The 60,948-nt window shown below is 38.9% G+C and overlaps 1 protein-coding gene and 1 pseudogene across 1 annotated transcript; both read right to left on the bottom strand.

Moving 5' to 3' along the window:
• Positions 1–466: 466 nt before the first annotated feature.
• Positions 467–20,912, bottom strand: NKAP (NF-kappa-B-activating protein). Its single transcript, XM_037159974.2, has 9 exons — positions 20,373–20,912; positions 17,543–17,623; positions 12,180–12,250; positions 11,704–11,844; positions 9,856–9,919; positions 8,560–8,669; positions 8,197–8,272; positions 7,080–7,229; positions 467–3,604 (listed from the first exon to the last, which is right to left on the bottom strand). The coding sequence occupies exons 1-9, from the start codon at positions 20,756–20,758 to the stop codon at positions 3,430–3,432; spliced, it is 1,254 nt and encodes a 417-aa protein (XP_037015869.2). The 5' UTR covers positions 20,759–20,912; the 3' UTR covers positions 467–3,429.
• Positions 20,913–31,638: 10,726 nt separating this feature from the next.
• LOC119060094 (eukaryotic peptide chain release factor subunit 1-like) lies at positions 31,639–35,665 on the bottom strand (annotated as a pseudogene).
• Positions 35,666–60,948: the final 25,283 nt, after the last annotated feature.

The following is a 60,948-nucleotide window of genomic DNA, read 5'->3' as shown; positions in this document are numbered from 1 at the left end:
GGGTAAAGTGGGTCATGTCCATTATTTCTATGGGAAAATTCACAATTACATGGAATTAACTCATGTATAATAATCCCCTTCATTTGTATAGCAGCTCTCTTAAAGAATCTTTACATATAAGCTCATTCATTCTTTTATTGATTGGGCCTAAGGAATAGCTACAGACAGTCTTCACCCCTTCACACTGAAAAGGCTTTTTGCTCACAAGGAATGTAACTGAGTAAACAGGGAACCAGTCTTTGGCTCAATGTTTTCTTTTATTTTAAGAAACTTTTGGTGTATTTGTTTTTTTTCTTCTGCAGACCAGGAGTTGCTCACTTTCCAGAAAACTGCTTGATTTACGTGATTGAGGCCAAAAATAAGTTTGCAAAGCCATTTGTCTCTGAATTCAATTATGTCTGATTCTTAGAGAATGTGTTAGGATTGGATTTCTAATCTAAATGTATTAATAATACAATACTTCACATCAAACCACAAAACATTTATTGAATAATAAACTTGTGGCACACAATCCAGCTGTATTTTTTTTGCATTCATTCATTTTCCATTTGGCAACTTCCGTCATGCTAACAGAGTAAACCACTAAGTTGTTTTCTATTTTCTCAAAGTTTTTCCCCATCACTATCTGCCTCACTCAGAGTCTTACAGATATAGAAGCTGAGTTTGGAGAGCTGCTAAAATTCACCTCCCAGAGCAACAGAGATTGCTACTTGACTGCTCTTCCCCCCATTTGAGCCTGTGTCTTGCCCAGATACACCTCTTTATGAGCACAGATGGGGAACAGAAAAATGGCAACAGTTCTATGGCTCATAACATAACCAGTCAGTCTGACGGGTTTCTCTACTCACAGACCCCTTCATTTACTGTGAGGTAAGCCTCCTTGTTAAACACAGTCTGAAACTCAAACTGGGCATCATCACAATCATGATGGCAGCAGTGTGGTTTCAGGACTGGGGGCAAAAAAAAAAAAGGGGGCCAAAAAAAAAACCCACGGAAGGCTCGGTCTCCACCCTCACTTATTTCTTGTTTTCTTCCCATCCTCACACCAGATTATCAATTGTTCCTACCATCCCAGTGAGGCTGTCTTGCCTGGATGCAAAATTTTAAAATACCAAAGACAAATTACATTAGGAGTGATTACTCATAGGTACATCAGAATACGTATTTACATAGACAAGCACTGGAAGTGAACACAGAACCCTGAAGACAGTTGATGTGGTAAGAATGTGGGTAGTTTTTTTCTTCTTTTTTTAACTGTTATATTTATGCAACAAATAAAAAAAGGAAGGAAAATTTTAGAGCAACAGGTAAGGAGGTGGGAAACTAGAGAAGTCTCCCTGGAGAAGAAAAAAATGTAGTATTTCAAATACAACAGCCCTCCTATTAGAATTATGGCTCCGGTGACTAAGCACACAGTTTGAAGTAGTAACTCTCATGAGCTGAAAATAAAATTCTTTCAGCCCTTTTATTCTTCTTTCCCCTTTCCCCCAAAATATGCCACCAAAGCTATTCTTGGCACATCTTTCCTGAACACTGATGAAAGCAATGGTAAAGCTCTGAAATTAAGTTAATATATTTTCTTCTATTTACTCAACAAGCATTTGTTGGGTATCTGCTCCGTGGAGGAGACAGGAGAATCTCATAAAAATCCATAATATTCATGTATCACAAAATTGCTGCATTTGAACTATCTTGCCTACTAGAAATAAGAGAACAGGCTCATTTAGGTCTAGGAGCCAGTAACAAGAAATAACATTCTTAGATAACAAAATATTTAAATGGGGATTATAAATTTTGGTTTTATTACACAGGGAAGTAGATGGATTACAACTCATAAATTTGGGACCTAGTTAGTTTCCTTTTAACTTTTGGAAAAAACCGAATTTCTCAGCAATAATTATAAATAGAAATCACTTCAAATTCAGGGGCCATACATGTTGCTACATCCCAACTGGCTGTTTAGTTCATTAGTTGTGGGTTAAAGGTAGACATTTTCCCAGAATATATGCTAAAGAGAGTAAAAGTTCTGATTTATGCTTTGAAATCTTACTGCCTTATTTTAAAACTTTGAAAAAATGACTTTAAACTATTCTAAGGAGAGAGAAGAGGGCATTTTATAAGAGCAGAGTCAGAATTTCCTTATCACCCAGGTAAATTTAAATTTATCCTAGGTACAAAATAGTAATGCAGCTCAAAACAACCTTAACAAAAACAACCCGAACTTCCACTGTCCCCTCCCCCTTCACTCTTGTGACCTAATGACTAAAACTGAATGACATAGGGAAGGAAAAAGACTGTAATCTCATAGTTCCAAAATTTTCCACTTCTCCCAAACTTAAAAGTCAATAGTAGACATAAAAAAGTGATAAAGTGCGGGGGTTTTATACAAAGTTAGAGATTAAACTGAATCATGGATGTAAAAACCAATCTGAAAGGTTAAACAACATTTAAAATAAAATCTGCCTATTATATAAAAGACAGGCAAAATGTTTAATATCATTTTAGTTTCATCCTTATAAACCGAGTTAAAATAATGATTCATTAGATTTTTCCCTATTAAGCTACTGACCATAGTTGACTTCCATTAATTTCTAGTATTCAAATTATGACCTACATAAAGCTTAGATGGAAATAATGTACTTATAGTGGCACAACAACAGACTTTCCAATATTTTATATTTGGAAAAAAACTTTTAAGTAACCTACTAAGAATTTTTAAAACTAATGTTCACATTTTCAATTCAACAAGTCTGTGGGTTAGTTTGCTTTTTGGTTTATTTGCTGGTTTGGGGATTGGTCAGGGACTAAAACCAAAGTACATTATTCGCAGGGCGGATGATATATATTGTAAAATAAAAGTCAATCTTCACATTCCAGATTTTCTTTTTCCAGCAATGCGTTCATTGTGTTGACAAAACTGGCCTCCTGTATGTTTCTATCAAGTCTACTCATAATATACTCAATATAGAGGAATGGTAATTTCCCACCAGTTCAGTTGGGGTGGGGGCGGATGTCATGTAGAGCTATGAGTAGCACTGTCCCATGGTGTGAGAGTTAAGTTTCTCATCTCACTGACATTTTTTTTCTTTTAAAACATTTTAAATATATATATTTAAAAAATCAATTATTGTTCAAGTATAGTTTTCTTTTACTCCCACTGACATTTTCTCTCAATGTCACCTCCCCCAATACAGTAGGATTTCATTTGTAATTTGGATTTTTAAACCAGAAAGTTTTATGGTCAATCAAAATAACCCCAAGAACTTGCTAATGTTATATCAATAAACAGCTTTTTATTGAAAGACTGAAAGAATTAAATAGAAGGCACAGTAGCACTGCAAAACTTTTCAGGTTGTAACAATCTTTTTGTAGGTATATATAAAACCCGGACTTTCTGTTAAAAACGTCCACTGAACAAGCCCAAAATCCTTATTTGTCATCTTTCCCTTTAGTTTTTCTGTATACCATCTCTCGAAAACTGGCCAGAATCTTGTTTTCTCTCTTTCGTCTCTCTTCTTGGTTAAAGGATGCAAGAGCTCTCTTCTCATCTGCACTATAGATCTGGTTCTCTTTCCGTAGTCGCACAGCCTCCATTCGGCGATGCCTGGGGATAATTTTATTTTTGGCTTAATTTCTCAGTAATTATTCTCACAGTACTTTTTCACTAACCCTTTCTTAATACAGAGTGGCTCATTTAAAAATCTGACAAATAGAGGCCTGGCTGGTGTAGCTCGGTGGATTGAGTGCAGGCCTGGAGATCAAAGGGTCGCTGGTTTGATCCCCAGTCAGGGCACATGCCTGGGTTGTGGGCCAGGTCTCAGTTGGGGGCACGTGAGAGGTAACCACACACTGATGTTTCTCTCCCTTTCTTTCTCCTTCCATTCCCCTCTAAAGATAGATAAATAAAATCTTTTTAAAAATCTGACAAACAGAAACTGTTTTGTAATGGGTTATATTTTTAAAAGATTCATTTATTTTATCTGCCAACATGTCCTTTGATTCATTTCTAGTATTCAAATAATAATCTCTGAGATTCTGTAAACGTCATGAAAGCCATTAATTTTAAAAACTAAGGGCCTAAGTCTAGTTCTGCTGTCTCCAGTACAACCAGAAATGGCAAATTATTAAACCTCCTAGGTGATACGTGCGATCTGCCTTTGTGAAATTGATAGTAGGATGGATGAAAGACTTAAGCTGTCATCAATTAGGTAGAACTTCTTTAAGGTTCAAATTTCTCATACAACCAAAAGAACCAAGTCTACACCTACAATTGAATTTAACTCCTTAGACTCTAGTAGAAGCTCAAAGAAAATAAAGAAGGGATTTAGCACAAGATCCAAATCGGGAAACTATAGTGGCAGGGGCAGAGGGAAACTATTACATCATCTTCAAAAGGTTGCTTAGTTAGCAGGAAAACTTCATGAAAACCTGCCTCTTTTATGTGTATGTACCCAATCCTATAGAGTCAGTTCAAGATGAAGCATGAGCTGTCTAGAAAAATAGAGAAAACCGAGTGAGAAGAGGGGAGAACCATTTCAGGTTAGTGTGGAAGTTGGGGAGTGGCAGGATGGAGAGTGAAGGAGATGACAATGTGTTTAGGTTGCTCAGGGTACAGTGAATAGTTTATTTGGAACAGGAAGTGCTATGTGAACGATGCTGTAATAAACCTCTATGTAAATATCTCCTAGTACATGGGAAAGATTTTCTCATGGGTATCTCCGTATGCATTTACTGGGTCATAAAAGTATATGAATGCTCAACTTTCCAAGATAATGGCAGAGTGTTTTTCAAGGTAGCTGTACCAATTTACACCATCACTAGTAATACTTAAGAGATCCTGTAGATTCATATCCTCTCCAATGCTTGGTATTGTTAGAACTATGAACTTTTGTCTATCAAATGTATGTAAAAGAGTATTTTAGTATGTTCTTAATTTCCATTTCTGATGATAATGAAGTCGTTTTATGTACATATAGGCCATACATACTTCTTCTGACAAATGCCTGTTTGTGTCATTTTCCCACTTTTGGGTTGTTTATTGGTATTCTTTAATTATTCTCAATGCTAACTGTATAACGGTTGTGTGCATTGCAGGATCTTATCCCAGCTTGGAACTTGTCTTTTTACTCGTTAAAAGATGTCTTTTGATGAACAAAAATTCTTACTTTTAACTTAGACAAATTTAGCAATATTTTGTTTTATGGTTATTGTATTTTTTGTCTTCTTTAAAAAACACTGTTTCCACCCCAAGATCTAACAGATATTTGCTCATATTTTATACTAAGAGTGTTAAAGTGGTTTCTGACATTTAAGTCCTTAATCTAGCTGTACTGATTTTTTAAATGTGGTAATACAGGGATCTACTTTCATCTTTTTCATATAGATAAGATTTTTTTCCTGAAGCATTTACTAAATAGTTTATTCCGTCCCCAGTGATTTGACAGGCCATCTTTTTCATATACCTAGTTTCCATACACGTATGGCTCTGACCCCGGGCTCTGTATTTTATTCCATCACACAATTCATTGGTACCCCCATACTTTCTAATGTACTGTAAGCATTATAATAAGTCTTCACATCTGGTAGAACAAATCTCATCTTCCTCCTCCTCTTCTTCAGAAGTAACCTAGCTATTCTTGGCCATCTAGTCTAACATATACATTTTAAAACTAACTTATTATAAGTATCATGAAAAATCTGTTGTGATTTTGACTGGAACTGCACTGAATCTACAGATCAATTTGGGAAAAACTGACAACTTTACAATATTGCCTTTCATCCACGAATATGCTATCTCTCCATTTATTTCCATCTAAGTGTCTCAATAATTTTATAATTTTCCCTGTAGAGCTCCTGGACATCTTTTATTAAGATTTATTCCTAAGTCCTTCATATTCTCTGATACTGTTATAAATGTTATTTTCTTTTTTATTTAGTTACATTTTCTAGTTGTATGTTGCTGGTACACAGAAATGCAATTGATTTTTGTGTATTAACCTTATATCCAACCATTTGTTAAACCCTCTTCTTATTTATAATTTATCTCTAGATTCTTTAAGATTTTCCATATAAACAATCCATATCATTCACAAAAATGACATTGTTATATCTTCCTTTCCTGTCCTTATGTGTCTAATTTCTTTTTCTTATCTTATTGTGCTGATCCTCAGATATAATGTTTTCAAATGTTGGCCCTCTGAATTCTAAGATTCTGGAAGTGCTTCAGAGGTGCTGTTAATATTTGCCTCCAATCTTATTTTAAGATATTTATCAACTTTTAAAACTTTATGTAAAGTTTTTAAAAAAGATTTTATTTATTTATTTTTAGACAGAGGGGGAGGGAGGGAGAAAGAGAGGGAGAGAAGCATCAATGTGTGGTTGCCTCCTATGCACCCTCTACTGGGGACCTGGCCTGCAGCCCAGGCATGTGCCCTGACTAGGAGTCAAAGCAGAGACCCTCTGGTTCACAGGCTGGTGCTCAACCCACTGAGCCATACCAGCCAGGGAAAACTTTATAGAAAGTTTTTAAAAACCCAAACTTCAGTCTGATTTTGGTACAGATGTCCTATTCATTCTCCTTGTTCTTCTTGGTACTTTGCTTTCTCTCCCCTAATTTTATATTAATTTTCCCATGCTGAACCTGATTTCTGTCATAATTCTTTTCTGTTCTTCATCCTCAGAGTCCACAGAGAACTAGAGGCAAACTTAGAAACTAGGAAATGCTGTCTTATGAAAATTCTTTCTTAACTAGAAAAATGCTACATTCCCGTGGGGCAGTGATAAAGAGCTGAATTTAGATATATCCTCCATAGGGTAAACTATCTGTACCAAAATATGAAATAAGAAAAGACACTGGAAAGACTGATTCTTTGACATAGCTGATTTTGAGGCTGAGCTGCATACACAGAATTTCAGACAACCACATTTATATTAATAAAACCCATATTAAAACAATACTTATACTTTACTTTTGATTAGAAATGGTCACTTAATGAAAATCGATCACCAAATATAATTCTGGTAGTGGGAAAGAAGGAAATGATCTAATACCAAAACTGATTTCAATGCCAAGAGCATACCTGCTACCACTCATTACGTAACCCGAGCATTCAAATGATGCAATTTCTTCACTTGTCAAACCAATTTCACCTCTTCGTGGGATACGTTTTCCAGCTTTTACATATTCAGCCATAGCTGCACCTTCACCAGGTAACAGGGCATGGCCATAGCTACAAAATAATGCAGAATTCAGAAAAGGTCCATTATAAAAAGCCCAACATCTAAAGAGAACACAGAAATTCATTTACTCTCAGCAAACAGTGGGAATAACAGTTGCTGAGTGGCAGCATGTTGGGAAGCCCAACACAAATTATTTTAACTTAATTAGTAAACAGTGCCCTGTGACCTATGTAACCAACCCAGAAGTGCAGAGATACTTTGGAAGAACAAAAGAACTGGTGTTAGCATGTATAGATTCATGTTTTACAGTTATGGATAAATTTATCCCTAAGGCATTGCCATTACTGCTCCTTTCAGTGAATTCCTCTTCCCTTTTTCCATGAAAAAAAAGCAAAGAAATAATATACCTCAAATTTAACATACTATTAAGCCTTATAACAAATAATAACACATGTAGTAACAATTATCTACTACCTTTCATTCAAGGGGACTTTAAAAACTATCATCCCTTCATTCAACTTATTAAATGCTTTTTAAATATCTATTAAACAAAATAATCTCTGTTCTTGTGGAATTTCTAGATTAATAAAGATATAACTGCAATACAATGTAAAATATATAATACATTTCATAAGAGAAATAGAAAATGCTTTGAGGACTAAAGGATGAAAGAGGGTAGGAATCACACCTACTTTGGAGGGAAGGTACTGGGACTCAGCACATACCCCCCACCTTTTGAAAAGGGCTTTGAAGGATAGTGAGGATTTTACCAGGAAGAAATTGGAGGTAGTGAAGAAAACTGGGCTGGGAAAAGAAGGGAAAGCATGTTGGGAGAAGAAATAAGGGAAACAAGGTACAATGTGGGCAACTGCACAGTAACCACTGGGAAACTTCACTAAGCTCAGTTAGAACCTGAGGTATAAAAAAGGGGGCAGAGGGAGATAAGCTTGGAAAGGTTAAGTTAGGGCCATACTTTTGAGGAGGTACTTTAGATATTGTAAATACACTGTTACTTACTTCAGAGGTTTATCATCTTGAGAGGCAAGTGTTTTTGGAGCCTCTGGGCCAATTAAATCCGAGGGTTCCTCAGGCTCTGCATGAAAGATGTTCAGAAATATATTCACATTTTGACTAATTGGTTAGTTAATTTAATGTTTTATCTGTTCTGAGTCAAAGTCTATCAGGGAAACTTGTAACAGTGTTGATAATAAATAAGAAAAAAAAGAAAATCATAAGGAAGAGAAAATATATTTACAGTATTTTTGGAAGAAAATCCTTATATAAGTGGACCCATGCAATTCAAACCCATGTTGTTCAAGGGTGAACTGTAGTAATAAATACGCAAATAATGGGAAAAAAAAGTGTATCATCAGAACCTACTTGATCGATCCTTCCAGGGATTCTCCAGAAACTCTTCTTGGGAATCTTTAGAGCTTGAATCACTGGAATCTTTTCTGTTCTTCTTAGACTTCTTTTTCTTGTGTTTCTTCCTGTAATTATATAATTTGATACAAAGTGACTTAATTTTCCCATGTTAAAGGGCATATTATTTTTCAAGGCAATGAAAAGACTGATTAGATTTGAATTCTCAGCTTATTCAAACTTTTTAGAGAATAATTTTAATTTGAAAATCTAACTTATTTAACCAAATCCTGTTTCCCTATTAAAAAAAGACCCCTGACAGGAACAATGAAATACAGGTCTCATGTTGCAGAAAGATAACAGAAATAAAGAACTTAAAAAACAGCTATACCAATTTGAACATCAATAATTTTAAATGTAATGGATTAAAAAACATCAAACATGTATGAATACTTGGGTTCGCAATGATAGTAAAGTAACCCAGATCATTATTCTGAAAACTCTTAAAACAAAAAAAGTAAGTAATTATCCTGTTCTTCCTATACAAACTACTTCAGAGTACCCCAACAGTTCATGAGGGTGGGTTTATCTTATAAATATAGAGGACAGAACATGTTAAATGGATACCACAGGAATACAATCAGCAAAATCCATACTGCAGGAAACTATATAGGACAAATAATTTGGTTTCTTCAACAAAATGCAAGAACAAAAAGAGAAGAGGATTTAGAGGCTTATGTGACATGTCAACCAATAGCAATTCATGTCATTACTTGGATCCTGATTTGAATAGACTCTACAAAAAAAATGCCAAGAATTGAGAAATTATTGTTAAATATTTTAGATGTGCTAAAAGTACTGTAGTTATGTTTTTTAAAAGAATGTCCATCTTTTAGAGAAACATGCTGGTTTATGGACAAAATAATATCTGGGATTGGTTTCAAAATAATCTGGGGCGGGGCAGTGGAGACTGTCCATGAGTTGGTAATTGTGCAAGCTGGGTGGTGGTTACACGGGAGATCATTTCATTGTTTTATATAATTTTATATGTATGTGAAATTTTCCATAGTAAAAATTGAAGAGCTCTGGCTGGTGTGGCTCAGTGGACTAAGTGCCAGCTTGCAAATCAAACTGGTGACAGTTTGATTCATAGTCAGGACACATGCCTGGGTTGCAGGCCAGCTGTCCAGTAGGGGGCACATGAGAGGCAACCACACACTGATGTTTCTCTCCCTCCCTTTCTTCCTCCCTTCCCCTCTCTCTAAAAATAAATAAATAAAAATCTTTTTTAAAAAGTTGAAGAAAAAAACCAACGATCTGCGTTTCTTCTTCTTTTCCTTTTTCTTGGCTTTCTTTGATCTCCTTTTTGTATCTTCATCTGCAAATTAAACAATTTAGAAATTAAAAAAATTTTAACTCCACCCCCCCCAATACTTTTGAGTAGATAAATACCACATTACTGTTCTATTTGTCGTGACACAGAAATTCATTAATATATTGCTACTTGTCAGAATGTGCGCAAAGCACCAGGGACACGGATACTAAAGTCACTCTAAGTATTTGGTGATATAGGGCATTATTATTTTTATTACATGAAATAATAGTATTGTGATTAAGTAGGAAAATGTCATAAAAGAGATGTATACAGAAATCCTTAGAGTGGCAGTGTGATATTTATCATTTATATCGACTATCTCAACAACAAAAATACCGTATTTTGCTGTGTATAACGCCTACCCACGTTTTTGTGTGCATCATACATGGCATTATTATGCCCATGGCATGTAATCATTATACCCATGTATAATGTACACCCTTAGTTTTCCCTCAAAAATTTGGGCAAAAAAGTGCTCACTATATATGGCAAGATATGGTATTTGAAACAAATATGTGAAACTACTAACAATTGTTAAAATTAAGGTGATATGCATATGGTACTATACTATGCTCTCTACTTCTCTGAACGTTTGGGTATTTTCAAGATGGAAAGAGAAAAACCTTTGTGTGTGTTTAAGAGGATGCTTTCCAGCAGTGCAGTCTAATGCAGGTGACGGAGGTAAAGAGATTGCCAGCATCCCGAGTGACAGAGGAAGCATGGGGTGCTCTAGGCCTGCACAGGAGTCTCACAGTCAGGCTGACTTGGGGAGGGTGGTTGAAGAATGGCTGACCAGGCAAAGGTGACTCTTAAGCTAGCTCTTTTTAAAATCAGTTCTATCGCAAAAGTAATGCCTGCCCATCGTTGAAATGAGTAAGCTAAGCCGCATGCAGGGCGAGACTGGCACTGCAGGCAGATGGACTACCTGCATCAAGTAACAAAATCAAGAGAAGGAACGTGAAACACTGAGGAGACAGAAAGTAGTCCTCAGGCTACAGAGGACACCATGAGAGAAAGTGACAGGGCATGTGTGATTAGAATGGACCAATCAGGGTGTGAACTTCACTGTGAAGCCTATATAGTGCTACTCAAGGGTTTTGAGAAGGGGACTGACATGCTTGGATTTGTGCTTTAAGGAAGATGGGTCTTGCAGCAGTGAGAAAGAAAAGTGACAGTGGGGGCCAGGAAACCCAGGTGACGGCAGAGGAGGGGACACCTTTATGTAATGTGTCCCCAGAGGAGGCAGCCTCTACCGATCATCAGGCAGGACTAGGCGCAAACAGGTGGCTTTTGTGATGTGCCAGCCCACAGGGTGTCCTCCTTAAATGAGCTGCCAGCCTGAAGGGGCTCTTTATGGTGTGGCTGTTTGAAAATTGCACAAAGGTGCCCACTGAGTGTGAGAATTACACAAAAGAGCCGCTCCTCTGGGCTGAGGCAGCCCCATATGGCCTGGTTTGGTACCACGTCTTGCAGCCCAACCCCAACTTGGTTCGGTGCCACGTGCCTTGGACACCTGCACACAACCAGTCTAGTCACCCTAGTTACGTGTGAATCCCAAATGTGTGACAATGATGCTCCATGCCTCTTTTCTCCTTCTCAAAGAACTATCCTGCAGTTGCCGTGTTGATGAAATAGCAAGCACGTAGCTGGGTGCCCATCCCAAAGTCAGTGAGCGTCCAAAAACTCTTGACTATTATTATTGTTTTTAAGAACCTGCTTCTGAAATAAGCTTTAGAATGTAAAAGTAGTTCTGAGCTGAGGCCTGCAGAATCATGTGACTATCTTACCAGAGGAGTCTGTTTCAGAATCAGAGTCACTGTCACTATCGTCAGAATAATTCTTGTGTTTTCTTTTAGTTGACTTTTTCTTTCTTCTTTTCTTGGACCTTTCTTTTGAGTGACTATCCTTCTTCTTCTTCTTCTTTTCTTCTACAGAGAATACAAATAAAAACTAACTTCTAAAGAAGTATGTATGTATGTATATATATCTGAATATCAATTTTATTGTATTTGAAATACTGAAAAAGAATATGTGATAGACAATTTGAACAAAAGCAAAGTCTAATGTTTAACTATTTATAAACTTACTTTTTAACTTCTAAATAAAAAAGTTCTGTATTTAAAACATACCTTCTGAGGCAGTGAGTGGGGCCAGGATTTGGTAGTTGGTGCTGAAAGAAAAACCCTTGGGTGCATCCTTGCCCTGGGACTGTGCCAGTAGCAGCTGTCGTTCAATGACACAGAGGAAAAAAAATAAAACATACCTTCTGAAGTAGAAGCTGAAGTGGTGCTTTTCTTTGGTTCCTCATCCTCTACTGGTGTATGTTCATCAGAGCTGAATTTAAAGAACATGGTTATTGCAGTGATCATGTACTGTAAGTTTGAGAATATGTGAATTATACCTGGAATGGATGATTTCTCTCATCAGCAAGTATTACTTAAATAAAATAGGAGGTACGTAAGATAACATATTGCTCTATAGTTGTTTGCTTTCGAAGGATGGAATGGTAACTATTTTTCCCATAGCTCTTCCTTTTGAAAGAAGAAAGTATGTTAACTGCCCTTATCTTGAAAAGTACATTTCTGATTGCACATTGACTGATATATTTTCTTTGTGCATATAGACTAATGATGTGATTTGTAAAATGATGGTTCAGGACTGGCTCATGCACAGACTTACGTCCTTGAAACAATTCTGCCACTTGATAAAATTCTCAAGGGCTCTGACAGTCTCCTTTAGAAGAACCAAGAACTTACCTAGAATTCATCCTTCATTGGGAAAAATAAGTTACAAAAGCATTTCCCTTCCAATCTCACTCACAAATCTGCGGAATTATTTGTAGTTAGTAGTATAAAGATGGCCAAAAGAAGACTTGTAAGTATCATACAGTGATGTCTCAATGACTAAACAGTGGAAGGTACAAACGGACTCTTTGAAGTCATACCAGCCTAGCTCACAGGCCTGAGGTTAAAAAGGCATCAGTCTCCCCCCACGCTTTACAGTCCAAACCCCTAGGACTCTTGAACATCCAAGCAGTTTGTGCTTTGAGCCACTTTTGGACAAAAATGGCTCCATTTTCCCACTGTGTTTTTCTTAAACTAGTTCGGTGTTTTATAATCTCCTAGTAATAAAGCAGTATTGTTTCCTAAGCTGTAACAGTTGACTTTATTCTTCTACTTTGAAAAATCTTGACTTGTTTGAATGTATATAATGTATATAAAGGGAGCCTTAATGTATTTGTTTTCATAATTTAATATTGTTTGTATTTGTGCTTATATAATAGTTTTTAATATAAAGTATTATAGAATTGAAGGTGGAATGCTTAGAACCAAAGTTATTCTCTTTTATTTTAATCCTCACCCAAGGGTATGTTAATTGATTTTAGAGAGGAAAGGAAAGAGAGAGAGAGACAGAGACAGAAATATTGATGTGAGAAACCTCAATCAGTTGTGCCCTGACCAAGGACAGAACCCACAACCCAGGTATGTGCCCTGACCAGGAATCGAACCCATAACCTATTGGTGTATGGGATGACATCCCAACCAACCGAGCTACCTGGCCAGAGCAAACCAAAGTTATTCTTTAAAAAATTTTCCCCCTAATTTCTATTTATTGATTTTAGAGAGGCAGGAAGAGGGAGAGAGACAGAGAGACATCAATTTGTTGTTCAACTTATTATATGTATTCTTTGGTTGATTCTTGTATGTGTCCTGACTGGGAGCAAACCCCCAACCTTGGTGTACCAGGACCGTACTCTAACCAACTGAGCTCCCAGGTCAGGGGTCAAACTCATTCTTAATAAAAATCACCACATGCTTGGACCATGAAAAAAAATAAAGAGCATAGTTATAAGAATTGGAAATGTCAGGGGCTGGTCAAGATGACGGGAGTAGCTAAATGCGGTACTCAGAACCTCACGTGATCACATCAAAATTACAACGAAACTACACAACAACCATCATTCAAAACCACCTGAAATCTAGCTGAAAAGAAGTCCTATAACTAAAAATATACTGAAGAAGCCACATCAAGACTAGTAGGCGGGACAGAGACACTGAACAGGCTGGTCCCATACCCACATATGGTGGTTAAAAACCCGGAGGGATATTTTGGCTGCAAGGTTCCCTCTCTGAGGAGCAAGTTGTCCCAGCCTCACCCAGGCATCCCAGCTCAGGTTCCAGTGCCAGGAAGAGAAAGTCCTATAACTTCTGGGTGTAAACACCAGCAGGGATTATGGCAGAGTGAGACAGAGGCTTCCAGAGACCCAGACATTCCTCTTAAATGGCCCGTGCATGGACTTACTTGGTCTCACTCCCTCTGAGCTCCAGTACTGGGGCAGCAGGTCGAAAGGCACCAGGGACATATGGGGAGGAACTGAACTGGCTGGCATCAGGGAGAGGGCTGGAGGGGCAGCTTTCTCCCAGACAGAAATGCAGACAAAGGCCATTGTTTCTTTGCTGAGCCCTTTCCACACAGAGCCAGCAGGTGGGTGCCATACCTGAAAAACCATCTATACTTGACGAAACAGATTTTGAAACAAAAGTCATTAACAAGAGACAAAGAAGGATCCCGCACTTCCATTACCGGGTATTAATCCAGAGAAAACCAAAACACTAAATTGAAAAAAACAGATACATCCATATGCTTACTGCAGCATTATTTACAATTGCCAAGATACAGAAGCAGCCTAAGTGTCCATCAATAGATGAATGGATAAAGAAGTGGTGCATACATAAAATGAAATATGATTCAGCCATACAAAAGAATGAAATCTTGCCATCAGCAACAACATGGTTGGACCTAGAGGGTATTATGCTGAATGAAATAAGTCACACAGAAAAAGACAAATGCCAGATAATTCACTTATATGTGGGATTTAATAAAACAAATAAGCAGAACAGAAACATACTCATAGATACAGAAAACACTGACAGCTGCCAGACAGGAGAGGGGTTGATGGGGGTGGGTGAAAAAGATAAAGGGATTTAGAAGTACAAATTGGTAGTTACAAAATAATCACAGGAATATAATGTATAGCATAGGGAATAATGTAATACTATATATGGTACCAGATAGGTACCAGATTTACTAGGGTGATCACTATGTAAGTGATATAAATGTCTAACCATGGGATTGTACACCTGAAACTAATATAATATTGTATGTCAATTGTAATTTAAAAAGAAAAAAAGAATCAGGAAAGTGATAAAATATGAACCACAGAGTATAAAAAGTAACAGCCCTGCCTGGTATAGCTCAGTGGATTGAGTGCCAGCTGCAAAGCAAAGGGTCGCCAGTTTGATTCCCAGTCAGGGCACATGCCTGGGGTGTGGGCCAGGGCCCCAGTGAGGGCCACGTAAGAGGCAACCACACATTGATGTTTCTCTCTCTCTCTCTAAAAAAATGAATAAAAAATCTTTAAAAAAAGTTTCAGTAAGAAATGATTTCCAAGAACTATTAAAAGCAAGATTTGGACTGCTTTTCTAAGAGTACTGTTTAAGGATTTACCATGTTCATGATAATAGAGTAATCACTGACATTTGCATAATGCTTTAGAGTTTACAAAGTGCTATTCAAACTGATATAAGCATGCAAGATTTATATATTCAGAAGAAAGCACAGGACAAAAGTAAGGCAATGGGAGCCATAAGGAAAGATGAAAGAAAGTGGGGATAAGAAGGCTGTGGGAAGATGTCATAATTTTATTCGACGTGTGTAAAGGACATATGGCAGAGCAGCAACTGTTCTGTCTCCCCAAAGCAAGAAGAGCCTCACGCACTACAGTAAAAACAGATCTCATTCTGTTGTAGAAAATTCCGAAAACGAGTGTTATAAAAAAATCCTGTAACAGTTTAAACAAGGAGTTCTTATACAATCTTTTCTCTGCAAATCACATCTGGAATAATTTAGGTGTTGCTTAGAAAAGTAATTTTAGGGTTCTTTCCAACTCTAATTCTTTGAGGTCAGACTCTTCAAGCATTTTCCAAAGGTATTTATAAAAACAAGTTTCAGATAATAATGCTTTATCACCCTGTCACAAACGACAAGTCTACCAGTCAAGTCCACTGTTTCGACTCAACCTAAAGTAGACACAGAAACAGAGGAAAAAGAAGCAGTTTATCAACAGTACCAAAGAGGAAAACAATAAGGAAAAGGAAAAAGGATTAAACCTTCAGATACTACTTGATATAGGAGAACTAAACAAAACCATATCAGTATGTTTATTGAAAAAAATTCCTTGGGAAAAGAATAGAAAGCCCAGAAATAAACCTACACATATGAGGGGGGACTGAGAAAAAAACAACAACCCTGGAATCTATTTCTAGAAAGTTGTGTATTTATTCTTACATGTTTAAACTTCAGACACCTTCAAAGTACTCTCCATTTGATGCAATACACCTATTGAGACATTTTTTCCCCACCGCTCAAAACAGTTTTTGAACTCATCAATTTTGATGCCTTTTAGTGCTTCTGCTGTTTTTTTGTTTCACCTCTTCCACATAAGCAAAACATTTCCCTTTGAGGACTTTTTCATCTGGGGAAACAAACCCCCCCAAAGTTGCTCAGGGACAGATTGAGTGAACAGGGAGGGTGGGACACAGGAGTCATGCCATTTTTGGTCAAAAACTGCTGAACACTCAGCATGGTGTGGGCAGGTGTGCTGGTAAATCACCCATCATGAAATGTGCAAACACACTGAAAGAGCCTTCAAAAAAAATTCACTGAAGCTGAAAGCAGCCTCTCACAACAATGCCAGCTGACAAAACTGATATAGATGGGTTCCTAGAACACTTGCCTAGTGGGAAAAGCCTGTACTACAAGGGTCCCACCCGCCAGAAGATAATTCCGGTTTGTTGGGGGGGGTCTCCCTCATATACGGTCAATTAATTTACAACAAAGGAGCCAAGAATATATAGGGTGAGGCAAAAGTAGGTTTTCAGTTGTGAGTACACAAAACACAGTTTATTCTTGTATTATTATTTGTTATATTACTTTCCATATGAATAACTATAAATCTACTTTTGCCCACCTTGTATAAAAATATCAAATCATTATGCTGTATACCTGAAACCAATAGAATGTTGTATGTCAGTTATGCTGTAAAAAATCCCTTTGTAATGCTAACATCTGACATGCAAACTGCTATTGGATTGAGAAAAAAATGATCAGAAATAGTATAAAAGTACTTGTTTCAACACAGAACCCTTCTATGAGTAAGAAATTAGCATTCTGTGAATAACGATTTAAGAAAACTATTAACATGCTAAAATCTGCTAGCAACAGATATGTTCAATGTCTTTAAAACTTAAGGGGTAGCCCTGGCGGTGTGGCTCTGTGGACTGAGTGTCAGCCTTGGAACTGAAAGGTTACTGGTTCAATTCCCAGTCAGGGCACATGCCTGGGTTGTGGGCTGTGCCCCCAGTTGAGGGCATGTGAGAGGCAACTGACCAATGTTTCTCTCCCTCCCTTCTCCTCTCTAAAAATAAATAAAACAAACTTAAGGGGTAGAATAGCATTAATCACAAGAAAGGAGAAAAATGTGAGCTGTACTGAACAAAAATTTTGACAATAGACTCTGGAGTTAAACAAATGTTACATTTAAAAATAAATTTTTTAATCACTTACTCTGGTTCTGGATTCTTTGGAGAAAGTCCCCATACTTCAGGAGCTCCCAATTCTCCAATCCTCTCTCTCTCGCTTAATCTCCTAGAAGATATAGGCACGTGAATTATAACTCTATGGATAAACTGTTTCCTAAACGTATAAATGAAATTCCAAGGAGTCCAGTTAAGTCCTATTTTCCCTTACATTTTAAACTTTAAATTAATAAAAACTTGGCTTAGCCCTGGCTGGTATTGCTCAGTGGATTGAACTCTGGCCTGAAGACTGGAAGGTCCCAGGTTTGATTCCTGGTCAGGACACATACCTGGGTTTCAGGCCAAGTCCTCAGTTGCAGGTGTGTGAGAGGCAACTGACTGTTTCTCTCCCTCTCTTCCTCCCTCCCTTCCCTTTTCCTAAAAATAAATAAATTTATTAAAAAATAAAAACAAAAATGGCTTAAATGTGAAGTCAAAAATTATGATCTGATGTTTTGATAGTACTATCAACTGGCACTGACTACAGACAGCTTGAGAGGCTGGGCCGGAAATGTAGCCTGGGAGGTTGTCAAGTGCATCCTCTCTGCCTTACATGTGACATAGCTCCCAACTGCTCATTTCATCTTCTGCAATGTGTGAGTGACAGAAACAGTGTTACATTCGTAAATAACTTCTTTTGTTTACGCACATTTATGAAAATAGAAAGGTCAATACTTTTGTTTGGTCAAACCTTCTGTTTGTTGACATTCAAGAATTAATGAAGAAAATAGCCCTGGCTGGTGTGGCTCAATAGGTTGGGCATCATCCCACAAGGTAAAGGATCACTGGTTCAATTCTAGGTCAGAGTCTGGGTTGCAGGTCAGGTACATAGTTGGGAGCATGTGAAAAGCAACTGACTGATGTTCCTCTAGCCCATTAATGTTTCTCTCCTTTTCTCCCTCCCTTCCCCTCTCTCTAAAAATAAATTAAAAAAGAAATAAAATCTCAAAGAAACGATTAATGAAGAAAATAAAAATGAAGCATTAGAAGTAGAAAATAAAAAGATCTCAGAAAAAAAAATTTTATTTGATAAAAAAATTGTCCTCAATGAGATACAGGGTTTTTCTTTTCCCATTTAGTTCCTTTTTAGAAAAAAGGTTATATCTCTATCTACTGTAAGAGGACACACAGAGAAAATCGTTTTATGTTTGTGATTTCTTCTCTTAATTTTCCTATTACTCATAAACAAACAAAAACAAACAAAAATAAAAACCTAAGGCTCCATTCCTCAAAGTTTAGCAGCTTGTGACTCCATTTGTTTAAAAAAAACCTTACAAAATAAATATAATTCTTTATTCAGGGGAAGAGGTATTATAATTGTGCAGAGTCAGGTTTCCCACTCGAAGAAACAGCCTAAAAAGAGACATACTTATAACTGAACTTGGAATACTGTGCATACAGGAGGAAGAATGCTTGACAGGCTGTAAAGAGCAAGCAGTCAGATTCAACCCCTGTTGCCATCTGTCCTTTGAAGATAAATTATTTATCTTCTAAATGTACAAATGCAAATTTCATCCAAAAGTTCCAACATCTTTTGGTGATGACTGTCTAGCAAGAAGCTGGTTGCTTTTTGACTGACACAGCCTGGGGATAACTTTCTGAAAAACTGAAGTTGGAGAGGTAGGTCTCCAACCTAACTCAGGACCATTTTTACTGATTCTGTTCCCAGGCAGGAAAACCTAATAATTAACACTGTAAGAACTATTTATTCGTTTCCAGGCACTAAATCATTACAGCTATAAAAGCAATTGTCCGAATTTCATCCCCTTTTAAATAGTGAAGAAATTAAGTTCAGAGAGGTTAAGTAACTTGCCCAAGGTCACACAACTACTAAGCAGCAAAGCAGGGCTTTGTATTCAGGCAGTCTGATTCTGAAGCTTGTCCTCTCCACTATGATTTACTAGCTTCCCTCTCCTGGAAGAAAACGATTCATGGGGACATCTGCCACTGTTGAAACCTTAACCTCAATGCCTATAATACTTTTAAATGTCTTGTTTTTAACACATAGTGTATGTAAACCACTTAGTGCAGTGCCCAACACATAATTTAACTCCCATTAAGCATTAGACATGAAGACTTAGAAATCATTATAACCTGTTTCCTTTCTACTTTTTAAACTATCTATTTTTCCACTTCAATACTCATTCTTATTAGAGACCTGATCTCACCCTGACCTTACCTTTCATGGTCAAGATTGAGAACACTTTTAACAGGACCCTTCTCAATGTAGCCTAATCTAGAGTTGAGCAGATCACTTTTCCTGCACTCATTCAATTATCTTGTCATTAGAGGTTTTTCTTCTCTCCAGTTTAAACCTTTCATCTCAACCCTTCCCAACCGGCTACAAAATATTACCACTTAACATATCTTGTTTAAACCTGTCTGATCGTTCAACAAGCAATGGTAGCATGCCTACAGAGTGCTAAGCACTGTGAATTTTGTAATCAATACAGTAGGGTCCTTCCTTTCTATTAGAACTCTCTAGTGGGAAATAAAAACATGCTCACGAATGATAACCACGCAACAAAGTAAAATGCTTCCTACAGGATTCCCGTAGGTCTGAGGCGCTCGACCGTGTCCGCCAGAAGCCAGGAGACAGAAGGGTGTAGCGGCAGACCAGGGCACCGGATTAAAGGGGACCGAGGATGAGTGAAAACTTAAGGAAATCAAACAGCAAATAAGGCATTGTAGTGGGTGCACTGATGAAAATGGGCACAAGGCAGGCGGAGAGAGAAATGGAAATAGTCAGTAGGGATGAACTAGGAAATTGGACTTGGAAGGTAGGTGGGTGCAAGAGAGGGTGCGTCCATCTCACTCACTTCTGCCGCAGGCTTTCCTCCCTCTCCTTGTCCAAGAGGCTAGGCCAAGGCTTGTCGTTCCCGTAGGGGCGTGAGTAGCCGCCATAATAGGCGGACGAGGAGGCAGAAGAGAAGGGGGTGCCCCGCATCGCAGAGGGCCGCTCTCGAGAGCGTGACCGCGAGCGGGAGCGGTAGGGCTGGTTTCGGGAGCTCTGGCCCAGGCCACTTGACTGATGGCTGAGGCCATTCCGATCCCCAGACCGAGAACAAGAGTGCGAGCGAGAGCGGTGGCCCCGCGGGGACCGGGCGGATTTGCTAGGCTTAGGGCTCCTCGACGAACTGCGACGCCTCACCCTGGAGCCCGAGGCCTCCCTCTCCGGGCTGCGGGAACCAGACACCGGAGCCATCACTGCCGTTGGGTCCCCGAAGCCGGGGAGAAGGGGGCGCTCTTGCCAGCCTGGGAAGATACCGGTTGCCTACGCTCCCCGTAGGACCAGTCACCGCGCCACAACCCGAACTTGACGAAACCTTGGAAACAGTTCCGGGTACGTCGGCAAATACCTTCCCCTGACGTAGCTCCTCGCGCCGACCGGACGTGATGTATGTAATGGTATAAAGAAGCCGGTGGGGTAACCTGGTCCGTGCGTCCTTCCGGTTCCCAGCGAGGTTGCTGAAGTCTGAACTGGACCGGAGTCCTTGTTCCTTCTTCATCCTGGATTTGAAATACTTGAATAGAAGGACGGGATGACAGGCCACAGGACTTTTCACTGAGCGGCCGTATGAACAACAAAGCCAATATAATTTTACATATCTGTTTGTGTATGTGTGTGCATATGTATGCGCCCCAGCGCGCACACACGCGCACACACACACACGCACACACACGCACACACACACACACACACACACACACAATTTTTATTCCCAGTCCCAAGCAAAATAAGTAAAGTTCATCTTAATTGGTGGTTAGCTATGACGTGTAAACTCCGTGTTGTCCAATTATCTTAGAGGGTACAAATTCTATGTTAATGACTTGAGCCTGATACACTCCACTTAAGTTTGCAGCCTACAGAAAATTGCATGTTTATCCCCCAGAAATCCATCTCCACCAGTGTACTACAGCAAAAGGAATTTGTAACGCCCCCTCCTGTCCAGCCCCTTAAACTAGTCCCATCATATACCAACTCAGCAATATATGGTTAATGATCATTATTTCTATTCATTTTACACTGTTTTCAAGTGAAACAGCATTGGAGCACTAGTTCTACTGACTTTAATTTTTGAAAGCATAGAGAGTTTGCTGTGGAAATTCTGAACCCATTCTACTAGCAGCTAGATGCCCTCTGGACCTTTCCTCCTAAGAAGTAACTTATCAGACAGTGGAAACTAGTGCCATTAATTATTGGAAAACTCCTTTATTTTTTGGAATTTAAAGGGAAGATATATTACATAATATTAAATGGAAAAAGTGGACCACACTATTGAATATCTTTTTTTTTCCCATTTGGTGTATAGAGGTAGAATCTTATTTGGCGATAAAATATACCTTGGATTATTTACATTGGTACTTCAACCCAAGACTACAGAGACTTTATTTAACCTCAATAACCTTATATCTGTATCGACTTTCTCCATGTCAAAATTCAGGCTCTCATTGTCCCCAGTGTAATTAATTACTCATTTACTTTATCCCACAAAATACATATAGCAGTGTCAATGTAAAAATATCAACAGTACCACCAATGAAAGAATTACTGAAAAGAGTTGAAGATTTTATTCTTTAATTATTTTACCCTTAGGGCATACCCGCACTCAGGATGGATGACGAAAATGCTGTATCTTAAACTGACATGAAATTGTTTATCTCTATTTGGTTATGCCACTTGTGTAATTTAATACACAAGTTAATTTAATTTTACTTTCAATATTTAGGGACTAATTTTATTTATTCTTGTTGTATAATTATGTTGAATATTTTTTATGTAAAAACAATTGGTCATGAGCGAGGACCAAGAAATGAAGTAAGAGAAGTTATATTATTAAGGATGGAGATTTGGGGAAATTTCTAATAAAGTTTTGAGTGGAAAACCTACACCTAACTTTTGCAATACCAGGCTGCACACTTTTACATCAATTGCCTCTAAAAGTGAACTTTGCAACAGTGCTTGTTCTACCTGACCCTTATCATGCACTTTAGTTTCAATGATGAAACTCTTACCCCTGCACCTCTGATTGGCACAATACTCTTCTTGCTCAGTTTCCTTGGAGAAGCCTGTGTTTCTCAAATAGGAAGTGTGTGGGGGAAATCAGAGCACATAGGCAGGTACAGGCAGTCACAGAGGTAGGGCAGAGGTTGAGTCATGTGGAAACCCAACACAGCCAAGACAAAAAAATCATTCATACTCACATGGATCCATTCTTTACAGTAGAGTTAAATAGTTTGTGTGTTATGGGCTATGATGTATTCAGCTTCCATTAACTACTTCTCTTTGAAATCTGAGTTGCTTGAGCAGGTGCATGGCTTCACTCAGAGCACCAAGGGAGGGATCTGGGTTGTGGAAATGGAGGTTGAGGAAGTGGGAATTAGGAAGACTCACTTGTAGTTTGTGTCCGTTTCAATTTGTAGGTGCTTTCCAATTATGCCAACAATTGTTTAAGAAGTTGCGAGACTAAAACAAAGTTTTAAATCACTAATCTGTTTTGAAGGAATTTATGGGCTCAAAACCTGAAGTACATACTTTAAAGCATAATTTTCCTCTCAGATATTTCTCGGTTGATACAAACTTGTGCTCTCTAGTAACTCTACTGGGGTGCTGATTTTGTTGGTTCCTCTAACATCTGAATTGATGATCCATTTATAGGAAGGAGTTGACTTTTGGGTCAGGCAATGTGAATTTCATATTGGAAATACCATGCCATAAATGGACAATTATTTCTAATTCAACCTCATTGGGAGGAGTTGCATCTGTCAACAGGTAGAAATGTGGATGTAGATTGGAGTGTTCTGATGACCAAAAATAACACAAGATGAAATGGAATGATGTCACCCCTCCAGGATATAGTTTAACTAAGGAGCCTCTGTGTGTGTATACATGCATATGCATACAAAAATATAAAGAGAGGAAAGAGTGACTAATGCACCAGGCACCTAGAGAATAGGATGTTGATCAACTATACTGGAGGAGGCTAGTGGTGAGTGTGAGGAGGCTTATCCTCAACATCTGAGAGAGTGGAGAATGTAGAAGTGGCAAAACTTGGCAAATAATCCAGATCCCAAAGCAAGTCAATGGTTGTGGTGTCACAAATTCCAAATAAAATTGAACAACTATCAATTTGCATCTATGTGTGAAGGAGGAGAAAAGGGAAAGGAAGATGAATGAAGCTAAAGAAGAGACAGCCCACTTTTCTGCATTGCTTAACTCCAATTTACTGACGTTCTTTATTTGCGGCACTCTGGTACAAAACTATTGTGATTATGTAAAAGATAAATGTGCCGCACCTTTACATTTTGTTTAAGGGTGGATGTTAATATGGAACTGTGGCATTTCAGTTCCTCAGGTTGTAGCCTTCCTCTCATCTTCCCCTTTCCTCCTTATGCTTTAAAAATGCAAGAAAAGGAGTTCCTCAAAATGCAATTTTGCAAAATGTAACCAACACTATGCAAAGTACTTTTTTATCTATTATCAGATAAAACACACCCATAAACCAAAAACCAAAACAGGCACATTGAAAACATCAGATTCAACTGAGAGGAGATGAGAGCAATGTTTACACTTTGACCTTGTCTTGTGGTGTTTATTTATTTTTTGGTATTAAAAAAAACTGAATAGACTTTATTTTTAGAGCAGTTATAAGTTTACAGAAAAGTTGAGTAGAAAGTACAGAGTTCTTATATACTCCTTCTCTTCCCCTGCTTTCCACTCCTCCCTCACAGTTTCCCCTATTATTAATATTTTATATTAGTATATTTTTGTTACAATCAATGAACCAATATTGATAAATTATAAGTAACTGAAATCTATGGTTTACATGAGGGTTCACTCTTTGTGTTGTGCTTTCTAGGCTTTTGTGAAATGCATGATGTCATGGATCTACTGTTACCATATCATACAGGATAGTTTCACTGCCTTAAAAAAATCCATTGTGCTCCACCTATTAATCCTTTCTTTTTTGCCTTCTTCCCCTTTTACTTCTCTCCAAACTCCTATTAACCACTAATCTTTTTACTGTCCCTACAGTTGTTCCTTTTCCACAATGACATATAGTTGGAACCAAACTGGCTTCTTCCACTTAGCAATATGTATTTAAGGTTCTTCCATGTCTTGTTGTGGCTTGATAGCTCATTTCTTTTTATCACTGAATAATATTCTGTTGTATGGATGCATCATAGTCTATCTCTTCATCTATTGAAGGGCCTCTTAGTTACTTACAGGTTTTGGTGATTATGAGTTACTATAAACATTCATGTGCATGTATTTGTGTAGTTGTTCCAGCACCATTTGTTGAAAGACTGTCCTTTCTCTATTGAATTGCCTTTGCTCATTTGGCAAAGATCAGCTGACTATATTTATGTGAGTCTATTGCTGAGCTCTATTCTGCACCACTTATCTATTTGTTTACTCTTTAGGCAATGCCATAATATTTTGATTACTGTAGCTTTATACTGAGGCTTGAAGTTAGGCAGTGTCAGTCTTCTGGCTTTGTTCTTTTTCACTGTTAATTTGGCTACTTTTGGTCTTTTGCTTTTCCATAGAAACTTTAAGGTCAGTTTCTCAATTTCTACAAAGTAACTGGCTGGAATTTGATTGGGATTGTACTAAATCTATAGATTAAATTGGAATGAACTGACATCTTGACAATATCAAGTTTTCCTATCCACTAACATAGAATTATCTTTCCATTTATTCAGATCTTCATTAATTTCTTATTTTATTTTTAAAAAGATTTTATTTATTTATCTTTAGAGGGGAAGGGAAGGAGAGAGGGAGAGAAACATCAATGTACGGTTGCCTCTCTTGTGTCCCCTGCTGGGAACTGGCCTGCGACCCAGGCATGTGTAGACTGGGAATTGAACTGCGATCCTTTGGTTCCCAAGCCCATGCTCAATCCACTGAGCTACACCAACCAGGGCTTAATTTCTTATATTAGAGTTTTGTAATTTTCCATACGTAGACATTGGGATATTGCACATATTTTGTTTGGTTTTTACCTAAGTATTTCAGTTTTTGGTGCTAACATAAATGGGGTGTTTTAAATTTCAAATTCCAGTTGCTTGTTGCTGGTATATAGGAAAGTGATTGACTTTTGTATATTTACCTATGTCCTGCAATCTTGTCATAGTCATTTATTAGTTCTAGAAGGTTTTTTATCAATTCTTTGAAAATTTCTACCTAGACAATCATGTCACTGTGAACAAAGACAGTTTTATTTCTTCCTTACATGTCTGCATACCTTTTATATTACTTTTTCTTATTGCATTAGCTAGGACTTCTAGTATGATGTTCAATAGGAGTGATTAGAGGGGACATCCTTGTTTTGTTCCCAATCTTATGGTGAAAGCATCTAGTTTCTCATCATCAAGTATGACTATCTTTGTAGGATTTAAATTTTTTTATTTTTAAATTTTATTTAGTTATTTTTCAAGTACAGTTTTTTTTTCTATTTCTCCCTGTAGGCTTTTAAATAAACGTCATTTATCATGTTGAGAAACTTCCCCTCCTAGTTTGCAATAAGTTTTTCACATGAATTAGTGTTGGATTTTGTCAAATTATTTTCTACATCTGTTGATATGCTCGCATGATTTTTCTTCTTAAACTTGTTGATATGATAGATTACATTAATTGACTTTTGAGTGTGAACCAGCCTTGCATACTTGGGATAAATTTCAGCTGGTCATTGTATCTAACTCTTTCATACACTATTGAATTGGATCTGATAGTATTTTCTTGAGGAATTTTGTATCTTTGGTCATGAGAGATACTGGTCTTTAATTTTACTTTCTTGAAAGTATTGTCTGGTTTTGGTATGAGTTTAATGTTGACTTAATAGTATTAGTTAGGAACTGTTCCCTCTGCATTTGTTTTCTAAAAAAGATAGTAAAGAATTAGTGTCATTTCTGCCCTGGCCAGTGTGGCTCAGTGGGTTGAGTGCCAGCCTGAAAACCAAAGGGTGGCTGGTTGGATTTCCAGTCAGAGTGCATGCCTAGGTCGTGGGCCAGGTCCCCAGTTGGGGGTGCACGGAGGCAACCACACGTTAAAGTTTCTCTCCCTCTCTTCCTCCCTCCCTTCTCCTCTGTCTAAAAATAAAGGAATGTATTAATTAGAAAAATAATTGGTGTCATTTCTTTTTTAAGTGTTTGGTAGAATTCTCCAGTGAACCTATCTATGCCTTGTGTCATTTGTTTTAGAAGATTATTAATTATTGACCCAATTTTAAATATAGACATAAGCCTATTCAAATAGTTCATCCCTCTGCATGAGCACTGGTAGATTATGTTTGTCAAGGAATTCCTTAGAAGGAACTGCTTCTAAGTTATCAAAATTGTTGATAGAGTTGTCCATAGAGTTGTTCATGGTATTTTATTTGTCCATAGAGTTGTTCATGGTATTTTATTATCCCTTTAGTATCCATGGGATTAATAGTGATGGTTCCTATTTCATTTCTGATATTAGCAATTTATGTCTTCTCTATTTTTATCTTGGCCAGCCTGGAGAGGGATTTCTCACTTTTACTGATAGTATCAAAGAACCAGCTTTTGGTTTCTTGTAGAAAACATATAGTTGGACCTTACTTTTTTTAATCCACTTTGACCATCTGAGTCTTTTAATTGACATATTTAGACCATTCACATTTTAAATGATTATTGATATGGTTGAATAAATATCTAACATTTTTGTAACTGTTTTCTATTCATTGTCATTTTTCTTGGTTTCTATATTTTCTTCCACTCCTTTTCTGCCTTCCTTGGTTTTAATTGAGCTTTTTATTATGATTCAGTTTTTCTCCTCTCCTAACATATCAGTTGTACTTAAAAGCATTTTAATAGTTGCCCTAGAGTTTGCAATATATATTTACAATAAATCTAAGTCCACTTTCAAATAATACTGTCACTTTATTGGTAATGTGAATACCTTAGGCACAGTATTCCCAATTCCTCTCTTCTGTCCTTTATAATATTTCTGTCATTCATTCCACTTACCCATATGCTGTAATCACTGAATACATTTTTGCTATTATTTTGAACAAACTGCTATCTGCAAGATCAATTAAGAATATTAAAAATAAAATATTTTATTTTACCTTCATTTATTATTTCCCTAATGTCCTTCCCTTCTTTATGTAGATCTAGTTTTCTGATCTATATCATTTTCCTTCTCCCTAAAGCACATATTTTAACATTTCTTGCAAGTCAGGTATACTGGTGATAAATTACCTCACTTTTTGTTTATCTGAGAAGGTCTTTATTTCTTCTCATTTTTGAAGGATTATTGATGGATACAGAATTCTAGGTAGGTGGTATTTTTTTCCCAATACATTAAATATTCCACTCCACTGTTTTCTTGCATATTTTCTAAACAGAATTCTTTTTTTTAAAGATTTTATTTATCTTTAGAGGGGAAGGGAAGGAGAGAGGGAGAGAAATATCAATGTATAGTTGCCTCTTCTGCATCCCCTGCTGGGAACTGGCCTGCAACCCAGGTATGTGCCTTGACTGGGAATTGAACCGTGATCCTTTGGTTCGCAGGCCTGTGCTCAATCCACTGAGCTACACCAGCCAGGGCCAGAATTCTAATGTGATTCTTATTCTTGCTCCTCTATAGGTTTTATTTTTCATATGGCCTCTTTCAAGATTTTCTCTTTGATTTTGATTTTCTACAGTTTGAATATGATATGCCCCAGTGTAGATTTAAAAAAATTATCCTGCTTGATGTTCTTTGAACATCCTAGATTTGTTGTTGGTGTCTGCCATTAATTTGGAAAAATTCTCTACCAGTATTAGTTTAAATATTTCTTCCATTACTTTTTCTCATCCTTATCCCTTTGGTATTCCTATTACATACATATATGTTACACCTTTTGTAATTTTCTATAGTTCTTGGATATTATGTTCCATCTTTTCATTTTGAAAAATTTCTTTTGTCATATTGGGAAGTTTTATTGTCATATCTTCTAGCTCATTAATATCACCTACTTTGTCCAGTCTGTTAACAAGCCCATCAAAAACATTCTTCATTTATATTATAGTGTTTTTGATTTCTAACATTTCCTTTTGATTCTTTCTTAGAGTTTTTATCTCTTGGTTTACATTACTCATCTGTCCTTGCATGTTGTTCACTTTTTCATTAGAGCCCTTAGCATATTGATCATAGTTATTTTAAATTCCAGATCAAATACTATATTTTGCTGTGTATAATGCACATTGTTCTGCCCAAATGTTTGAGGGAAAAATAAGGATGTGCATTATACATGGGTAGTACCAATTCCATATCTATATAAATGTTTTTAATTTTTATTTATGCTAATGCATTAAAGTGTAACTGTAGAAAGCAATAATGATATTTGTATGGAAAACAATCTCTTGGAATATGATCATCGGTTTTGTCAAACTTTTAAAATTGAATTTAAAAAATAAAACAAAATATTTTTTGCTGAAAGTTTGGGTCAAAAACATGGGTGTGCATTATATGTGGCAAAACATGGTTATTCCAAAATGTCTGCCATATTTGAGTCTGGTTCTGATGCTTGCTTTGTCTTTACAGTATATGTTTTTTTTAAATAAATTAAGCATGCTTCATACCTTTTTTGTTGAAAGCCTGACATGATGTATTGGGTAAAAGAACCACAGTAGATTGTTTTTAGTATGTGGTTTTATGTTTACCTGGATAGGATTGGGCTGCGTTTACTGTTTGCCATAGTTGTATGTGTCAGAGGCTAAAATTTCCTTTAGTGTCTTTTTTTTGCCTCTCCTATCATCTTTGAGTGTCTCTAGATAGATGGTTGTTCTTATATAGGATCTGAGGCTTTTGCACTTCTTTTAGCTGTAACCCACTGTTATTACACAGGTCCACTATTGATGTGGTGGTACGGTTGAGGGGAAGAGAAGCATTCTATACTCCTATGATTAGCTGTTACTCTTTTAGTGAGACTGTCTCCCTGGGTTGTGACCTTTACAAGTGCTTCTCAGCTTCCCTACACTTCCTTTTAGCTGAGACTGAAAGCTAGAAGGGGCTAGAGTTGGGTATTTCCCTCCCCTCTGGCCAGCTAGGCTTTGGTAAAACACAAGTCATTTAGGCTCTGGTAAACTGGTTTCCTTCCCTTCAGGACAAGTCTTGGTTGAGGAAAACAGCGCTCTGGACATATTTCAGAAAGGTTGCTTTGCCCCTCCCCCTGCTGTAAGAAGGAAGGTTTTTTTCCCCCTCCAATTGTTAAGGTGACGGTGACGGTGATGGTGATGACTTGGTTGGGCTCTTAGAGGCAAAACTCATGAAAGAGTGGAGTCCCCTTAAAGAAAGCCCCCAGTTTTAACTCTCGAAGTAGTCCATATTCAAGGTAGAGCTTGTAGAAATTTGTCAAATTACAGTTTGTGTTCCTACTCATCCTAGCACCAACTGTGGGTTTCTGCTGTTAGACTTCTGGTACATTGTGTTTTTCTTTATATGTCTGTCTCTCTAGTTTTCAGGGCAACAGTTTGCTCTGTGACTACGTTTCTCTGATGGATCAAAGAAGCTGTTTTTAGTTCATTTTATTTCTTGCTGTGAAGATGAGAATGCCTTCCATACACTTTAAAAAAAGAGTTTATATGTGTGTGTGTAATTAATCATCACCTGAGCATATATTTATGAATGAGAAAGAGAGAAAAAGAGAGAGAAACATGGATGTGAAAGAGAGACATTGATTGGTTGTCTCCCAAATGCACCCCGACTGGGGGTGGAACCTGCAGCCTAGGTATGTGCTCTGACTGGGAATTGAACCCACAACACTTTGGTGCACGGGATGATGTTCCAATCAGCTGAGCCACCCTGCCTGGGTGCCTCCCATACTCTTCACAAATTGGACTGGAAGCTGAAAGTCTTTGCCTTGGTTTTTAAAGTGTGAGGGTTTGATAGTTCCATAATATTGTGTGTTCACACACTGGTTACCATTCACACAGAGAAAAGGATATTGTATGTTTTTTTTTTTAAATAACAGCTTAGTTCTGACTAGTATAGCTTAGTGGATTGAGCATAAGGCTGCGAACCAAAGGGTCACTGGTTTGATTCCCAGTCAGGGCACATACCTGGGTTGCAGACCAGGTCCCTGGTAGGGGCCACATGAGAGGCAACTACACATTGATGTTTCTCTCCCTCTCTTTCTCCCTCCCTTCCCCTCTCTCTAAAAATAAATAAATAAAACCTTTAAAAAATAACAGCTTAATCACACTTTAAATTTGTTATTATTATTTTTGCTTCCACTTAAATTGCATGTTTTATTTCTCCCAACCCCAGCAATAGCACAGAAACCCCATCATACCTTTCCCAAACTAGCTTTTAGTAGTCTAGGATTATGGGAACCCTTGTCAAAGCAACTGATGCTAAGGGCCCCTGAATCCTGGCACAAATGTGCCTGCAGAACAGATGGAAGGAAACTGCACTGACCCAAATGCTTCATGTGACAGCTCGACTTGACAATGCAATTTGCATCCTTAAAACTGACAGTCTGGAGAGGGAAAGGGTAGTGTGAGGGAGAGAGTGAAATTTAAATAGTCTATTATTAGCTCACCCTTTCAACATTAAATAAGAGACCAAGAGAGAAGTGTTTCCAGTGTTTCACCACATATATTTCTTCTTATGCAGTTGAAGCTGAGAATGCCATGTAAATGGGTCACTGCAAAATGCAGCAATTTAATTTTTTCCAATCAAGAAACAGGCCAGTATGATCTCATTTCTATTAACTTTTGAAGGTTTACAATGGTTAACGTATTTTTGCTTCTATGTGAATGTTTAAAAATCAGTTATTTCATAAAATACAATTGCAACCATTTTCACCACTGAGTAAAAGTAAAAACTGGGATTCTTGTTTAAATTAGTCCAAAGTGGCATTCAGGAACTCGGTTGTAGGCTGCTGTGCTGACACCATTATAAACAAAAGTGTATGGTTGGGATAGGTTTTGTTTTGGTTCTCTTTTCAGTATCCACTGCTCATGGATTAATTTCTGGAAATGTTCCGGTTGTAAGGCAGGGATCTGTTTGGATTTCACCATGGGTGAACTCCTTGGGTTGGATACTGGAGGGGAGGCACATTTTGCTAACTACCTAGTAGTCATCAAGTTAAAAAATTTATCATCTCCTCCTTGGTAGTCCATTCCCTGGAAATCTACTAGGTACCACAAGATACCTGAAATACCACCAAATCTTTTTGTTACTGTAAAACAGTCCATTGGAGTGCCAGGGAAGTCTCTACCCATTGGCTAAGATGGAAGCGGGGGAGGGGGGAGAGTCTTATAATAAGCAAAAATCTAGAGATATGAATGAATAGGGCCTGAGCGTGCATGGAAAGCTAAAAAGATAAATGGATAGGGCCTGACTGCACAAAAAGCTAGAAAACTAATTGCATTTTTAAAGAGCCTTCCCCTTCCTAACCCTATAAGAACTGCGAGCTTGAGCAGGAGGATTGTGATGGTCCTTGACACAGGAGTCCACTATTCTCCGAGGTTGTGTGGCACCTGAATAAACCTATTTCCTTTTGCACCAGCACCTGCCTCACAAGTTTGGCTTTTTGTGGCAACAGGCATCTGAACCTTCATTCGTCTGCTTGGTAACACTTTCACATCTTTCGATCCTTGTGACTTACCTGTAACAATTTCTGTGGGGACGACTTTCCTTGCAAGTCCCTCCGAGTGCCGCAGATGAGAGTAAATATGACCGGGACATGATGTGATCTGCTTAGGGAGGAAAAATGGCCATTTTCCCAGAGGAAAAAGACTGTGGGCAGTGGCCAGTTTCTCAGGGGAAAAAGGCCAGCAGCAGCCAGTTTCTCCGAGGAGAAAAAGGCCTCAAACCCCCTCCTCCAGGGCCTTTTATTGGGTTGTAATACACAGGAATACAGGGTGGCAAGGATCAAACAGCAAATAACATTTCAAAGAAATCTGAGGGCTTACTATGAGTCTGAGTCTGTCAGGAACAGAGTTTTAGGGTTCTTGCTTGAACCCTTAACATATGAATGAAAGCACTCTTAGCAGAGCAGATTTCACAGGTTTTTCAGGAATTCTTTGTGGTGCCAGATTTTTCCCCAGGACACGCTCTAGCAAGGCAAGGAGCTGCACCTCTCCCCAGCAGGTATTCAGGCTTAAGGGGATTAGAGCCAGGAAGCACCTCTCCTAGAGAACATGGGGACTCAGGCTATGTCAAAGCGGGGGCGCGGGTGAGAGTCCATTGCTCTTTGTTGCAGCCCCACCCAGTCTTTCCATGAAGGCCTCCCAAGTGATTGAGTCTGACTTAGGTTGCCCCCCACTGTGAGGGGGGTCTTACCCATCATTGACTTCTGACCAAGATTTGGGGGCAGGGAGAGGAAACTGAGGCAGCATTTGCTACCAGAGACAAGCTTTGTCTCCTGTGGCTTGCATTTCAAAGGTCATCTCTCGCCCTTAGCCACAAGGGGCCGAGATACAGTTCCTAGAACCAGGCAGAGCAGTCTGCAACAAATTTCCAATGTGGCTCCAATTTTTAAATAGTTGTTAGCAAACTATTCCAGCAGGGACATTCTCTTAATTATTTTATGTTCTTGTCCTGCCTCTGTCTGTGAAGTGAGATTTATCTTTCTCTTGTTTTGGAGTTAGAGAGTTTTCTCCTCTTCTGTGCCTTGGCAATGAAGAACATATCTCATTATATCTAGATTTTCATAGACTACTAGAATTTCTACAGCTCTGATGTCTAAAACCCTTAGTGTATCTTCAACTCCAAAACAGTGCTTGCCAGTGTCATGACTGACTTCATCAAAGTATCATCCTATTAATTTCTTCTCTTGAATAAATTTCACATTGAAGAGGACTCCAGTAAATAACTTGATAGCTTCCTTGAATCCATTTTTGTCACTATAGGATATATCAACTAATTTTAAAATCTTTGATTGCAATATCTGAGCAAACATATCAGATTGATTTAGTTCAGTTTTAAAATCAGCTGCTCCAGCTAAAATGAGACCAGCCGCATTCACTTTGTCCCTAGAAATAAACAGCTGGACAGCAGTCTCAGCTGCTTTCTGAACATAGGTGTGTCACTTTTCCATTTTAAAAAAATATTTTATTTTTTTATTTTTAGAGAGAGGGGAAGGGAGGGAGAAAGAAAAGGAGAGAAACATCAGTGTGTGGTTGACTCGCACATGGCCCCAATGGGGACCTGGCCCACAACCCAGCCATGTGCCAAGACTGGGAATCGAACTGATGACCCTTTGGTTCACAGCCCACACTCACTTTTCCATTGTTAAACTGGCAAACCACGAGGCTGTCTGACTTCCTTTACCATGTTTTTTTGTTTTGTTTTGTTTTGTTTTTTGAGATCTATGGTGGATTTGTGCAGGACTTCTCTTGTGTCTCCTTGAAGTGTGCCAAAAAGTGCACCACTACCATCTATTACAGTGAAGTCAAACTTGTTATCATCTGAAAGTAGGGCTGTAAGGGCCTCCCTATGGAATTTGTGTTCACATAAATACAACAATATATTAATTGGTCTGAAAGGTTCAAAGTTACTGTTGACTTTCTTTTCTTGTCCTTCTTCTGTTATAATTGTACCATGGTAAACCAGGTCACTTGGAGGTACTTTGTTATAAAGTTTGAGTCTTTATTGTACAGATATAATGGCTCCCAAGACTGAAAGGTGGTTTGCTTGTGACTTAATGTTAGATGCAGTCCCAAACTCATCTGCTAACATTTTTGCCACTTGTGAAATCTAGTCTTTGGGGAAAATGATCAATGATATTATGCTTGTGCCATTGCCATGGGCTGCCTCCAAGCTCTTAATCAGCTTTTTCCCTAGCTGATGTGGCCCATTGGATTGAGTGCCAGTGTGTGAACCAAAGGATCACAGGTTTGATTTCCAGTCAGGGCACATGCCTGGGTTGTGGGCTAGGCCCCCAGTAGGGGGTGTGTGAGAAGCAACCACACATTGATGTTTCTCTCCCTCTCTTTCTTCTTCCCTTCCTCTCTCTCTAAAAATAAAATAAATAAAGCAAAATAAACTTTATACTACTCTGACTTACCATAAAATGAAATTAGAATAAAATGTACTAACAAACTGATAAAAAGAACTCACATACTGACAGTTGCCTTAATAAATGTATTGCAGGCACCAGCAGTTCCTGTTCCTGCTTGTACAAGAAATGACCTTGACCACAACTTCAGGTAATACATATTACCCAAGTACAGGAATTTGGCTGGCACTGACCAGTTCCAGGATTCTGACATTAAACATCCATATCAGGACCAGCAAGGATGCTGCCTGCACGTCCACAGCTTCTCTGCCTGATCTTTTTGTTCTGCTTTTCCTCTCCCTTCATATAAAAACCGCTTCCTGCACTGAGATGTTAAGATGAGCTTTGAGATGAGAGTCCCACATCTGACAGGTTGCTGCACCCGAATAAAACCTCTTTCCTTTTTCATCAGCACCTGTTTCATGATTTTGGCTTTTGTTGCAGGGGGCAGCCAAACCTTGGTTTCAGTTACACTGTGAACACAGGGGTGCATATATTCTTTCCAGTTTATGTTTTGGGATTCTTAGGATATATTTCCAGGAGCAGGATCACTGGATCAAAAGGAAGTTTCATTTTTAATTTTCTGAGGAAATTCCTTACTGTCTTCCACATTGGCTGCACCAGTCTGCATTCCCACCAACAGTGTATGAGGGTTCCCTTTTCTCCACATCCTCCAACACTTGTTGTTTGTTGATTTATTCATGATGGCCTTCTGACAGTTGTGAGGTGATATCTCATTGTTGTTTCAATTTACATCTCTAATAGCTAGAGATGTTGAGCATCTTTTCATATGTCTATGGGTCACTGTATGTCCTCTTTGGAGAAGTGTCTATTCAGATCTTTTGCCAATTGTTTAAATGGATTGTATCCCTAGTGTTGAGTTGTATAAGTTCTTTATATATTTTGAAAATAACCCATTATCAAATTATCACTGGCAAATATCTCCCGGTTCCTGTCAACAGCACTGGGTCATCTGCTATTTTGTTGCCTCCTCCTCCCTAAGGGCCCAGTCCTGGACAACAATGGCTGTTTCTCACCAGTGTTGACTCCTTGGTGCAGCTCTGATGCACCAAATCTTCTGGCAGCTGCATCTGTTGTAATCTACTCACATAGGGCCTGCGACATCACTTAGTCCACATTAAAAAAAGAACAATCACTATTATTTTTTCCTTTGCTTATTGTATTGTATATATCTTATAAGTTTTATGTTGCCTTAAATCCCAAGATAGAGAATAAAAGAATGAATGAATAACAAAAGAGATAGTTTAAAGCAGAGAAAAAAGAATCCATTTAATTGGTACAGGTACAAAAATAAATGAAAAATACTTGGTTCATACCCCAATGGTTTAGTATACTTAATTTTTATCCAGAAATATTGAATGGAGATATGTTAAAGTGGACCCTTAGTTCAATAAAATGTCCAAGATATGGGGTTATTTTGGTTAATGGAATATTATGAACTGCGAATGAACATACAACCTCTGTTTTTGTTTATTTCCACCTTTTCTATTGAAGAGAAATATAAAAACATGCACTAGTATATATTTTCTCTCAAATACAAAGAATTTATTTAAATGATTTGAATATTTGATTCAATAAATTTCATTATGGCCACTTGTCAGCTGTGTGTCTTAGGTATGTTATTTAACCTCTCTTTGTTTGAGTTTCCTCATATGCAAAAAGAACAATGGTAACTTATGCATATTGCTTAGCACAGTACTTGTTACACAGTAAGTCCTCAGAAAATTGTAGCTATTATTATTGTCGTTGTTCATTGTTACAAATGTAGAAGTCCCAGCAGGAAACTGCAGTACTTACTGTGAAGGTAAGGGACACAAAAGTTACATCACAAAACAGTTAGGTTTCATTGGAAGGCCATTGTTTATGACCTTTCTTGACAAATAAGTGATTCATACTTCAAGCATATAGAATTTCAGGATGGAGGTAGACAACTGGGCAGACTAAGTTGAAAAAGGAAAGAGGAGTGAAAGGAGGAAAAGGCAAGAGAGAAAGAGACAAGACTTTAATAAATTGGCTAGGTGAAAAGGGGGGAACAAGAACAGAACAAAGAAAGATGTAGGGTCTGAAGTGAAGATGGAAGGTTTTGGGGATATGCTGTGAAGTTGTAGTGTCTCAGAGTTATCATTCTGAAAAACAAATTTTATTGTCAGAAGACTGTACTTAGAAAAGACAGACAATTGAATGCTTGCTGACCTCTGGAACTTTCTCTAAATGGTTACAATGAAAACACTAGGAAAATAAAGAAGATAAAAAGTCAACAAAAGAAGAATTCTTTACTGGCAATTTGCCCTTTCCTAGAATAAATCTGCAATTCTGTGAGCCAAAATTTCTACATAGTGTGATTATATTTAATTGAGCTGTGATGTATAATATTACAAGACTACCAGTGGTGAGGGAGAATAAGTCATGCTTGTGCAAAGGGTCCTGAAATGTCAAAAGAGTATTAAGAGTTTTTCAAAACCATTTGTCTATTGCCTGTGAATTAAGGTCTTCTCATGGTTCTCAGGGAAAAGAATGGTGAGAAGAAGCAAAGTGAGTCTAATGGACCTCAATTTCTCGCCTTGGATTTGGTTGCTACTCTTGGATAGATACCTAATAACTAGTGAAGCTCTCTTTCCTTACCTCTCCATACTCCCGTCTTGATCAGGATGGTGGTCAGCCTTTTTGTTTCTTGTTTTGAGTGAATGGACAGAACATTCTTTTAAGCTGAAGGTTAAGTGGAATTTTGGAACTATAGAATGTATTCACCTAATGGAAGAAAAGGTTTGGCCACAGAGACCCCTGAAGTCTAAATATCTATGTTAAATAAATAGCAGAAGAACCAATTTAACACCTTGCAGTATTTCTGTATAACTCCCTTTTGGAATTGAGGTTTTGCTGTGTTGAGTGGATTCATAGAATTCATTAGATATTCTTGGAAATTTTTGTGATTAAAACAAAAAAAAAATGGAACTATATGAATGTTTATTGGGGGTCTTGGAATTGGGGATCTAGGCCAGGGCCAATCACATTGTGAGACTCCCCTCCCTGTTTTGACTTTCCCTCCTTTCTTGGAATATTTCAATCCTGTTGCAATACCTTAAGGCGACAAGTTGAGTTAATAGGAGGGTATGCCAGAGAGAAAAAGAGAAAAGACAGCTCTGTTGCTTGACCTTGTGATGGGAAGTGTGGAAGGAGCTATAAGGAACTCATTTGCAAGTGGACCTGAGTTCTGTTTTTCCTTTCTGTTATAAAGCCCAGCTGGCCAAAGCGATCATTTTGTGCCCCATGATTACCACCCAGAGGAAGTGCTGAATAACCAGCCCCAGTTACCACCCAGCTCACTAAACCTGATCCACAGCTCTAGTCCAAGCTGTTGGATTTCTTTCTCCCCGAGGTTTCCACAGCCTTCTTTTCCAATTCCTATTTAAAAACATCCTTTGGTTCCCCATTTTTCTCCCTTGTTCAAGGTAGGAGTGGATGGAGACTCTTCCTTGTTCCCTACCTTGCCTCCATTTCCACCCTCCAAACTATGATCCTTGGGCTTGGAATAGAAGAAAATTGTACTTTAAATCTATAATTCTCACAATTGTACTTCAAACCTACAATTCCCCAATTGTCTGGGGATTATGGTTTAGATGGTTTTAGGTATATCAATTATGTACCCAAGCCTGAATGGCACCACTTTAATCTTGTGTCCTCTGATATTGAAAGTAAAATCACATGTAGGAAACATCTTTTGTATTTCTACAGTCTAAAATATTGGGAATTCAGGCAGTCACCTTAAGACCCACCCTTTGTGTGGCAGGGGTGGAGAGGATACAGCTCATCGCAGGTGAAAATTATATTTATATCATTGTACTCAGGGTCCTTCTCCCATAGTTCTATGCTGATATCTGAGAAGCAGTGAGTGTGGCATTGCTCAAGGCAAACCATAAATTATCAATTTCAAATTGAATATTTATTGTTGAATGGTTTCCAAACAAATAACCTGCTTTCCAAAAAAAGCCAATTCAACACAATCAGAGCTAATTTTTGCTCATGGGTCATACAATTGGTTGGCAGACTTGGCTTCGCAAGGAGAGCAGGAGAAATGAGGGCTATGTTAGTCAAAGCACAATTGACCTTTTGTGAGGAGGGTACAAATTGCATCACTTACTCAAGGCCTGAACTTTTGGACACTAGGAGACTGAATGCCTTCAGGGGAAGTTGTTACTTTTCCTAAAGATAAAATGGCTCAGAAATGAGGCTTTTGTGGGAGCTTTGAGTTTTTCAGCCCTTTGAAGAAAAAAGTTTTAGGCAGGATGCAGGTGTAACTACTGAGGAGCTGAACCTGGGATGATGTGCACTGTCATTAGCTGGAAGAACCAGGGCTCAGGGTAGGCCATAGCTGCCAAGAGGCTCTTTTATCCAGGATGAACTTTATACGCTTTCTTGGGCTGGCTACTCTGTCCTTTAAGCCTTCATGCCAAATCTCTAAAATGAAGGGAGTGGACTACATGACCTCAAAAGCTCCTGCTCCTTTCAGTATGGAGAGACTACTGTGTTTTCTGCCTGTAAGCTTGGTACAGAAGAGAAAGACACTTTGCTTAGAAGAGCCGCATGGCAAAATGGGACTGGTTCTCTGTGGTTGCCAGACTTTTACTGCAGAGCCCATGAACATTTGTATCACTTGCCAAATGTGGATAACTTGTCTGAGGGTTCCACAAAGGAAAATAAGAATATGCCTGTTAAGAAAGATGATCTGCTTGAGGCAAGAATTCACTTCAGATAGAACACCCTAGTATCTTGGTTTAATAAGAGAAGGGCCCTGTCTGGTGTGGCTCAGTGGATTGAGCACCAGACTATGAAGCAGAGGGTCACTGGTTCGATTCCTAGTCAGGGCACCTGCCTGGGTTGCAGGCCAGGCTCCCCAGTGTGGGGAGTGCAAGAGGCAACCACACACTGATGTTTCTCTCCTTCTCTTTCTCTCTCCCTTCCCCTCTGTCTAAAAATAAATAAATAAATAAATAAAAATAAAAAAATGTATGAGGAGGGAGATTAAGGCAAGTCTTAAATGAGAAATAAAAGTTATGGCATGTAGCATTATTAGGTTGTAGGTTATGTTACCACAGTAACTGACTCCAGAGGTGTCCACTAAAATTTTTCAAAACCCGAAGATGGAGGCATAGGTGGATGTGCCATGCCTTCTCACACAACCAAGTTTAGAGACAACTAGATATTAGCAACAGAAAACACAGTCAGAACACGGAAAATTGAACTTTTTGGAAGTCCGTTAACAACAAATTCTTCAGCCTGACCGGTAAGGGGCGAAACCAGCGGCTGGTGAAGCGGGTTTCACCCCTTCACAGGAGGACTCGGTCAGATGGACTCAGGCGCGTGGAACCCAGACGCGCGGAATCCAGGCGCAGGGTTGGACCTAGTGAGCGACCACGGGGGAGACAGCGGAGGGGCGGTGCTGCATGTTGACTGTGGTCGTACATTTGTGCACGGGTGGACAGGCGAGGGAGTGGGCGGTTGGACTGGGGCCCTGCGGATCCCGCGAGTGGCAGTGGAGGGCGCCGCCATTTCCCTGCTCTGACCCCACCTCCACATACAGCGTCATAACCCAGCGACTCTGAGTGGCCTGGCCCAGGGGAACCAACTAAGGCGCTGATCCTCACCCAGCTGTGAAAACAGCAGAGGGGGTTGCCATTTCCCTGCTCTGACCACGCCCCCACATACAGCCTCACAACCCAGCGACCTGGGAGTCCAAGGTACCGCTTCTCACACTTAAAGGGCACGAACAGACCAAAAATGGCGCAGGAAGATCTCAAAGCCCCAGAGCCTATAGATCTAAGCAATGAAGAAATAGCAAAACTCTCAGACGCACAGTTTAAAACACTGGTGATCAGGATCCTCACAGAACTGGTTGATTATACCCACAAATTAGACAAATATATGAAGGCGAAACTAATTGAAATGAATGGAATTGCACAGGGCACCAACAGCAATGAAAAGGAAACTGGGACTCAAATCAATGGAATGGACCAGAAGAAAACAGATAATGGCCAAACAGAAAAGAGTCAAGAAGCAAGAATTCAAAGAAATGAGGAGAGTCTTAGGAACCTCCAGGACATCTTTAAACACTCCAACATCCGAATTATAGGGGTACCAGAAGGGGGAAAGGAACAGCCACCAGTGGAAAACTTATTTGAACAAATAATAAAGGAGAATTTCCCCAATCTGGCAAAGGAAATAGACTTCCAGGAAATCCAGGAAGCTCAGAGTACCAAAGAAGTTGGACCCAAGAAGGAACACACCAAGGCACATCATAATTACATTAGCCAAAATTAAAATGAAGGAGAGAATCCTAGAAGCAGCAAGAGCTAAGGGGACAGTCACCTACAAAGGAGTCCCCATCAGATTGTCAGCGGATTTCTCAAAAGAGACCTTACAGGCAAGAAGGGGCTGGAAAGGGGTATTCCAAGTCATGAAATCCAAAGACCTACAACCAAGATTGCTCTATCCAGCAAAATTTTCATTTAGAATGGAAGGACAGATAAAGTGCTTCTCAGATAAGATTAAATTCAAGGAGTTCATCATCACCAAGCCCTTATTATATGAAATGTTAAAGGAACTTATCGAAGAAAAAGAAGTTAAAGAAACATGAACAGTGAAAGGACAACAAACTCAGTTATTAACAACCACACCTAAAACGAAAGCAAACTAAAAGGACAGCTAGATCAGGAGTGGAAACATAGAAATGAAGATCTCAAGGAGGGTTAGCAACAGGGGAGTGGGAGGAAGAGAAGAGGGGAGAAGGTATAGAAAATAAGTAGCATAGACAGTAGATAGAAAATAGAAGGGGGGGCAAGAATAGCATGGGAAATATAGAATCTAAAGGACTTGAGACACATGGTCATAAACTAAAGGGGGGTAATGGTGGGGATGGGGGTAGGGTGGAGGGGAATGAAAGGGGGAATAGAACAACTGTAACAGCATAATCAATAAAAAAATTTAAAAAAATAAAAATAAAAATAAAAATTTTCAAAACCCCAGTCCATACCCTGGAATATGGGAAGTCAAATGAGACCAAAGGAACATATATCAATCGGTAAGTCCAGTGATAGGCTCTATTTTAATTTTATTTTCATTATATTTTATTGATTATGCTATTACAGTTGTCACAATTTTTCCCCTTTTGTCCCCCTCCATCCAACACCTCCACTCCCTCAAGCCATCCCCATTCTATTGTTCATGTCCATGGGTCACACATATAAGTTCTTTGGCTACTCCATTTTCTATACTATATTTTACATCCCCAGGGCTATTCTGTACCTACCTATTTGTACTTCTTGTTTTTTTAAAGATTTTATTTATTTATCTGTAGAGGAGAAGGGAAGGAGAGAGGGAAAGAAACATCAATGTATGGTTGCCTTTGCGCGTCCCCTGCTGGGAACTGGCCTGCAGGGAACCAGACTGCAACCCAGTATGTGCCCTGACTGGGATTCGAACCGTGATTGGTTCACAGGCCCGAGCTCAATCCACTGAGCTATACCAGCCAGGGCATGTATTTCTTGTTTTTAAAGATTTTTATTTATTTATTGTTAGACAGAGGGGAAGGGAGGGAGAGAGAGAGGGAGAGCAATATTACTGCATGGTCGCCTCTCGCATGCCCCCCACCAGATACCTGGCCCACAACCCAGGCATGTGCCCTGCCCAGGAATTGAGCTGGCGACCCTTTGGTTCTCAGGCTGGCACTCAATCCATTGAACCACACCAACCAGGGCTTTTTAAAAGAGATTTTTATTAATTCATTTTCAATTCTTTTTAAAAAAGAGTTTATTTATTTTTAGAGAGAGGAGAAAAGAGGGAGAAAGAGGGAGAGAAATGTTAGTACGTGGTTGCCTCTCGCGTGCACCACATGGGGACCTGGCTCATGTATGAACAACCCATAGACATGAACAGCAGTGTGGAAATTGACTGTGGGAGCGGAGGGTGGGTTGGGTGGAAGAGGGCAAAGGGCAAAAAATTGGGACAACTGTAATAGAATAACAATAAAAAAAATAAGTATCTGAAAACAAATTATCTAAGGGCAATATTTATGTGATTCTTTTCCCTTTTAGTGTATAAATACTTTGAATATGTATAAATATTTTGAATACTACAAATGAAATAAAGAAAAATAGTGTTTAACAAAAAATTACAACAGTAATTCTTATCTCTTGCGTGAATAAAGATTTAGTACTATGGATAACTACTGGTAATCAAGTAACTAGCTAACTACAGACAAGTGCAGATCAGTAGTTGTAGCCAGAATATAAATACCCCAATCTTCTCAACCCCAAATTCTTATTTCTCATAGAAATGATGCATTAGTAGTATAGATAACTAGTAGAAATCAGGTAACTAGTTTACTAGATATCTAGAGCAGTTTGAATCTAAGATGCTGGAAAACACACTCTTCACATTTTTGAATATTCAATTAATAATGTGGGTAATGATATAGGTAAGATAACCATATAAAAGCAATAAATATTTGAAGCCCAAAGGCTAAAAACATATTCTTCTTAAATGTCAGTCTTAATCGAAACCACAGTACCACTTTACACCCAGTCAGGATGGTTGTTATCAACAGAACAGAAAGTAAGTGTTGGTGAGAATTTGGAAGTAGTTGGAATCCTGTGCATTACTGGTGGGAATGTAAGTGGTACAGCCACTGTGGAAAACAGTATGATGGTTCCTCAAAAAATTAAACATAGAATTATCATATAATACAGCAATTGCACTTCTGGATATATACCCCAAACAACTGAGAGCAGGGACTTGGACAGATATTTGTATGCAGATGCTTATAGCAGCATTATTCACAATAGTCAAAAGCTGGAAGCAACCCAAGTGTCCATCAATGGATGGCTGGATAAACAAAATGTGATATGTCCATAAGTGGAATATTATTCAGCCTCAAAAAGGATGAAATGACAACATGTTTTACAATATAGATGAAACTTGAAGACATTAAGCTAAGTGAAATTAGGCAGACAAAAGGACACGAAAGGACAAATATTGTATTATTCCATTTATACGAGATACCTAGAATAGTCAAATTTATAAACAAAGGAGAATGGTAGTTCCCAGGGGCTGGGAGAAGTGTTATTGAGAAGTTATTGTTCAATGGGCATGGAGTTTCAGTTGGGAAGATGGTGGTGATGATTGCACAAAAATGTGAATGTACTTAATGCCACTAAACTGTATACTTAAAAATGGTTAAGATGGTAAATTTTATGTTATGTGTATTTTACCACAATAAAATATTAGTCTTAATTCTTGTTAGAATGATTTTGTACTACAGATACTGGCAGTAGATGTCTAGTTATTTAGAGATAGGTAGAGATATCTAGAATAAGAAGTTGAAGTTAGGAGCTTAAATGTAGGTTCTTCTGGATTCTAAACTCTTTCTCTTGGTGGATTAATGAATTAATAATACAGATGAATAAGGGTACTTAACTAATGGATTGCCTAAAGAGTATTAGTACAAGGAGTTGAAGCCTTGAATTGGAGAACATATCCTTCTTAATCTAACTTTATATTTCATTTTGAAAGAACTCATAAATCTAGAATAGTGGTAACTAGTTAACAGACAATATCTAAAGATAACTACTAATACTCATTGATGTCAGGAAGCTGAAAAAGACATTCTTCTCCAATAAATTTTTGTTTTCTTTCAGAATAATGAATTAGTACCATAGATATGTGGCAGACATAGACAATTAGTTAACTATAGATAACTAGTGATATCTAAAATAACCAGTTCAAACCGGGACGGTGAAGACCACACTCATCTTATGTCTATATTCTTATTCCTTCTTCTGATAATGAGTTAATTGTACAGTTTTCTAGTGGGATCTAGTAATTTTTAAACTAGAACTACCTAGAGTAAACCAGAAAAATGAGGTGTAGATGTTCAAGGGATTTCTGGGCTGACCAAGGGAAAATATATGCTCACAAGGTGGCCGTAGGACACAGCTCTATTTGGGGAAGGGTTTGACAGGTTTGAGGCTGGGAACATCCTTCACAGCATGATCTTTCAAGAGACTAAGGCTTCTGGGAAGCAAGTTAACTCCTGGGGGAGAAGGAAGTCAGCAAAGTGCTTAAGTGTCTGAGTAATGTCATTTAGCACCATGTTGGAGAGTATCCAGGTCAGAGGGCACCAAAGGGCATCAGTGACTTCTCTCTATGGCCCAGGGTTTATCTTATGGTTAGCAGAGATAACATATTGAGCACACTTTCATGGGGGGCTATATAAAATAGCAGAGCTCTAAATGACTAAAAATATGTTTTTTTCAGATATGTGAAAAGAGATCAGATATGTAAACATTTGAGTTTGTCTCTAGCAAGCTTTTGAGGTAATAAGTCTTAGCCTGCAGAAAAGAAAGAAACTATTTAGGAGCCAACAGACAGAGGCCATTTCTGGCTCACTTATATAAGTTGAAGTCACCAAGGTGAAAAACACTATCTTTTCAATACTAAATTCATATTTCCTGTTGGAATAAAATATTAGTACTAGAGATAACTAGCAATACCTAGGCAACTACTTTACCAGAGTTAACTAGAGGTGACTAAGAAAATTGATGAATCCAGAGAGTTGTAAACTCACTCTTCTAAACACTCGCTCCTTATCTCTTGTTTGAATAATGAGTTAATATGATAGCTAATGGTACCTAAGTGACAAGTTGCAGTATAAGATAATCATTACATGAGACCAGGAAGTAGAAAACAAGTTACTGGGTCAGTTTATAAGTCATACTTAGGTAACTGTTTTATCAGAAGTGTCTACAGGAGACTTCTGCCAAGATGGAGGCGTAGGTGGAAACACCTTGCATCCTCGCACAACCTAATCTAAAAATAACAAAGTTTTAACAACAATAAACACAACCAAACTACACAGAAAATCAACAATATGGAGTCTGAAAACAACGGAATGCTCAGCTAAACTGGTGAGAGGGGCAAAGCCAACAGCGGAGCGGGTCGGGCAAAAAAAAAAATCCCCCGATCCAGGTGGCATGCAGGTGGCTGAGGGCGTGGATACCAGGTGCGAGCTAGCTACGGGAGGACACAGGGAAGAGGCGCGGCTGGCTGTCTGTGGTTGGTCAAGCATTTGCGTGCAGATAAACCAGTGAAGAGGCAAGCATTGAGACTGCTCAGTGCAGGGCAGCGGGCTCGCACATTTCTGCACAGATAAACGGGCAGGGGCGAGCAGTGGGATGGACTGGGCCAGCGGAGAGGACCACCATTGCTCCCTCTCTGACCCCGCCCCCACATACGGTGTCACAAACCAGCGACCTAGGTGGCCCCGCCCTGTAAACAACTGAGGCTCCGTTCCTCCTATGTACTTAACAGGCACAAATAGATAAAAATATGGCTCAAGAACAACTCAGAGCCCCACAGCCGATAAATCTAAGCGATGAAGAAATAGCCAAACTTTCAGATGTGCAGTTCAAGACACTGGTGATCAGGATGCTCACAGAACTGGTTGATTTTAGTCACAAATTAGAGGAACATATGAAGGCGAAACTAATTGAAATGAATGGTAATGCACAAGAAACCAATAGTAATGGAAAGGAAACTGGAACTCAAATCAAGGGAGTAGACCAGAAGGAAGGAAAAAATGACCAAACAGAAAAGAATGAAGAAACAAGAATTCGAAAAAATGAGGAGAGACTTAGGAACCTCCAGGACATCTTTAAACATTCCAACATTCGAATTATAAGGGTACCAGAAGGGGAAGAGAAAAGTCACAAGTGGAAACCTTATTTGAACAAATAATAAAAGAGAACTTCCCCATTCTGGCAAAGGAAATAGACTTCCAGGAAATCCAGGAAGCTCAGAGTACCAAAGAAGTTGGACCCAAGAAGGAACACACCAAGGCACATCATAATTATATTAGCCAAGATTAAAATGAAAGAGAGAATCCTAGAAGCAGCAAGAAATAAGGGGACAGTCACCTACAAAGGAGTTCCCATCAGACTATCAGCAGATTCCTCAAAAGAGACCTTCCAGGCAAGAAGGGGCTGGAAAGATGTATTCCAAGTCACGAAATCCAAAGACCTACATCCAAGACTGATCTATCCAGCAAAACTTTCATTTAGAATGGAAGGACAGATAAAGTGCTTCTCAGATAAGATCAAATTCAAGGAGTTCATCATCACCAAGCCCTTATTATATGAAATGTTAAAGGGACTTATTTAAGAAAAAGAAGATAAAAAATATGAACAATGAAAGGACAGCAAACTCACAGTTATTAACAACCACACCTAAAACAAAAGTAAACTAAGAGGACAGCTAGATCAGGAGTGAACCATAGAAATGAAGATCACATGCAGGGTTAGCAACAGGGGAGTGGGAGAAAGAGAAGGGGGGAGAAGGTACAGAAAATAAGTAGCATAGACAGTCGTTAGAAAATAGATGGGGGGAGGATAAGAATAGTATGGGAAATATAGAATCTAAAGAACTTGAGACACGTGTTCATGAACTAAAGGGGGGGAATGGTGGGGGAGGGGTGTGCAGGATGGGGGGCACCTGACTGTATCCTCTCTTTGAATAATCACTGGAAATAGCCACCTGGAAGTTAATTTGAAATTCCAATAGTTATACAAGAATATGAGAAGGAGTTTGTCAGAGCTGGTCCACAAGCTGTCTCTTTCTCTCGCTCTCAGGCCTTGCTGTAATTTAATTTAGAACATCTTGGAATTTTTTTCTTGCCAGAAATATAGGAGAGGAAACAACATCAACATTTATGAAGTATTCTCGTCAAACTGTTTAACCTGAATTGATTTGATATGTTTCTAGATCTGCTCTGCAGTTGATTGGGAATACAAGGGATGCAGGAACAAATTAAATGACACCATAATAAAACAAAGAGTAATCCAGAAGTTGGGGCAATCTACAAGACAACGTTTCAAATAGTCAATGTCATGGGGAAAAAAAGGTGGGAAATAGATGTGTTATGGATTAAAAGAATTTGAAAAGATATAATATCTAAATGCAGCACAAATGTAGTGCATGAGTGACATACCTATTTTTAAAATAGCTGCAAGATGTTTGGGGCAATTGAAAAAATTTGAATGTGGACTAGATATATGATGACAGTGTTACATTATTGTTAATTTTTTAAGATGTGGTAATAGCATTGTGGTTATGTAGGAACATTTCCTTTTTTAAGGAGATGGATAATGAAAGTATTTAGAGATATAAGTGTCATGACAACTGTAACTTATTTTCAGAAGGTTCAGGAGACAGGAACAGTAAATATGTTATTTTAACATGTTTGAAATATAGGTGAAGGTGTGCTGGGGCATTATTTGTAGTATTCTTTCAACTTTCCCATGTCTTTGAATGATTTGACAAAAAGAAAATCAATTGGAGAAGAAAGAATATAGTAAGTATTTCCAGACAGGGTACATGATCCCATCATAAAATCTATTTTCAAGAAAAGTATATAAACTGTCATTTGTAATACATTTAAGAGGATTTTCTAAATAAGTCTGAGTCATTAGTGAAGCACTAGATTCACGTCCTGTAAATTATGCATCAACGAAAGTTAGTGTTGTGCCTAGGGAAGTCTGTATATATACTGGTTAAAACAGGGAAAGGTAGGATCACTAAAATGCCTCTTAAGTGTCTTGTCATGACAGTGAACCCCAGCAAATCCAGAAGAAACATTGCATACAGCTAGCACATGACCTTGAGCAGAGGACCCAGTTAAGCCACACCTAGACTCCAACATAAGGAAACATTGATAAAATAAACTTATGTTAGTTTCAGCAGTGAAGTTTGTGATAATTTGCTACACAGCTACGGAAAACTAACACAGACTTTGCAGAGGGTGGAGCCAACATCCAGATATATGGATGTAAAAGGTATAAATTTCTCTATTGTTATCTAGATCAGAGATGGCAAACAAGTTTCTTCTCTTCTTCCTGTGTCAGGTGATAACCTTCTGGATTATCACGTGGTAGATGGACACCAGAGATGTCCATATCCTAATCCCTGAATCCTGGGATTATGTTACATTATGTGCCAAACAGGACTTCATAGGTATAATTAAGATCACAGACTTTGAAAATGGGCAGATTATCCTGGATTAACTGAGTGGGACCAAACTAATCACATGAGTTTTTAAAAAGAAAATTATTGGTTTTATTTATTTATTTATTAAAAATATTTTATTGATTGTGCTATCACAGTTGTCCCAATTTTTCTCCCCTTGCCCCGCTCCATTCAGTACCCCCAAGTCCTTCCAGCAATACCCCACACCTTAGTTCATGTCCATGGGACACACATACAAGTTCTTTGGCTATTCCATTTCCTATACTGTTCTTAACAATCCCTGTCTATTTAGTACCTACCTATTTGTACTTCGTAATCCCTATGCCTTTCCCCCAGTCTCCCCCTTCCTCTTCCCAACTGATAATCTTCCATGTGATATGCACATCTATGATTCTGTCTCTGTTCTTCTTGTTTACTTAGTTTGTTATTTAGATTCAATTGTTGATAGTTGTGAATTTATTGCCATTTTAATGTTTGCAGTTTTTAGCTTCTTTTTCTTAAATAAGTCCTTTTAACATTTCATATAATAATGGCTGGTGATTATGAACTCCATTAGTTTTACCTTGTCTGGAAAGCACTTTATCTGCCCTTCAATTTTAAATGATAGCGCTGCTAGATACCATTACAGTCTAGAATAATTTAGACTGTAGGTCCTTGCTTTTCATCATTTTAAATAAATCTTGCCAATCCCTTCCAACCTGTAAAGATTCTTTTCAGAAATCAGCTGACAGTCTCATGAGAACTCTTTTGTAGGTAACTACTTTTCCCTTGTTGCTTTTAAGATTATTTCTTTATCTATAACTTTTGGCATTTTAATTGCGATGTGTCTTGATGTGGTCCTGTTTACATCCATCTTCTTTGGATGTAAAGCGCTCTCTGTGCTTCCTGGACTTGTATGTCTATTTCCTTCACCAAATTAGGGAAGTTTTCTTTCATTATTTTTTCAAATAGATTTCCAATTTCTTGCTCTTTTTCTTCTCCTTCTGGATCTTCTGTAACATGAATGTCGGCCCACTTGAAGTTGTTTCAGACACTACTTATACTACCTTCATTTTTTTTGGATTTTTTTCTTAAAGATTTTATTTATTTTTAGAGAGAAGGGAAGGAAGAGAGAAAGAGTGGGAGAGAAACATAGATGTGTGGTTACTTCTTGCATGCCCCTAACTGGGGATCCAGCCTGCAACCCAGGCATGTGCTCTGACTGGGAATTGAACTGGTGATCCTTTGATTCGCAGGCCAGCACTCAATTCACTGAGCCACACCAGCCAGGGCTATTTTCCTGAAATATTTAATTCTGTAAAACTAAAATTTGAAATGTGGTTATCTTGTTTCTTCATGTCATTTCCGGTATCATAAAGGAGTAAATGCATTATTTTATATGTGTATTTATATCTATGTTTGTTCATATTTGCATGTGTAGTGGTGCATATGCATTTAGAGTTGTCATTTGCAATCAATTCACTTTTACATTTTCCACAATTTTATATTACTCATAGAATTGGCACATGATAAACACCTCAGTGTTTCTTTTACAGATACTATACTTTAAATACTGATAGTAATAATTACATTAACAGCATTGGTTATTACTTGTGTGTTGGGGTGGGGGATTTAGCTGATTAATTAAATTAAGGCTATGCAGATGATGACCTGCTGAATGAGGAGAGACAGGCCACCCACAAGGGGTCAGCAGGGAGCTCACATTTTGGGGAAGTAAAAACTCCATGGTTATTTTGAATGATGGTACAGTTTCAATACACTCATACGAAGGCAGTAAAGTCACACAATTTCTTACTTGCTGGTCCCAGAAGTAAGGTAAGAATGAGCTGAGACAAGGGCAGTCCTCTGTCCCAGGTCACCAGCCCGGGAGAGAGCAAAGTAATAAGAACCTATCACTCATAAGGCAGTTGGGACATGGTCACTCATTTTCCTTGGCTTCAACTCTCTAAGTAGTTATTTTTAAAGGTGCTCTGGGAAAAAGCAAGGCAGGAACTTGTGGTAGGAATCCTAAGCTCAGGTTCTTAATTATATGACAAAACTTTGGGTGTGAGCAGGGTTGTCATACTGTTAAGATGCCTAGGCAACAATTCCAAATAGCTCTTTTCTCCTCATGGTACTACTGAGCCCTGCTCTGTACCTCCAGGCTTGGTGTTAGACACTATGAGCATCAAGTCTTTTACTCCTCACAGCAATAGTATGTAGTAGATGTTGGTCCTATCCTCACCTTTCTACCTTTTCCAACCATGAAGTATCATACATCTCAGCTGGGTTAAGGAGTTAAAATAAGGTAAAATCAAATCAAAGTATGAAGTCAACAAATCTTTACAACATAATTATTTGATAAAGTGGAATGCCAAGTATGAAAGAGGGACATTTGAAAGGTTATGAAGCAATAACCAAATCGGAAGAAAATAGGACCACAGAATTAAGAAAAAAAGGAAACCTGGCTGGTGTAGCTCAGTGGATTGAGTGTGGGCCTGCAAACCAAAAGATCAAGGTTCAATTCCCAGTCAGGGCACATGCCTGGGTTGCAGGCCAGTTCCCAGCAGGGGATGCATGAGAGGCAACCACACATTGATATTTCTCTCCCTCTCTCCTTCCCTTCTCCTCTAAAGATAAATAAATAAAATCTTTTAAAAAGGAAAAAAAGAGGAAACAATAGAATAGGGGAAATATTTGCAATGAATGATAGCTAAGTCTTAGCCATTTAAAAATATTTTAGAAATTATTAAACTGTGGCAGAATATCAACAAATGTCCCAGCATCCAAAGGGGAAGAGGATAGACATCACAGGACAAAAGGCACAGAGAAGACAGCACTCAAAAAAGTTGTAAACCTCATTATGTAACAAGAAAGTACAAATCCAACAAATGCTACTTTAAACCTATTTAACAAACAAAAATGAATTTTAAATAATAAAACATAATGTTTGTGAGGCTGTGGGAAAATCTATATGTCGTACATGGCCATAATAATAGTCAACATTTACTGTGCCCACCTTCCTTATAACATTTTTATGCAAGAGAACTATTTTTTCTCCCATTTCATATATCAGATGACTGTGGCTCGGAAAAAGACAGGTATGTAGTCTACCATCACACAGCTAGTATGGACAGAGCCAGCTGAACACAGCTTTGTAGAAATCAAATGCCCATGTTCTTAACCAAAACCAGTCACTGCCCCTCACAGCAATATGTAACAAAATGAAGAGGTTTTACTCCTTCACTTACATATTTCAGGCCTAGAATATTTTCCTAAAAATTTAAAAGAAAAAAGCTATATGTACAAATATGTTCATTCATTCATATGTTATCTGCTGATCCCTCATTTTGTAACAGAAAAACAACATTATACAAATTATAAGATGTAAATGTAGATGTTAAGATGAAAACTGTGGTAAAATGTTTGAAAGCATTTGTGAAATAATGTTAAATGGGAAAACTACACCATGCAATCAGGTATTGAAAACGTTTGCTCACTGAGCAAGGTCCAAGAGCTGAATTGGGTCAAAAAAGTTATGTGATAGGGGAAAATTCATTTAAAAATAGGGCATATTTTATTTAACATAATATATCTAAAGTATTATGTTAACATGTAAATGATATACAAATGGAAATAAAATATCTTACTTTTTTGCACTAAGTTTTTGAAACTGCGTGTGTATTTCACAGTTATGGTGCATCTTCTCAATGTGCCCAAAGTACTGAGTTAGCAAGTGACAGATCTAGAATTTAAATCTAGGCCACTTGGCTCCAAAGCTGTGGCTTTAATCACATGCATGTTGCCTACTAATGAGGCACACTTTAGAGGAGATTTAAGAAACACTTGGATATTATTAGGCAACATATTAAATCTTAATCACTATAAAATTCAGTCAGTGTGACCCTGTAATTCTCTGAGGCCTGGATAGAAGATTTTTTCAAGTTCCTACTTAGAGTCAACTTTCTCTGGGGCTTGCTGCCTAATCCGGGACTCCAGGTCAGCTTTACGTTAAAGCCCTTAGAAGGGAATGCCTCAGGCATGATTTCTCTCTGTGATGGGTACAAATGGTACAGCTGATCTGTTCACTTTACTTAGACTGGTGGAAGAAAAGAAGCATGGCTTTCCTTACCAGACTGGCCTGGTCCTGCTCACCAGAATTTTGCTGGGTTCTCCTTGGCTGCCTGGCTGTTTTCTGTACATTATGATCAGTTTGGAAGGGGAAGAAAACTACACAGTTGCCTGTGAATGGCTTTTCCACCAGAAAGAAGTCTTCTCCTATCACTTTCAATGTGGAGTTCTATTATTTCCATACTTGAGCTGAATAATTCTTTGTCAACTATTACAACTCTGGATATGATACTGTAGTTTGGACAAAGACTGCTTTTGAAAAGGGGGAGTCTTCTTATTTTTTGTTACTAATTAGTGCTTATATTTTATAGATATAAACTCATTACTATTTCTACCTTTTAACACTTGGTCATTTCTTAGCTTTCTCTTGCTGTAAAACCACACCAAAATTTGGGGGTGTAAACAATCATATTATTTAGTTTACAATTTTGTGGGCTTAGGAATTTATACAATATTAGTCCCACTTGGCACATAAAATCAGGACACAGAGAATCCACATATTTATCTGATGTGAATACATAAACTTCTATTTTATGTATTCTGAAAATACCGAATATACAGTATTTATACTCAGAATATACATAAACTTGCCCTAAAAAACAAAATGCACTGACTTTCTTCATTTATTCTATTCATTTGATGGACAGTTGCTAAACGTCTCTTGAAGATATGCTTTGAAAAACTTGAATCTGGCAGAAAAACACTTTAGAAACTGTCATAGAATGCACATAACTTGGAAGGCAGGGAATACAAAATGAATGTTTATGACAGGGACTCATAGGAGGTCAAAGCCAAGCCAGAGGAAAGCACAGGTGGAGGACAAAAGCATGGCATGGGCAACCTGGGTGTTCTGGGCTGCAGTGGCACCAGCGGATCCAACTCCAATGGGCTCCAGAACAAAAATCTCATCGTAGGATCCATCCAAGATTATAACAACGGAGTGACCCGCGGCAACAGGGGACACAAGTGAGAATTTAAGCCCTCTGATGTCTCCAACACATGGCCCTTCTATCCTTTAACCAAATTTTCAATTGGAGGGAAAAAGGGGTTGGTTTAGTGTATCGACCAGTTAGAGCCATAACAGAAAAACACAACATGCAAAAAAAAAAAAAAAAAAGCTATGTGTTACTGATCATTTTTACATTGTATCTTTTCTGTTTTTGTTTTTTAAAGTTTGAAATTTATTTATTTATTTACTTTTAGAGAGAGGAGAAGTGAGGGAGAAAGCCAGAAATATCAGTGTGAGAGAGATACATCAATCGGTTGCTTCTCACATGCCCCCTCCTGGGGACTTGGCCTGCAATCCAGGCATGTGCACTGACTGGAAATCGAACTGGTGACCTTTCAGTTGCAGACCTTTCAGTGTTCAGTCCCCTGAGCCACACCAGCCAGGGCTAAATTTGATCTTTACTGTATTTTTTCATTACCATTTATCCCCCTTATACCGTCTTCCTCCTCCCCCGGCAATCACTACACTGTTGTCCATGTCCATGAGCCCTTTTTCTTTCTTGCTCAATCCCCCACTTCGGAGTGAAATTTTAAATCATAATGGGAAAAGCTATTTCCTTATTGCTAAAATACCTTTAAAAATAAATAAAGTAGAATAAAATATCTTAGGAAAGTTAATACTGTTCCCCCCAACTTCAGTTCACCCTTAAGCGTGAACAATGTGCCAAGCTCTGGACTAGGCTTATTGGTTTGTTTCTATCCTCCCACCTTTACTATTCTTTAACTACTTTCCAGGCCTTGCATGCAAGAGCAACTAGTGAATTGTACTGTGTCTTTGCTGCTAGTGCTTTGCCTGGTAATAGTATCCTGACAGCTGTCCAGCTGCTCTGCTTACTCCTCAGTAGAGGTAGTATCACCCTGGTGAAGGGCAGGGAGCTGAGCATGGTAAAAATGCAACCCCTTTCAAAGTCATACTGAGGGAACTGGCCCCCTATTTCAAAAGCCCATCTTCATCCTGAAGTAGCTAAATCAAGAGGAGCACACTGAATTTTTTGACATATTTCCTTCAAGGATGGCTATGAGGAAATATTCATCCTAGGAAACTTACTGGGAGCTAAAACAGTGGTCCAGCAATGGGGCCAAGTGGGTTTATCACTTGTCTTGCTAGGAAATGAGAGTTGCCAAAGCTCTGGACACTGCTTTAATATTTTATTTAGCATTTATGTATTTACTTACTATTTATTTATTTACTTCCTTATTTAATCCTCACCCAAGGACATTTTTCATTGCTCTTAGAGAGAGAAAGGGGAAAAGAGAGAAACATTGATTAGTTGCCACCTGTATGTGCCCTGACTGGGGATTGAACCCACAACCTAGATATGTGCCCTGACCAGGAATTGAATCTACAACCTTTTGGTGTATGAGACGAGTGTCTGGCCAACTGAGCCATGCTGACCAGGGCGATATTTTAGTCTTTAATGCTAAGGAAAGTTTGGCCAAACCAGGTTCAAATTTATTAAAATTCAATTTCTGCCCCGCCAGTCATTCGGAGGGAAGGATGCAGAGCATTGCCAATTCTGCATGTGTCAACCTTCCCCCACCTGCCAACCATCCTGGATTCAGGGCAAAGTCAGCCAATACTGATCTAGCTACAGCATCAGGATTCCAGGTGGAAGGTGATGTTGCCTGGGGTGGAGAAGCACTCTAAGTCCCTGCCACCCTTACTCCTCAACTAGGAGATCCCAATTCTATCACCAATTCCTAAGGCATGGGAGTGGAACTGGGCATTTTAGAACAAGGTTAGCAAGTGGCATCCCTATATTTACTGCAGCATTATTTGCAATAGCCAAGGTATGGAAACCACCTAAGTGTCCATCAGTGGATGAATGGATAAAGAAAAAATACTTATACCATATATATGCTATATGTGTGTGGTGTGTGTATGTGTGTGTGTATATACACACACCATACATCATATGGTATATATGGTGTGTAACACACATGTACACAAACACACACACATATGTGATGGAATGTTATGCAGCCATAAAAAGGAATGAAATCTTGACATTTGTGACATGACAACATGGATGGACCTCGAGGGCATTATATTAAGTGGAGTAAGTCAGAGAAAGACAAATGCTGTATGATCCAATACGTGGAATCCAAACAAAAAAATCACTGAGCTGATATATACAGAAAACAGATTTGTGGTTGCCAGAATGGGTAGCTTCTGGGAGAAATGGGTGAGGAAAGTCAAAACATACAAATGTTCAGTTACAAAATAAATGTCACAGGGATGTAATGTACAGCATGGTGACTATAGTGAATTATACTGTACTGAATATTTGAAAGTTGCTAAGAGAATAGATAGTATTTTTTAGCTTCATTTTAAAAAATTCTAACTCATCAAAAAATTTTTCAATTGGAGTTGACGTACATTATTAGTTTCAGGTGCACTGGCAGTGTTAGGCATTACGTAACTTGCTAAGTGATCGTCCTGATAAATCTTTCACCCATCTGACACCATACATAGTTATTAGAATATTGTTGACTATATTCACTATGTTGTACTTTACATCCCCATGACTCTTCTGTAACAACCAATTTGTACTTAAATTGCTGATTCGAGTCTCAGCTTCATCTACTCTCCTGTTGATTTCCTGTAAAATTCAGGGGGTGTCCAAGCTTTTGGCATCTCTGGGCCACACTGGAAGAAGAAGAGTTGTCTTGGGCCACACATTAAATGTATTGCAACACGTCATCACAAAAATGTCATAATGCTTGAAGTAAATCTGCCATTTTGTGCTGGGCCGTATTCATAGCCATCCTGGGATGCATGTGGCCTATGGGCCACAGGTTGAACACCCCTGCAAATTACTCTTCATTTCAGTTATTGTATCTGTCATTTCTGACTGGTCCTTTTTTGTGCTGTTGAGGTTCTCACTTAGTTGATTGAGCAGCCTATAACCAGTGTTTTAAACTCTACCTCTATCTAGTAGACTGCTTGCCTCCATTTTGTTTAGTTCTTTTTCTGGCATTTGCTTCTGTCCTTTTCATGTTGGCCATGTTTCCTTGTCTCCTCATTTTGGCAGCCTCTCTCTCTCTCTGTTTGTTTCTCTGAATTAGATAGAGGTGCTATGTCTCCCAGGCTTGGTAGAGTGGCCTAATGTAGCATGTGTCCTGCAGGGTCCAATGGCACAACCTCCCCTATCACCCAAGCTGGGCACTCAAGGTAGCATCTGTCATGCAGGCTGAGTACACCCTCCTCTTGTAGTCGAGCCTTGATTTTTGTTTGCAGGTCAATAGGAGGGATTTACCCTGAGGCTGATAATCTGCAAGGACTGACTGTGCCCATCAACCACTGTGGAGGATCAGCTGTATAGGGGCCCACCCCCGGAGCAGGACTTAGCTTATGTGGGGCTGTGGTGTCCACTGAGTCTGCCCCTTGATTGTGTCATCTGTGGAGGTGGTTGGGTGGTGGTGCTTCAACGTGGTCTGAAGCTGTCCACCAGATGCACTGGTTCTGGAGCCTCCCAGGAGGTACAGGCCAAGGTCAGCTGCCACCTATGTTCTTCTTGAGGCCACCTGGTATGAATTACAGAGCAATCTGCAGATGGCTGCTACTTGTGCTGGGCTTGGAGGTGCCCAGGTGAAGCCAAGCTGCAATCCAAGGCTGACTGCTGTTAGTGCTGGAGCTGGGGCCACTTAGCAAGAGGTTATGAGTGTGCTGAGGTTGGCTGCTGCTTGTTTGAGAGGTTTCAGGAAAATCTGAAGCATGATCCAAGAGAGGCCATTCTTGTGGAAAAGCCACTGGAAACTGCTTGGCTGGGTCTGAAAGTTGGATGAGATGGAACCTCAGGGAAAGACCAGGGTAGGGCAAACATTGTGAGCCAGGTTCATGGATGGAGTCTCAGATATGGTGCCCACCCACAGGTGTTGTGGGGGGAGGGCTCATCAAAGGCACAATGACCTCTGTCGACACTTCTATCTGAGAGAAAGCTTCCTCCTAGCTCTCGTCCCAATGTAGGACAATTCAGTTCTTCCCCATATGTCTCTGGCGCCTTTCAAACTGCTGCTCCAGTGCTGGAGCTCAGAGGGAGTGAGTCCAGGAAAGTTGATGTAGGGTCCCTTTAAGAGGAACTCCCTGGGACTCCAGAACATCCCCGTCTCCCTCAGCCTCAATCCCCACTGTTTTTGTTTTTTTTTTTAATACCCAGAAGTTATGGAGACTTTTCTTCCTGGCTCTGGAGCCCTGGCCTAGGAGACCTGGTGTGGGGCCTGGACAATTTGCTCCTCAGGCAGTCCTCTGAAGCTGATATCCCTCCCAATTAGTATCTGCCGCATGTGGGTGTGGGACCGGCCATTCCATGCTTCCACCCCTCCCACTGGTCTCAATGAGCCTTCTTTAATTCCCTAGTTGTAGGACTTACATTCAGCCAGATTTCAGGTGGTTCTGAGTGATGGTTGTCCTGTAGTTGTAGTTGTAGTTATGATGTGGTGGTGGGAGGAAGTGTGTACCACACTTACCTATGTGGCCATCTTGTAAGAGAATTTTAAAAGTTCTCACTGCAAGAAAAACTTCTGGAACTGTATGGTGACTGTAACTAGACTTACTGTGGTGATCATTTATGTATATATAAATGGTCCGTGCAGAAGGTATCCAGCCAAGTAATATGACAAATAGAGACATTGCCCTGGCTGGTGTAGCTCAGTGGATTGAGCATGGGCTGCAAACCAAAGGGTCGCTGGTTCGATTCCCAGTCAGGGCACATGCCTGGGTTGAGGGCCAGGTCCCCAGTAGGGGGCACACAAAAGACAACCACACATTGATACTTCTCTCCCTCTCCTTCTCCTTCTCTTCCCCCTCTCTAAAAATAAATTAAATCTTACAAAAAAGTGTTCTCTTTATAAAAAATAGGGACATTTATTGAAGAAGATACAAGATACAAGAAACATTGTACATAGGACAGTGAGTGACACCTCACTGGTGCCTTCAACACAGGCACCTTGGGACCCCACACAGTTCTCCCAGTTGCCGTCAGCCGCCCCATTATATTTTCCTGATTCTCACCGATGGTCTGAAATCCCTTTCCTTTCAAAGGTGATTTTAGTTTTGGGAAAAGCCAGAAGTCACAAAGCGCCAAATTGGAGCTGTACAGGGCAGGGTCACCTGGGTGATTTGATGTTTCACCAAAAACTCTGTGCAAGACATGATGCATGAGTGGGCACATTGTTGTGATGAAGCTGCCAATCAACAGTTGCCCATATATGAGGCCTTCTGAATCCTCCGAATAGTTTGTGTGGAGGGATGTTCAAGCTTAATGCAAAATTTGATGCAGATTTGTTGCTCTACTTGCTCCATCATTTTGAATGAGACAGCCACACAGGACACATGCTCAGTCAATGGTGTCTACCACCCCCACTGACTAGTACAGTGAAGTCATGATTGTTCACACATGCACATTCCAGTCCACTTTCCTTGGCTGCCAGATTATATCAGAATCGCGCAAACCATTCTCGTTATATTAACAATGGCTGGACTTTATCTGTACAGACCTCATGCCCCCCCACACACACATACAAATCATGATATTGTGCACCTGAAATTAATATGGTATATGTCAGTTATACCTCAATAAAAGTTAATTAATTTTTTTAAAATGTGGAAAAAATAAAAGAAATAAAAAACAATGTGGAGGTGGGGTCATACAAAAGGCTTTTCTCAAAATGCCTGGGAACTATTAAAAAAAATGTCAATTAAACTTCATTTTCCATTCAGCATCCTAGTCACGGGATTTACATTATATTTAATGTCTTAGAAAGTTTCTAGTCTACAAACTGACAGTGTAGGCTTCCTCTCCCTGCCTGACTCCTCATTTTTCTTTTTTTACTTTTTAAAAATATTTTTTTTATTTATTTTTAGAGAGAGGGGAAGGAAAGAAGAGTGGGAGAGAAACATCAATGTGTGGTTGCCTCTCATGTGTCTCCTACTGAGGACCTGGCCTGCAACCCAGGCATGTGCCCTGACTGGGAATCAAACCAGTGACCCTTTGCTTCACAGGCCTGCACTCAATCCACTGAGCCACACCAGCCAGGGCTATGACTCCTCATTTTTGCTCACAGATTTTAGGATGTAGAATCCTTCTTGTGCGTGAGTATATACATGGTGGAGAAAAATAGGTTTACAGTTGCACTGTGACATGTTTTGAGTTAATAGAGCTATTGTAATCATTGCAACCTGCATGTCTTTGACAGCAACAACTGTAAACCTACTTTTCCTTACCCGGTAGTCTGAAGAAGGCCAGTGTTATAGAGCTCATGGGGGAGATTCAAATGTACCAGTGGTCCAATCTCCCTAAATAGCCAGAACCCACCATGGGTTGTCGTACGGACCAATGTTAGATCCCTCTTCACAATTCTGGTTTATATAAGACAGGTTATTTGCAAAAGAGATCAGGGAAAGCATATATTGAGGCTTTCTTGGTGGAACTCATTCTGTAGAATTTGGAAGTCTATGAGGACATTTTGTTGGCTTCTGTGGCTGCTTTTTCCCTTTAGAACCCAACCAAGGCAGCACTATACAAACCCTTCGAGGCGGGAAAAGTCACCCAAACTGAATTAATTGTTCCTTTTCCTGTGAGCTGCATTTTCCCAAAGTTAGCAGAGCCCCGGTCCTCCCAAGCCCTGGTCAGCCATGCCTGTGATCCCTGCCCTTGGCACTCAGTGGCCTGCCTGGTTGGGCTGCTTTCCAGACAGCTCCCCAGCAGAAGGTCTGCAGCCAGATTCTGTCAGTGCACTCACACGCACGGTCGGCAGCAAAGCTAATAGGCCCATCCTGATTTTTCCTCCTTTACTTTTCTTCTCCCTCTCACCCCAAATTATCCTTCGATGCAACGTAGGTTTATGTATGGTCTCAGAGAATCACCTCTTGATCCACTGACCCCCATATGTCAGTCATCACTGACTGAGGAAATGGAAAAGTATTTCAAATAACCCCAAGTGAGCATCCAGCCTGAATTAAGAGCCACCTTGCACTACCAACAAGTTCCGCACAACACGTCTCTTCACAAAGAGGAGGAAAAGATCTCTTAGGGATTAGAAATTCCTCGACAGTATTCACTAAAGCACTTGGTAGTTTCTGAAATTTCACTGTGTGTGGCATCTCCAGGGCACACAGTTGACCCTATATTAATCTTGTCTAGCACTTAACACCTTTCTTAAG

Source organism: Artibeus jamaicensis, unplaced genomic scaffold (assembly GCF_021234435.1).
Source record: "Artibeus jamaicensis isolate MK-2021 breed Jamaican fruit bat unplaced genomic scaffold, CSHL_Jam_final contig_1686, whole genome shotgun sequence".
NCBI classification, from domain to species: Eukaryota; Metazoa; Chordata; class Mammalia; order Chiroptera; family Phyllostomidae; genus Artibeus; species Artibeus jamaicensis.
The sequence above is the reverse complement of the archived record's forward strand: the minus strand, read 5'-3'. Positions and strand labels throughout refer to the sequence as shown.

Coding starts and splice junctions, on each gene's coding strand:
- NKAP (XM_037159974.2), bottom strand. CDS start 20,758: ATGGCTCCGGTGTCTGGTTCCCGCAGCCCGGAGAGGGAGGCCTCGGGC. Junction 7,230..8,196: donor CAAGATGATAAACCTCTGAA/GTAAGTAACAGT, acceptor ATTATTTTGTAG/CTATGGCCATGCCCTGTTAC. Junction 3,605..7,079: donor TACGTAATGAGTGGTAGCAG/GTATGCTCTTGG, acceptor AATTATCCCCAG/GCATCGCCGAATGGAGGCTG.